The sequence below is a fragment of the Pinus tabuliformis genome, chromosome 4_2 (genome assembly GCF_031772625.1).
Source record: "Pinus tabuliformis cultivar Carrire ecotype Pingquan chromosome 4_2, CPIR1, whole genome shotgun sequence".
Lineage (NCBI taxonomy): Eukaryota > Viridiplantae > Streptophyta > Pinopsida > Pinales > Pinaceae > Pinus > Pinus tabuliformis.
In genome coordinates this window covers 502,846,046-502,918,134 of record NC_142304.1, presented here as the reverse complement: position 1 = coordinate 502,918,134, position 72,089 = coordinate 502,846,046, and the positions used below count along the sequence as shown (strand labels likewise).

General features: G+C 36.6%; 1 protein-coding gene and 2 pseudogenes across 1 annotated transcript; all 3 read right to left on the bottom strand.

Annotated features, from left to right (window-relative positions):
• Positions 1–38,808: 38,808 nt before the first annotated feature.
• Positions 38,809–39,645, bottom strand: LOC149170194 (protein SENSITIVITY TO RED LIGHT REDUCED 1-like). Its single transcript, XM_089425469.1, has one exon. The coding sequence runs from the start codon at positions 39,643–39,645 to the stop codon at positions 38,809–38,811; it is 837 nt and encodes a 278-aa protein (XP_089281595.1).
• A 5,883-nt stretch (positions 39,646–45,528) lies between these two features.
• Positions 45,529–47,044, bottom strand: LOC149170193 (amino acid transporter AVT6A-like; annotated as a pseudogene).
• Positions 47,045–48,633: 1,589 nt separating this feature from the next.
• On the bottom strand, positions 48,634–52,024 carry LOC149170192 (amino acid transporter AVT6A-like; annotated as a pseudogene).
• Positions 52,025–72,089: the final 20,065 nt, after the last annotated feature.

The window sequence follows — 72,089 nt, the reverse complement described above, 5'->3', positions numbered from 1 at the left end:
GGTTTGGTGAGAATATCAGCAACTTGTTCCTTAGAAGGAACATACTCCAACTTGACCTTCTGTTCAAGCACTTGTTCCCAGAGAAAATGATACTTGATTGGTATGTGCTTGGTTTTTGAATGCATAACAGGACTCTTTGAGATGCTGATTGCACTTGTGTTATCACATAAGATGGGGATTGGTGGTGTACAAGTGATTTGAAAATACTGCAAAGTCTGCATCATCCAAAGGAGTTGGGTGCAACAAGATGCAGCAGCAACATATTCCGCTTCAGCTGTAGACAAGGCAATCGAACTCTGTTTCTTGCTGAACCAAGATACCAGTATGGAACCCATAAAGAACGCACCACCACTTGTGTTTTCCTGTCATCCACGCTTCCGGCCCAATCTGCATCTGTATAAGCATGAAGTGTAAGATCTGTATCTCTAGGATACCATAAGCCATAATTTTGAGTCCCTTGAAGATATTTGAAAATTCTCTTTACTACCTGAAGATGAGTCTCCTTCGGATTTGCCTGAAATCTTCCAACTATTCCAACTACATGCATGATGTCTGGGCGGGTACCTGTCAAATAAAGTAAACTTCCAATCATAGATCTGTAGGTTGGTTGATGTACTGCTGCAGATTCATCATTTGCACTGAGGCTACATCCTGTGACCATGGGTGTACATACTGGTTTTGCATCTTCCATACCATATTTCTTCAAAATCTGTTTGAGATACTTCGTTTGATATAAAAAGATTCCTCCTTCTTTTTGTTGGATTTGCAAACCAAGGAAATATGTCAGTTCTCCTAGCAAGGACATTTCAAATTCTTTCTGCATGACCAAGGCAAAGTTTTGACTCATAGCTTCTTCATTGCTCCCAAAAATAATGTCATCTACATACACAACAAGTATTAGCAATTTGTCATTTTCAACTTTTATATAAAGATTGCTATCTGCCGATCCTTTTGAAAAGCCTTGTTGATGAAGATATTTGTCCAAACGGTAGTACCAAGCCCTTGGAGCTTGTTTGAGACCATAGAGAGCCTTTTTCAATCTGCATACAAGATTTGGATCATTTCCAAGAATGAACCCATCTGGCTGTTCAATGTACACTTCTTCTTCCAAGTCTCCATTCAAAAAGGCTGATTTCACGTCCATTTGAAATACTTTGAAGTTTTGAAAACTTGAGAGAGCAAGGAACATTCGGATGGCCTCAAGTCTTGCAACAGGAGCAAAGGTTTCTTCAAAGTCTATTCCTTCTTGCTGCGCATACCCTTTACAAACAAGTCTGGCTTTGTTTCTAATTACTTCTCCATTTTCATTCAATTTGTTTTTGAAGACCCATTTTGTCCCGATAACATTCTTATCTTTTGGTCTAGGAACCAACTCCCAAGTGTTGTTCTTTTCGATCTGCTCAAGTTCTTCATCCATTGCTTTCACCCAACATTCATCTTTGCATGCCTCTTTCACATTTTGTGGTTCAGTAGAGGAGAGTAATGCCAAATAGCTTGAAGCTTCTGCAACTGTTCTTCTTGTTTGTACACCTGCTTCTTTCTGCCCCATAATCTGAGATTCTGGATGGTTCTTCTGAACATATCTGGATGGAGTCTTTTCTTCTATTCTTATTTGCTCCTCTGGTTCTTCTTGAGGTTCTTCTTGAGGTTCTTCTTCTTCATCATTCTGTCGTTGGGGGTAGCCTTCATCTTCTTCGATGTCTTCATGATGTACTTGCCTAGGAATGTATCCCTTCTCATCAACCACTACATCAATGCTATCAACAATTCTGCCAAGTCTTTTATTGTAGCATTTGTATGCTTTTCTATGTGGAGAGTAACCAAGAAGAATGCCTTCATCTGCTCTAGGTTCAAGTTTGCCAAGCTGCTCATCAGTATTCTTGATATAGCATTTGCTCCCAAAGATTTTGAAGTGCTTTACTGAAGGAGTCCTACCACTCCAGAGCTCATGAGGAGTTTGAGTGCTGTTCACCCGGACATTTGTTTTGTTGAGAATAACAACTGCAGCATGTGCAGCTTCACCCCAGAAAGTTGCGGGAGTTCCTGACTCATCAAGCATAGCACGAGCCATTTGTTGGACTGTTCTGTTCATTCTTTCCACAACTCCATTTTGCTGAGGAGTTCTTGCTGTAGAGAATTCTCTTCTTATCCCATGTTCTTCACAGAAATCGAAAAATTCATTTGAAGTAAATTCCCCACCTCTGTCGGATCTGAGGCACTTAATTTTGTGACCTGATTCATTTTCAACCAAGGCTTTGAAGGATTCATTTTCTTGCCTTTGATCACTGTTTTACCTGTATCAAGATCACGAACAAGACATCCATTTGATCTGAATATAACCTCGGTTCTTTGATCACACATCTGGCTGACACTTACAAGATTATGCTTCAATCCATCAACATACAAAACAATTCCAGCCTTGACCTTTTCTTTTAACTAAGCAATGTCTTTTCCTTTTATAGTTGCAGGAGTATCATTTCCAAAAGAGACTTTCTTTCCCTTTTCTAGAGTAGAATAAGACTCAAGTTCTTCTTTATCACCTGTCATATGCTTCGAACATCCACTGTCAATGTACCATAGATTTTCCTGTCCCTCTGCATAAAATGCTATCCCACATCTTTCTGTTTGAGGTTCCTTTATTCTCCATGTTTTGGTGCTTGAGGCTTGTTCCTTTTTCTGCTGAAACCTGCTCCTGCATTCAGAGTCTTCATGACCAAAGTTATTGCAAATAGAACATTCAACTTCATTTTCAAGAACCGAAAAGTTGTTATAGGTTCTTTTTGTAATCCCCGTCATACTTCTTTGTTTTTGAGCTTCCCTAGTCATGATCGTTTTATATGCAACACATTGAGCTTCTTTGTGACCAAAGTTATGGCAAGAAAAGCATTGTTCATTGAAGAAACTTCTGCGGTTATCGAATCTACCAGCCAATTGATTGTAATTTCTATTGTCATCTATTCTTGAACCAAATTGAGAAGATTTTACCTGTGGCTGGTTATAGCTTTTGTTCACCCTTAAGATGGATTGCCCCTGATAGTTTCTGTTTGTAATTCGTCCCTGCTTTACCTGATGATCTTCATTGTACTTTTGCTCACTTCTTCTTGCTGCATCAAGATAACTTTTTGAGGTGTATGCTTGAGAAGTTTCTCCATTATAGCCCAGACCTGTCTTGTTTAGTGGAGACCGCTACACATTGATAATCTCATCCAAAGTTTCAGATCCTTTGACAAACTTGAGATTAATAGCTTTTTTTTTCTCAATCTCTTTTCTAAGACCAACAATTTCACCTTCTAATTTTTCAAGATGTTTTTCCTTTTCATTAATTTGAAATTGTAGAGTATCAATGATCATGTTCTTTTCTTCTATACATCTCTTGAGTCTAGTAATTTCATCATAAAGGTTATCCACATCTATAACATCCATATAATCATCATCTTCAAATGCCATTAACAACTTATATTCATTACCTTGTTCATCTTCATCACTGTTTGATAGACCATCACTATCTTCATGAGTGTAGTAGCTTTTCTTATTTGCATTCTGTTTCTTGTTCCATCTAGCAGGTTCCTTTCCTTTATCCTTATAAGGACATTTTGCAGCATAATGACCTACTCTTCCACAAGCAAAGCATTTAAAAGGTAACTTAGCTCTGAACCTTCCAGAACCCCTTTGAAGATTTCTGACAAAATTTGATTCTTCCTCCTCTTCTTCTGGGACGTGGCTCGCTTCATAATAATCTCCTTTGCCTGATGCCTTGAAAGCAGCTTCTCTTCTGTCTGATGGACCTCCCTTTCTCATTTCATAAGCAGTTAGAATTCCATGTAGCTGAGACATAGTAAGAATTCGTAGATTTTCCTTTTCTTCTATTGCAGATACTTTAGATTCAAACTTGGGGGACAATGATCTTAGAACTTTTTCAACCACAATAGCCTCTTTTATTTCTTCACCCAAATTTTTCATACAGTTAACAACCTCATCTACCCGAAGAAAATAGTTAGCCACACTTTCATCATTATACATTTTGAGAGTCTCATACTGAATTCTGAGAGTTTGAAGTTTAGCACGCTTTACCTGTTCATCTCCTTCATAGCTCGTGACAATTTTGTCCCATATCTCTTTTGCGGATTTATAGTGCATTACCTTCATGAACTCTGATTGAGATATACATCCTAATAGAGTACTGACTGCTTTCGCATTTGTTTCATACTTCTTTTTCTCGGCTGCATCTGTAGGAGTAGCTGAAGGAAAAGCGTAGCCTGTCTCTACGATGTCCCAAACTTCTGTACCAAGAGATTGAAGACAGGCAGTAACTCTTACCTTCCAATAATTGAAGTTTGTCCCATCAAAAACCGGTGGCCTAATTGATGCTTCTCTCTCGTAGTTGCTCATGATGAACGATCTACCTTCAAGCGATCAAGCTTCTCTGAAGGACCTGCTCTGATACCAATTGTTGGAAATAATACTGAGAGGGGGGGATGAATAAGTATTATCTAATTCTTTTAATAAATCTTCTTTATTTGTTCTTTGAATTGTTTTTGCATGTCAGTACCATAAAATAATGAGCATGAACAAAAGAAAACAGATAGTCACACCAAAGAACACAAGATGTAAGGTGGAAACCCAATGTGGGTGAAAACCACTTGCTGCAATATGTCTCTATCTTCTTTCAAATTAGAAACTCCTTTTACAATGGTTTTGTACCGGTGCAGTCCTTTACCAGTACGCAGGCTGCAACCTGCAGAGAGCTACAACTCTCTCTCTCGTTTTCCAGTCTCTCCTGGAAGGGAGCTACAACCCCCTACTTCTTTTCTTACAAGGACCACTTTTCATAAATTTTCAAACTGGATCCATAAGCATCAAATAATCATCAAGTATAAGAGAATCACCCAGTCAACTGTAGTAACCAGATCAACAATAATAGGACCAAACCCAGAACACAACAATGATAAACAAAGATTTTAAGAGAAGTAAGCACCCTGCTCAACTGCTCGCCTGCTTACGTAAGCACCCTGCTCAACTGCTGGCCTGCTTACAGTACTCACCCTGCTCAACTGCTTGCCTGCTTACAGTACGCACCCTGCTCAACTGCTAGCCTGCTTATGTATGCACCCTGCTCAACTACTAGCCTGCGTACCTCGCTCTGAGTCCATTGAACTGCCTGCGGACCTCCGCACCTGCAACCCTTCTGTGCCTGCGTACCGGCGCACCTGCAACCCTTTTGTGCCTGCGTACCGGCGCACCTGAAACCCTTCTGTGCCTGCGTACCGGCGCACCTGAAACGCTTCGTTCCTGCGTATGTACGCACTTTTCTCTCACTGTACCTGCGTACCTTTGGGCATAGATGATTTCAAGACTTCAGAAATAACCCAGACAGTCAGATCTACAGATCTGAACATGCGCCGAAGAGATCTCGGTCCATCAGTAGATTCGCCTTCTTTAGATCTAGACCAGATCTAGCCCTCATAAGATATTCAACCAAAAACATGCTCAAGCCAAATGATCTCCTTTGCTTTATATAGGAAATCTCTTCCTTAAAACATGGATCAATACCACGAGCCGACACCATAATAACACAATACCGTCGGCTAAATACCATGAGTAAAACATAAGAAAACCCCACATGTGAATTTCTTTGCCTTGAAATGTGTGCATTGGGGGTACGCACCTCCTGAACGGGATAACTGCGGGTATGTACGCACTTTATGTAACACTGACCTGCGTGTACGCACCTTATGCAAGGTGTACCTGCGTACCCCTTATTTTCTTCAATATTTGATAGCTGATCATCAATCTCTGTTGCTGACTTGAAGTACTGTGATCTATCACCTGAATGGGTTGCCATCAAGGACAACACTTTAGCCATAATGCCAACACAAGGTTTGATGAATTCAATTTTCAAACCATTCCTTAGAAAATTTGTGTTAGTATTTTTTGATGATATACTAATCTACAGCAAGTCTTGGAAGGATCATGTTGAACATGTTGACAGGGTGTTACAACTATTGGAGGAGAAACAATTATATGCAAAAAGATCCAAATGTTTCTTTGGAGTCCAGGAGGTGGAATATTTGGGTCATATTGTATCTCATGAAGGAGTTAAGGTAGACCCTAGCAAAATTAAAGCCATTAAGGAATGGAAAATCCCCACATCCATAAAGCATCTGCGAGGATTTCTTGGGTTGATAGGGTATTATTGCAAGTTTGTTAAGAATTATGGGAGAATAGCAGCACCTCTAACAACATTATTGAAGAAAGATTCATTTTCATGGACTTCGGAAGCAACAAAGGCCTTTGAACATCTTAAAGAGGCAATGTGCCAAGCACCGGTCTTAGCTACGCCGGACTTCACAAAAACCTTTATTGTGGAATGTGATGCTTCAAGAAATGGAATTGGTGCTGTTCTAATGCAAGATGAAAGACCCATTGCTTTTGAAAGTCGTCCAATCAAGGGAAAGTTTTTAAGCAAAGCTATTTATGAGAAGGAAATGTTGGCAATACTCCATGCACTTAAGAAATGGTGACCCTACCTAATGGGAAGACACTTCTGTTGGAAATAATACTGAGAGGGGGGGTGAATCAGTATTATCAGAACTATAAAACTTTTTCAATGCTCAGAAACATATACGCTACTTCAGTTAAGTGAACCCGCGTGTACACGCTACTGTGTCTAAAGAAACTTGCGTATATCCAGAAATCTTATGATTCAGTTAGCTTAGTCTTCAGTAAATACATCAGATCATTATTAAGCATATTAACAGTAACCAGGTGCAGAATAACAGAACAGAACATCACACAAGAGCCACACACATGAACACAAAGATATAAGGTGGAAACCCAATGTGGGTGAAAACCACCTGCTGCAAGTCATCTCAATCTTCTTCTTAATAAGAAAATCCTTTTACAATGTTTGTACTGGTGCAGTCTTATACCAGTATGGGAGCTACAACCCCCTTTGCTCTTGTACTAGCCGATCCATTTACTAGTACGCAGGCTGCTACCTGCTACAATGCTCCAAAGATCTCCTTTAGCTTTTGTACTAGCTTAGATACTAGTACGTAGGTGCTTGCCTACAATCTTCTCTCCTCCAGGTACCACGTTTCATCAATTTTCAGACTGGATACACTGAAGCACAACACATAATCTGTAAGGCCACTTTTCATCCAATTTTCATACTGGACCCATAACTATCATTGAAGCTCAAAACAATCATCAAACTCTGAATCACTGAAACCCTGTTAACAACAGTCACCAGAACACAGAGTAGACACAGAACTCTGTAATAACCATCAGATCCATCTGCAACTTCAAATATCAAGCTTTACAATGTATACACTACTTCGATGAATCAAACCCGCGTGTATACGCGCTTTCGCCAAAGACAACCCGCGTACAGATCTAAAAATAATTTCTCATAACTTGCAGTTGTACCAGACATCAGTCATACTCATAACACTTATAGAACAATACATGCGTCAGTATGTAGATCTAGAATAAGCATCATAAAGATAGTTCATTTCAAACCATTTGACCCCGATCTCTCCTTAGATCTAGTTCTCCATCAACCGGTGAGATCTCTCCTTAGCTCAGATCAAGCAATGCATCATCAACCCATAACCCTGCATACTGGATCTAATGCTTCATCAGATATTCAAGACATTTCAGATACACTTGCCTAATGATTTCCTTCTCCTTATATAGCCTTAGGCCTTGTTCAATACCAAGGGCCAAAACCATAGAGATCCAATACCATCAACTTCAAAACTAGGGATCAACACGTCCGTCGAGACACCAAGGTCCAAAACCATAGGCACAACTTCCAAGGAATAATCGCCGTGGACCAAAGATAAGATTTCCACATACACGCGCTTTTGCTGAAGCCAACCTGCGTGTACAAGCTACTTGGTATATAGCGAACCTGCGTATACGCGACTTGGTATATAGTGAACATGCTTGTATACGCGACTTGGTATATAGTGAACCAGTGTGTATATATTTTTCTTCATACTTGTAGACTGATCATCAATTCCTTGCTGCTATCCTTCTGCACTATGATTTGTCATCAGTGTGATTTGCCATCAAGGACAACACTTGTCTCATAATGCCAACAATCTCCCCCTTTGGACTTGATGGCAAAGCTAACTTGTCACACTTAGAACTATCATCTGATTCCTTTGAGCTGTCCTCCATCAGTCACATCTGACATCTCTTCTGAAGATTCATCCAGTTATACATAAGTGAGATATTCTTCTATGAGAGGGTTGCCATCAAGTACAACACATGCATCATAATGCCAACAATCTCCCCCTTTGGACTTGATGGCAACAACACCAAATCACTCTCCCCCTTTGACATCAAGGGCAAAGGGTGGACCAAGATATTCTCTTCCTTTGCTGAATCATTCCACTGTCCATACTCCCCCTGAGTACCTGCTGAAATCTCTGAATAATCTCCCCCTTTGTATATGCCAAGGTGTACCAATCTGTCCATGCTCCCTCTGAGTACATGCTGAATCTCTGTACCGCTGAAGTGTGTTGTTCATGCTCTTCCTGACTGTAGGCAAGATCTGCAAAAGATGTTCTTCAAGAAGAACATGACTCTATACATCATAAAAGACCTTCCTATCATCAAAGACTCATACATACATCCATCTCTCAACTAAGTGAGGATATACAAAAATTGACTCATCCACCCAACCAAGTGGGGATACATCAAAAGTTTACATATGACAACCAATCATATTGCATCAATCATCCCAGGCATAGTGGGGAAACCAAAATAGGCCGTTACATGACCTTGACACCATGAAAGAGATACCATAAAAGAGATATATGACATAGAGACGAAATATCTAAAGTAAGACTTATGAATGTCACCAATAGCATCTGATAATCACCATTCAGATCAGCAACCAAGAGATCCTTCTGTTCTCCTTTCGCCTTTGTTCCACCTGAATCAACAACAAATGTGAACTAGAACCAAAGGCTTTAAGATAATGCCAACAATGCATCATTGGAAGATTATCTGCTCCCCCTGAACCTGTGCCAGATGATCTCTGTCAGACCCATATCAGACTTTCTGCAACCAACATCTGTCCCTGCTGATTTCCTTCAAAATTCCATATACGCGTCTGTATCCACATAAACAGGCGTATATACGCGGATAGGCCTTATGAAACTCGCGTACAACCATTTTCACATCAACAACCTGTAAATGTCCTGCAGCAAGGTATGTCTGAACATAGATGTCAACTTCTCCTTTTAAACATCATCATGAAATCATTCACATTCCATGTGAAACTACCATAGCCATTACATCAACGTCAAGATCTTCATGATCCAAGTATCATTACTTGGGAACATCTGCATCAATCAACATATGTAAGTATCAACCTATCATCATATGAACTCATCACCATGTCTCCAACAAAGCAACTTGAGTAGTCATCCATGTATCAGCACTATGTATCTTGAGCTCAAGCTCATTTGACAAAACTTCTTGATATCATCAACAACAACAATCCTTATCCACAAGAGTGCTTGCATCATAACTGTATGATCTTTATGCATATGACAACAGTAGTATATAAGTGACTCATCATCAAATGAGGAAGATGTGTATTCAAGCTTTGTACTTCTCCTTGTCCTTATGAAGATCACCATGTAAGCACCATATATGCATCATCAAAGAATCAACCATAAATCTGATCTGAACATCTTCTATGTAACTTCAAGAATCATATGAGAGTTTATCATAGACAACTCACAACCACATCATAGCAAGATATATCATTTAACCATATAAGAATCATCACCAAGGATTATTAACCATAATGCCAACAATGAATTACTAAAGGCATATGCTCCCCCTCAACCAGTGCCATCTGTTAGATCTGATCATGCATATATCAGCAATAAGCATCAAAACATCATCATCCTCAAGTTAGGATCAAAAACACTTCTAGACATCATACAAGTAACAAAACATTTCCACACATCCTCAGCAGACTGTGACCAATAGAGCAAATAATAGACTGAATCATATCAGATCCTTTTTCTGATCCTGTCCCCACTGCTTTTCCTCAGACTACATATACGCGACTTTGCAGTGTCTAACTCGCATATATACGCGACTTCCCTTTAAGGAACTTGCGTATGAGATTCAGGACACTGAAGGTTTACACTTTCAGCTCCCCCTGAGTCTGATATGTCTGTGCTGTGCTGTGTCTCAGTACATTGTGCTGACTGTACTTCCTTCTTCCTCCATATCTTCAAGTGTGATGTGGTTTTCTCCTTTTGGTGTGATGTCCATCCTTTGTTCCTGCATTCCTTTGCTATATGTCCAAGCTTGTTACATGCATAACATCTAACATGTTTCATGTTCCTCCTGTAGCAATCAGCAGCTTTGTGACCAAACATATTGCAAGAGAAACAATATCCATTAAAGTACCTTGAATGTGATGATCTTTTAACATGATGGTCTTGAACCCTTCTTCTTCTACATCTAGCTGCAACATGTCCAAGATTATGACATACATAACATTCAACATTATTCATAGGAGGAGTAAAAGATTTTCTTTGAGGAGTCTTTTTCCTTGAATGTTGATGGGGTTGACCTTTCATCTCCTTGTTGATCATTTTAGATTTCTCTTTAGAGTTCCTTGCCTCACCTTGTGAACTAGATTCACCTTCAACAGATTCATGAAAACCAAGTCCAGTCTTGATAGCAGGAGACCTTTGACTACTAAGAATATCATCCAAGACTTTAGAACTATCTTGAAATCGTAAAAGCTTATCCTTTTCTTCTATTTTACCTTTCAAGATATTTACCTCAACTTGAAGTTGTTCCTCCTTTTCTAGACATTGCTTCTTCATGTCTTCTCCATATTTCCTTCCTTCTTCCAACTGATGCCTTAGTTTGAGAATCTCCTTTTCTTGTTCTTCATTCAGATCCTGCTGCATTTGACGAACTCGGAAGGCACATTCTAGTTGAGATTTTAAGCTGGTGACTTCGTTTTCTTGTTTTGCAATAGCTTGGAGTAGATCTGTATTCTGCTTCTTTGATTCTTCAAGATCTCCTTTTAGTGAGAGGATTGTAGCTTCAAGATTTTCATAGTAGCTAGATCTATCTTTGAGTTTCTTGATGGTTGTGTTCTTGTCATTGACTTCATTTCTTAGAGATGTTGCTTCAACCTGCAACTTTTGATATTTCTCCTTGAATAACTCTCGTTGAGTCTTAGCAGTTCTATCCTTTATGTTCAGAATATCTTCTTGAGTTCTAATTTTGCTTCTTAGTCTTCTAAATTCTGCTTCTATCTCATTTCTTTCTTGTTCACCCATAAGAGCAAGTTCAGTAGTTTCACTATCACTTCCGTCTCTTTCACAAGGAAATATAGCTGGAACATCAGAGGATAACACATTCATACCTGATAATGATTCTGAATCTGAAGAGCTTCTTATACCTAATCCCCAATCGACTCTCCCACTGTCATAGATCTTCTGAGATGTCTTCTTCTTCTTATGAGCTTTCTTCTTAAGCTTCTTACCCATTGTTCCACGGATCTCCTTCAAGCGATCAAGCTTCTATCAAAGGACCTGCTCTGATACCAATTGTTGGAAATAATACTGAGAGGGGGGGTGAATCAGTATTATCAGAACTATAAAACATTTTCAATGCTCAGAAACATATACGCTACTTCAGTTAAGTGAACCCGCATGTACACGCTACTGTGTCTAAAGAAACTTGCGTATATCCAGAAATCTTATGATTCAGTTAGCTTAGTCTTTAGTAAATACATCAGATCATTATTAAGCATATTAACAGTAACCAGGTGCAGAATAACAGAACAGAACATCACACAAGAGCCACACACATGAACACAAAGATATAAGGTGGAAACCCAATGTGGGTGAAAACCACCTGCTGCAAGTCATCTCAATATTCTTCTTAATAAGAAAATCCTTTTACAATGTTTGTACTGGTGCAGTCTTATACCAGTACGGGAGCTACAACCCCCTTTGCTCTTGTACTAGCCGATCCATTTACTAGTACGCAGGCTGCTACCTGCTACAATGCTCCAAAGATCTCCTTTAGCTTTTGTACTAGCTTAGATACTAGTACGTAGGTGCTTGCCTACAATCTTCTCTCCTCCAGGTACCACGTTTCATCAATTTTCAGACTGGATACACTAAAGCACAACACATAATCTGTAAGGCCACTTTTCATCCAATTTTCATACTGGACCCATAACTATCATTGAAGCTCAAAACAATCATCAAACTCTGAATCACTGAAACCCTGTTAACAACAGTCACCAGAACACAGAGCAGACACAGAACTCTGTAATAACCATCAGATCCATCTGCAACTTCAAATATCAAGCTTTACAATGTATACGCTACTTCGATGAATCAAACCCGCGTGTATACGCGCTTTTGCCAAAGACAACCCGCGTACAGATCTAAAAATAATTTCTCATAACTTGCAGCTGTACCAGACATCAGTCATACTCATAACACTTATAGAACAATACATGCGTCAGTATGTAGATCTAGAATAAGCATCATAAAGATAGTTCATTTCAAACCATTTGACCCCGATCTCTCCTTAGATCTAGTTCTCCATCAACCAGTGAGATCTCTCCTTAGCTCAGATCAAGCAATGCATCATCAACCCATAACCCTGCATACTGGATCTAATGCTTCATCAGATATTCAAGACATTTCAGATACACTTGCCTAATGATTTCCTTCTCCTTATATAGCCTTAGGCCTTGTTCAATACCAAGGGCCAAAACCATAGAGATCCAATACCATCAACTTCAAAACTAGGGATCAGCACGTCCGTCGAGACACCAAGGTCCAAAACCATAGGCACAACTTCCAAGGAATAACCGCCGTGGACCAAAGATAAGATTTCCACATACACGCGCTTTTGCTGAAGCCAACCTGCGTGTACAAGCTACTTGGTATATAGCGAACCTGCGTATACGCGACTTGGTATATAGTGAACCTGCTTGTATACGCGACTTGGTATATAGTGAACCAGCGTGTATATATTTTTCTTCATACTTGTAGACTGATCATCAATTCCTTGCTGCTATCCTTCTGCACTATGATTTGTCATCAGTGTGATTTGCCATCAAGAACAACACTTGTCTCATAATGCCAACAACTTCAAGGTAAAAACGGATCATGATAGCCTTAAATACTTTTTAGAACAAAGATTATCCTCTGAAGAGCAACAAAAGTGGGTCACAAAGATGTTGGGTTATGACTTTGAAATCATCTACAAAAAAGGGAAGCAAAATGTGGTGGCAGATGCACTCTCAAGAAAGGATGAGGATGTGGAAGCATTGTTGTGTGCCATTTCTATTATCCAACCAGATTGGATAAACGAAGCAAGGGAGGAATGGAAGAACGACGAAGAAGTGTGGGCACTTATTCAAAAGCTACAACAAGATTCCAGTACTTCTGATACATTTAGCTGTCAAAATGATTCGTTATGGTACAAAGATCGCTTATACCTCTGTAAGAATTCCCAGCTAAAACAAAAGATTCTTATGGAATTGCACACTCCTCCCTTAGGAGGGCACTCAGGATTTTTAAAAACTTACCACAGGGTTAAGAAGGAATTTTTTTGGGATGGCCTTAAATCAGATATTCAAAAGTTTGTGGCGGAATGTTTGGTTTGCCAGCAAAATAAAGTTGAAACAATTAAGACACCAGGTCTATTACAACCTTTATCCATTCCAAGCCAACGTTGGGAGGAGGTTTCAATGGATTTTATCACAAGTTTACCCAAGTCTGAGGGAAAGAGTGTCATCATGGTGGTAGTTGACAGACTTACCAAGTATGCACACTTTTGTGCATTATCACATCCATTTAAAGCCAGTATAGTTTCTACTGCATTTATGGAAACAGTTCAAAAGCTACATGGAAACCCAAAGATTATTGTAAGTGACAGAGATCCCATTTTCACTGGAAATTTTTGGACAGAATTATTTTCTTGTCTTGGTACTCAGTTAGCTCATAGCTCATCTTATCATCCCCAATTTGATGGGCAAACTGAGATAGTAAACAAATGTTTGGAAGGATATCTTCGTTGCTTTGTATCTGATAAACAGACACAATGGGTCAAATGGTTGCCTATGGCTGAATGGTGGTATAACACTTCCTTCCATACAGCAACAAAAATGACCCCATTTATGGCACTTTATGGGTATCAACCACCATCCATCACATCATATTTAAGAGAAAATTCTAAGGTTCAGGCAGTGGAACATCACATCGAACATCAACAACAAGTCCTCCAACTCTTAAAGGATAACCTCGTGTTGGCACAAAATAGAATGAAACAACAGGCAGATCAACATCGCAGTGAAATAAGTTTTGATGTAGGTGATTGGGTATTCCTATGGCTACAACCATATAAGCAAATGTCCCTAAAGCAAGCTAAGAAGGATAATAAATTATCACCAAAGTATTATGGTCCGTACAAGGTGTTGGAAAAGATTGGTACTATGGCATACAAATTGGAGCTTCCTGCAGCTTCTCGATTGCACCCAGTTTTCCATGTTTCATGTTTAAATAAGGTTATAGGTGACAAGCTCCCAATTCAAACAATATTGCCAGAACTTGACGAGGAAGGAAAAATTATATTGGAACCGGAAGCAATCACAGAAACAAGAACTCGACAGCTACGAAATCGATCAATTTCAGAGTATCTTATCAAGTGGAAGAACTTATCCGCTGAAGATTCCACATGGGAGGATGAGAATTTTATGCAGAAGTATCCAGAACTGATCAAGCGTTGAGGACAACACTTTTTTGAAGGAGAGGGGCATGTTGGGTCCCTATAATACTAGTGATTACCCCATTACTATTGTAGTTATACCCCCTATTTATATTGTTGTGCCCCTATTACCCGCATATTGTTATTGCTGTGCCCCATAGAATCCCTCTATTGTTATTTTTGTGGCTTTATATTATTATTGTTAGGTCGGCTGGATTATATTGTGACTCCTTAGACTCCTATATATAGAAAGGAGGTTTTGTCATTTGTATCATCCAAGAATTGTTCATTTATGTAATGTAAAGGAGGTTGCCCCATCGAAGAGGCTGAATTCTAAGTCGTGGATCTCTCTTTTCTATCTTTTTGTGAGCTGGTTTCATAACAGGAGGAGCCGATACCCATCGCTGACATACTGATCCATAGGATCACGCGGTTGCCTTACACAGGTAAAAATCCGGCCATGATATTTTGCGGAAAAGTTGGTGAGCAGTCCCTCACAAAGGCCATGAAAGAAAATTTTAAGTTGTTAAAGAAGTTGCGTGGATATGCCATATCTAGCAACTGTGACCCTGTTGTAAAGGTGGATGCACCAATTTTAGTAGGGAAGGTGATGAGGAAGTGTCGTGTAGATGAGGTACCAACCCTTGTCGTTGCGCTAGCATCCTAGTGCGTTGAAGGAGTCTAGTTCAACTGGTCAGACTATCTTCACGGAGAGTTCCTAGCAAACTCCTGCGAAGCATGGGAGCTCAGCATGATGTTCTACTACGCGTGGCTCTTACTGTCGATTGTGTTGGTAGCATGGAAGCTACTAGAGGATAGAAAATTCTCTTCAATCACGCCAGACCTACCAGAAACAACGAAGTACTCTTTGTTATGAGCGACCAAGGATACACAATGAATCAGGGACAACAAGATCTTCTGGATATTGATGGAGATGAACATCTACATGGCCATCAATTGCAAACTGGGGTTGTCACCTACGGTGTTTGTCAACCTACAAGGCTATGTAGAGTTCAAAGCAGATTTTCACCATGTGGCCATCAGGGCATGGAAGGACCCTGCACAAAAGTGGTATGACTTGCCATACCTGGAAATGGATGATTCCATTGATGCAATACTTGATCGACGACCAACAGAGTGGTGCACCACAATAGACTTGGCAATGGGAGGGAGCGAGTCTGCCATGCATAGAAAGAAGGAGGAGACCAAACTAAAGATTATGAAGCTGGCAGAAAAGAGAAAGAAGGAGGCCACTAACAAGGCCCAGGTGGAGTGCGATGCCGCTCAGCAGATAGAGAAGCAAATGGGTGGAACAGAGCAAGGCTATGACAAAGGCGCGAGGTCACCTTCACCCGAGATAGAAGAGGAGATGGATGAGCAGACAAAATAGCATGGCGTGGACCCACAAGTGACATCCACCCACATCAAGTGTCCAAGGGAGTAGGAGAAACGAGGGTCTAGGAAGAAATCAAAAGCTACTAAGACATCGCTGGACCCAATCACGCTAACAAAGGGTGATTTGCGCGACATCAGTGACATGATGCGGGATGTCACTGTGAAGGCCCTAAAACAATTTGAGCAGCATCAACAACTAGTATTGGGGGTTATCCAGACACGTCTATAGGAGCTACAGACCCATGTGACATAGGCTGGCACGGTGTCTACCAACCTTGCTATTGGTACTTCAAAAGCTGCCGAGATGCTGTGTGCGACGACCTCCAGCATGATAGTGCTCCCTGATGGAGCACTGACCACAGGGAATGAAGCTGAAAGGTCCACTGTCAGCGCCCTCAAGGGAGAAGGGCTGAATATGGAAGTGCTCCCTAGTGAAGTGCTCCACCTCTTGTAGGATGGAGTGATTACAGAGTTGAGGGCTCGCAAGCACCGTGCCCTCTAGGTGATTAGTGAACAACAGATTAACAATGAGGAGATGGAACTATAGAGAGACTCTTCCATCACCGCTATGACTGAGGCAACCGACCAGAACAAGAGTATAATGCAGGCCGTCAAGGAGGCATGCCAAATGGTCCCAGAATTGGCCATTCCTGAGGAAGAAATAGTCGAGGTTCACGTGCGCAAGCTGGCCACAGGGGTGCCCGATGCTTGTACAGAAATGGTGAGGGTTCAGTTGGAGTTGAACCTATAGATCATAGAGTTACAGTTGAAGGCCTAGGCTTCAACTCTTCCAGAAGTAAAGGAGAAGCGAGTGACTGCAGTCACTGAAGCTGTTAAGACAAATACATGGAAAACACAAAGTGTAAATGATAAACATGAGTGTGTCTCTATTATTGACAATGATATACATTTATAATACATTCACATGACATTTTGTTTTGTATTCCAAGGTATCTTGGACTTCCTTAGACTATTCAGCTTCCACACCAACCCTTAGACGATTATGTGTCCAGCATTCCCCCCCTTAATCCGAAGGGTTATATATGTGTCCAAGAAGAGAGTCATAATACAAAATGTGCAAAAATGCATGGCCGCACTAGGCTGAATGTGCTCTCTAAAATGTTGGTATAAGGGAGGTGGTTTAAGGATGACCACCAACACTGGAACGCTTAGTGCAGTTCCCAGAACTCTTCCATATTTGGCATGATGCTCAGGTCTTCTACTAGAGGAAGTGCTCCTGATGTTTTGAAGAGGGAAAAATTCAACCAATAAAGGGAGGTCTCACCCCACATAAAAGGGAGAACCTCAACCTGAAAAGGGAGGTCTTAACCTGTGATGGTTTAAGGATGACCAACAACTCTGGAATGCTTAATGCAATTCTCGGAACTCTTCCAAAACTGGCAAGAAGCTGAAGTCTTTTGCTAGAGAAGGTGTCCCTAATTCTTTGAAGAGGTGTCACCAACTGAAGGCATGCTCAGGGGAATCTTTGTCTCTGGCTACAACTCTGAATCTGGTATGGTAGGTTGTGGCTCAGGCTTGCTTGATGTGGCTTTAAATATTGTTGATGACCATTACTTTCCCCCCTGCCAGATACAAGGTGAGAAGACGAAGTGATCTCAACTGTAAGATTTTTCAATATTCGAGAACAAATCCTGTTGTATGAGTGAAATATCATCTTGGTTGTTGAAGCCCATTTCCAAGAAGCGATCCATCCAAGATGAATCTTTGTTCTTGTAGGAGGTTTGTTTTTGAAGCATATTTTTGAAGAATGACTGGTTTTATGATAGTGATTACATGGATGAAGATAAAAATAGTGATATTTCATATCGCCAACTCGGTCACAGTGTTGGAATTTCACAAACTGTTGTTGTTGCTGTGGAAGAGGAGAAGAATCTCGAATATCTGAAGGAGAACTGTCATGAAGAAATCCATCACTGTGAAACTAAATGGGCTTTAAGTAAACTGGAATATGAAAGGAAACTTCCTTATCATATCCAAGACCTGTTTTGTGCTTGTTGTGGACAAGCTCTTCCCAAGTTCTGATGATGGGCTTGTGAAGTGCAAACTGAACTTCTGCCTTTGCATGTACCACTGCTGCTCCATTGGGTACTAAATCTGAATGAACTTCAACAAAATTGACATGCTTCTAATGGGTGGCTATCTCAATGTTCTGAACAAAAACAGGTTCAAAATGATGTCTATTTTGATTTAGCTCCTCTTGTTGGAATTGAGATTCCAACTACAAAAGTTCAATGTTTTCTTGTACATTTTTCAAACAGGTTTGAATGTCTGTGACAATGGTTTTTCAACCATAATTCTATTTTCCATAGTATAATGCATTAGAGTATTTAGTATTTCTAATACATCATCAATTCGATCCATTTCATAATAATGTAACTGCCAAAAAACTGATTAGCATACAACTTTGTCTTCAAAAAATTCTTCAACTAAAGATGTAAGCTCTCAATATACTTTCATATGACACATGGCCATAAAAAAAGGTGTGAATCCCACCTACCATATTACATACTACTTTCATGTCATACCATACATACCTATGGCATTTTCATCTCATATAACACACGATATTCACATTATATGCCATTTAAAAGGGCCAACATACTCATGGTTTATGATCTTCAAAACATATCACTTACATATGAACCTAATTATATGTATATGCCCCAAGGTTCCAATTTAATATGAAAAAATCTCCCAATATATATGAATCCACCATTATATATACCATATGACCCCTTTCTTTGTTTTTCTTTTTAAACAAGAGCTCAATCGAATTTCTCCCTACAAATTTCAACGCACCATTCAACGTAGGTCTAAACTGCTCAACAAAATTCCACAACTTTCACCATAGTCCACACATGGTAATTGAGGATTAAGATAAGAATTTATAATCATAGGTCTTTGCAAAAATCAACAAAGAGCATACCAAACAACACATGCATCAACACCCAATCACTAGCTCTATTCAACGTTGTGTATATAAGACAAGTCTTCAACGTTATGTATTCCTTGACCAGGGCATGTGCAGAGAGACAACACATAACTTAACACAGTGCATAGACTACCCAATTCAATCGTTCAACATAGAACATAGAATAACACAATTCAACCATTCAACGCAATGCATAGAATAACCCATTTCAACCATTCAATGCTCACCAATGAAGTTAATTGAAATGTGTAACTCTTTTCATTGTTCATTATATATAAGTGCTCCAACATTCAAAATATATAGAGTTTGGAAAGACATATATTTCATCGCAAATGAATGTAGAATGGCCCACAATTATGAATATAAATGCAAGGGGCGAGAGTTTCATAAAAACAACTCATGAGATTCTTGTTAAGTGAACTCGACAATTGATAGAAACATGCAACTAGCCGACAACTACTCTAACCTTTGCAGTTATTACAATAGTCAAAGCTCGAGTGCCATCCACAACTTTCATGTGGGTCCACCTCTTTCAAGACTTATTCTCCATGCTTGAATCTTGCATCCAGAGAAGAATGAACAACATAATTAGTTCTCCATGCCTAGATCCCAACAGCCACACATAACTGATCTTGAATTATTTTAGGAAATTCAGTCAGAATGAGCTCATTTAGGAGAGCGATGAATGAGCTTGAGCATAGACTTCCAATACCTTGGTTTCAAAAGCAGTAAGTACTTATGTTTAAATGCAGTAAACTATGCATTCAAAGATGTTTGAGGAGAGAAAATTTGAAAAAAGAAAGGAATAGTGGAGGATTAGTAGCTCATTTTGGAAAAGACAAAACCCTAACACAATTACAAGCATTTTACTATTGTCTAGGCATGCAAGTAGATGTAAGAGAATTTGTTGAAAGATGCAGGATATCTGAATATGAGAAAGGAATAAGTCAAAACACTGAATTATATCAGCCCATACTAATTCCAAAAAGACTATGGAACTGTATAAGCATTGATTTTGTTTTAGGGTTGCTTGAAATGCAAAGAGGATATGACTCAATTTTTGTTTTTGTTGAAATATTATCAAAGATGGCACACTTTATAGCCCACAAAAAGAAAACTGATGCAGTTAACAAGGAAAACTTGTTCTTCAAATAAATAGTTAGAATGCATGGATTATCTAGAAGTATTTATTTTAATAGAGAGACTAGGTTTGTCGGCCTTTTTTGGAGAAATCTATGTGAAAAGATAGGAACCAACCTGAGTTGTAGCTTAGCATACCATCACCAAACTGATGGTTAGATAGAGGTAGTAATTGGAAGCCTTGGAAGTTTGTTGAGGAGTTTGGTAAGTGAGCATCCCATGTAATGGGATCAAGTACTTTCTCAGGAAAAAATTGTATATAATGACTCACCTAACATAATAAAAAGATTAAGTCCATTTGAAATTGTATATGGAATGCATCCAAGAGGAATTTTTGATTTAAGGAGCCTCAAGAAATGATAATTTTGAAGTGTAGATGACGAAGAGTTTGCATTTAGTATGTAGGGAATACAAGATAGAGTTAAAAAATAGTTGCAGGAAAGCAATAACAAGTACAAAAAAAAGGTAGATTCCAAAAGAAGACAACTAGATTTTGAATTTGGGGATTTGTTTACGACACATATTTGGAAGGAAAGACCTCTAAAAGGGGAATACACAAGTTGGAACAAAAAAATATTAGACCATGCAAAATTTTGAGGAAATTTTCCTCAAATTCTTATGAAATAGTGTTGCCCAAAGGCTTTGAGATCTCTCCAATATTTAACTTTTCAGATCTATACCTTTAAGGAACCAATAAATAATTCTATAGATGCACCTATTAGCAATAAATTTCACTGAGAGAAGTAGCTACCTCCAACACCAACAAAGCATATTAAATCAATCATAGACAAAAGAATATATGAAAGGATCGGGAATAAAGATTATTTTCAATACCTTGTCAAATGGAAGAATCAAACAGTCAACGATGCAACTTGGATAATAGTGATACAAATTTAAAAGTATAGTACCATTATTGAAGAACTCCAAAAATAAATCATATGAATGTATATTTTTCTCCACAATAGTACCATTATAGAAAACCAACAAGGTTCTCAGAAGATTCATGGAAATAATTTCCCATCCTGGTTAGCAACTTGCACCTCCCCATAACATAAGATAATGCTCAATGCTCAAGGTGAACTCAAGATCATCAATACTAGTGTTGTTTTAAGGGGGCTTAACCTAGGTTCATAGTGTACTATGCACCAACAAAACCCTCAACCACTGGCCCTTTCAGGAACGACCTGTAAGTAGATCACAGTTTCGCCTGAAGCGGTTATGGGAGGTTTTAGAACCAGGTTTCTACAGCCAGAGGGATATGCACCCTAATGCGCCCATGTATTCAATTATGTATTATATCTATCTACAATTTAGCATACATGAATAACTTTGCATTGATGATTAACTTCATAGACTGGTAATGAAGACATAAACATAACAAAGAACAATATAACATGTATTCTATCACATAATCTAGTAAAAAGAATGAATGAAGATATATATAAAAACAGAAAATGAACACTGAAAGATACACAATACTTCACAAAACTTCTTCTTTATTATTAAGGATCTTAAATACACACACTTTTTTGACCTGCACACCCAGCTGCAGGTGGTATGTGCATTTAGCTGCAGACTCTTCATGGCCTCTATGTACTCAGCTACAAAGCCTTCCCCAAAACACAGACTCAAACAATATTATCAATTATGAATTCTATCTATGCTTAGTTAGTTTTATTTGAAAAAGTATTACATCTTCTTTATATAGGCTTCCTTGCTACAATACCATGGTCGACATACCATGGATCCAACAAAATAATGGACTAATACCTGAAACCCATTACAAAATAAGGGACTTTTGACACACCCCAAAGACCCTAAGCATTGCACGATGAATATAATTTCACCAGATCTATGTGCTCCACTCCTCAAAATGCAGTCTTTGACCAAAACTTGGACCAAGTTGGGCTACACCCAACAACTCACTAGAAGATGGAACCTCATAGATATGAAAGTAGAGGCAACCAATGACGCAAATATGAGAGGAAGAACTCAAACTTTAAAAAACCATTAAACTTTATTAAGCTAAATTCTCTCAAAATTTTCCTTTGCAAATGAATTACATTAGTATGATTTTGGAGGAGGAAAATTCTTGAATTCTGAAGAGAGAATTCCTTTCCTAGATATTTGGATAAAATTGAGAGAAATCATCTCAATTCTAGGAACTTATCTTAACTACTAGATTTTAATGAAATGTAGTAATTTCTAAAAATATTATATAATATAGCTACCATCATTTTTCTTTTTCAGATAAACACAATGATCAGAGTGACATCTAGTATAACCTTGTTCAGACGTAAACTTGTCAAATATTAGATACCACTGCCTTGGAGCCTGTTTTAAGCCATACAAGCTCTTCTTCAACCTGCACACTAGTTTCTCCTTCCATTTTACCTCATATCCATGTGGCTACTGCATATATATCTCTTGCTCCAAATCCCCATGGAGAAAGGTTGTCTTTACATCTAATTACTCAAGATGCAATTCTTTAGCTACTACTAGACTTAGAATAGTTCTGATTGAAGTCATTTTAACAATAGGAGAAAATATTTCATCAAAATCAATACTTTTATTTTGTGCAAACCCCTTCACCACAAGTCTAGCTTTGTACCTTTGTTTTCCTCCATATTCTTCCTTCAGCCTATAAACCCATTTATTCTGCAATGTAGTTTTACCTGCAGGCAACCTGACTAAGTCCCAAGTCTGGTTATGCATTACGGAGTCCATCTCTTCTTCCATGGCTAGCTCCCACTTCTTCCTGCTTTCAACTTGCATTACTTCTTCATAACATTTGGGTTCACCTGAATCAGTCAACAATAAATAATATAATGAAGGAGAGTATCGTTCAGGGGGTCTACTTATCCTGGTATATCTTCTAACACCACTTTCAAGTGTTTGGGGTGCCTGTTGCTGTTTTGGTGGTTGCTGTTGTTGTGATTGTTGATTATTATTATTTTCAGGCACCTTTACTTTTTCAGTGATCTCATCAAGGACTGTGTATTTCTTGTTTTCTTTTTCCTGTTTCTTTTCCCACAACTGATTCTTATACAAGACCTTTTCATTGAATATTACATGTCTGCTCGTAATGATTTTGTGATTTTCATAATCATATAAGCGATAACCAAAATCATTAACACCATATCCAGTAAAGGTACATTTCTTTGATTTTGCCTCAAGCTTTGTTCTATTTTCTTTATTAATATGGACAAAGGCCTCACAACCAAAAGGCTTTAAAAAAGAGTAGTTTACCTTTTTACCTGTCCATGCTTCCTTTGGAACACCACCATCCAAGGAACTTGAAGGCCCTTTGTTTATTAGATAAACAACAATATCTACAACATCTGCCCAAAATTGTAAAGGCAATCCTGCATGCAATCTCATGCACCTTGCATGCTCCATGATTGTTCTGTTCATCCTTTTTGACACACCATTTTCTTGTGGTGTTCTTGGAACTGTCTTCTCTCTGCAAATTCCATGCTCTGAACAGTACCTATCAAACTCGTTTCTGCAATATTCACCTCCATTGTCTGATCTAAGACACTTCAATTTCTTTCCAGTCTCAATCTCAACCAAAGATTTCCATTTCTTGAAAGCATCAAATACATCAGATTTACTCTTCATACAATAAATCCAAGTTTTTCTAGTTGCATCATCAATAAAAGTAACATAATAATGAGAGCCACTGAGAGATGATACCTGAGAAGGTCCCCATACATCTATATGCACAAGCCCTAACTTTTCGCTCTTATTTTCTTTTCCAACTCTGAGAAATCTGACTCTCTTCTGTTTTCCATAAATGAAATTCTCACAGAAGTCCAAATCAACATTCTTCAAACCCAGCAACAAATTCCTTGAGTGAAGGATCTTCATCCCCTTTTCGCTCATGTGTCCGAGCCTATGATGCCATAATGCTGCATCTGCTCCTTTGGAAGTTAAAGCACTGCATCTGCTCCTTTGGAAGTTAAATCATTAACATAGTTAGAAATACCATTGCATAAATACATTGTACCAACCTTTCCACCTTTTTCTATTACTAGGGCTCCTTTGGTGACCTTCCAAGCTTTATTTGTGAAAGTTGTCACACAACCTTCACCGCCTAATTACCCTGTTGAAATAAGATTTTTCTTCAGATCTGGAACATGCCTTACCTCCTTTAGTAGCCATTGGTTTCCATTCTACTGTTTTACAAGAACCTTACCCATTCCAACAATTTTACAGGGTTTATCGTCACCCAAATGGACTTGTCCAAAACCTCCTTGAACATAGTCATGAAAGTATTTCTTATCAGGAGTGGAATGGAATGAGGCCCCTGAATCTACCACCTAGGAATCAGTAATATTTTCGAAAGAAAGAATCAAAGCATCTTGTAACACCTCACCTATCACATTTTCTTCATGATTGTTTTCTTGCTGTTCATCTCCTTCTTTTCCCTTCCGAGATCTTCAGTCTTTCTTTAGGTGTCCTTTCTTTCCACATTTCTAGCACACTATCCCCGATCTAGACTTGGATCTGCCTTTCCTTGATTTACTGCGATATCCTGAGCTCTTTCCTCTTTCCATTTTTCTTCCCCTAGACTCTGCACTTAAAGCATTACCGGATGTCTCATAGGAGCTTTTCCGTCGCATTTCCTCACTAAGGATAGCACCGACAACATCATCAAACTTTAAAGTACTAGATCCAGAAATAGAGTTACTAATAGCCATTACTAAGCCATTCCAACTTTCTGGCAATGAGCACAAGAATAACAGAGCTCTAACTTCATAATCAAAGTTTACCCCTACAGAACTTAACTGACTTGTAACAATATTAAAATCATTTAAATGGTCTACAACAAATCCACCTTATGAAATCTTCATATTAAATAACCGTTTCATAAGAAATAACTTGTTTGAGGCCGAGGGTTTTTCATATAGTTTCGCCAACGCCTTAATCAAACCCTCTATCGTTGTTTCCTTCGAAATGTTTAAGGAGATCGACGCTACGAGGCACAACTGTACTGTTCCGAGTGCCTTTCTATCGAGAAGGTTCCATTCTTCATCTGTCATACCTGTCAGCATCTTTGTTTTTCCGCCCAATGGTAGGTACAGATCTTTCTGATACAGATAATCTTGTTGGAAATAATACTGGGGGGGTGAATCAGTATTATCTAATCAATTATTTTTCATTTCACAATCAGATTTGTATACAATACTTTAGTTATGGGAAACTGCATATATATGCTACTGTGTCTAAAGAAACCAGTGTATATCAGTAAACTTATGATTCATTAAATGTTGATCTTTAATCAGTGCATCAAAACTTCATTAACCATAAGAACAGTAAACATGTGCAGTAAAATAGAATAGAACATCACACACATGGACACAAGATATAAGGTGGAAACCCAATGTGGATGAAAACCACCTACTGCAGTTTGTCTCTATCTTCTTTTAATAAGAAACTTCTTTCTACAATATTTATGTACTGATGTAGTCTTATACAAGTATGTAGGCTTCTACTTGCAGAAGGCTACAACCTTCCCTCATTTTCCAGCTTCTCCTCGAAGGGAGCTACAACCCCCTTAGCTCTTGTACTAGTACATAGGTGCTGACCTACAGAAGGCTACAACCTTCTCTTTTCTTCTAGGGACCACGTTTCGTAAATTTTCAGAGCTACTTCAATATGTAGAACCTACGTGCATACGCTTCTATATTAAGGCCAACCAGTGTATATGGTGTTTTTACTTACTGAACCAACATGTATATGCGCCTCTATTGTGTCAAACCTACGTATAAATCTATAAAAGATAATTTACCCTTTTCACTTATTCAGGCATCAGTTATACCCAGATTATCAGATTTATATATCAAGTGATGCGCCAAATATAAAAGATCAAGGATACTACTATTCAAGCCTTAAGATCTTGACCCATCAATAGAACTTATCCTTCTTCTAGCGCTCAGGTTCTCCTTGGTTTAGATCCAAATATGCACCATAACCCAATTCTAGATAATGCTCTTCATAAGATATTCAATGCTTGAGTGAATGCCTCTTTCTAATGACCTCCTTCCCCCTTTATAGTCTTAGGCCTTACTCAATACCATGGTCCAAAACCATAGAGAATCAATACCATGTACCCAATACCTGGGTTTAACACTTCGGATGAGATACCATGGTTCAAAACCATAGATTCAAATACCAAGGACTAAATACCACGGACCGAAAAATAAGTTTTCCCACATGTATGTGCTTTTCCTTGCATGAAGGTGTGTGCATACGTATACACGCCTTTTAATCATCGAACCCGAGTGTATACGCAATTTGGTTAAGAGGAACTTGTGTATATCTCTTTTTCATTCATTCTGAGAGACTGAGCTGTGATCTGTCATCTGAGTGAGTTGCGATCAAGGACAACACCTGTGTCATAGCGCCAAACCTGTGTCATAATGCCAACAATCTCCCCCTTTGGACTTGATGGCAACCCCATGTAACTCAAAGTCATTCTCCCCCTTTGTCATCAAGTGCAAAGGGTTATGTTGCCCCTTAGTACATGCTGAAATCTCTGCTCTGCTGTGCTTTCCATGCTCCCCCTGACTGTAGGCAAGGTCTGCAAAAAGAAGTTCTACAAGAAGAAACATGACTTATACATCATAAATGACCTTCCTATCACCAAATACTCATACATACATCCATCTCCCAACCAAGTATATACCATTGACTCATCAACCAACCAAGTGGGGATCCACCAAAAGTTTACACTGATAAAACAAGACATTACATCATCCCACCATGGGGACCACATGCATACACATCATCCCAACAATAAAAAACCACATCAACTATCAATAATAACTCAAACAACATACATCATCATCATGACCACATGACCATCATGACCTTGATATTCAAGAAATACATGACATAGAGACTAAATATCTAAGAAAGGACTATGATAGTCATCAGCAACTAACATCAACAGTATCTGTCAATCATCATCAAGACCAGCAACCATGATCTCCCTCTGCACCTGTTCCACCTGAAACAAAATAGCTGTGAAAATGAACCATGATCTTTTAAGATAATGCCAACAATGCATTATTAGAAGTATATGCTCCCCCTGAACCTGTGCCAGATGGTCTCTGTCAGACCCATATCAGACTCTTTTCATCCTGAGTCTGGCCCCACTATTTGTCTTCAAACCAACATATACGCGATTGTATTCACAGAAATCAGCATATGTACGCGGATGCACTTCATCAAACTCGCATACAACCACTCTTCTATGAAACAGATAATTTCAACAGCAAGATGATGCATCAACTACTCCCAGCTTTTGTCTAAGGTATTCAAATGTCTCCCTAGGTAGCGGTTTGGTGAATATATCAGCAACATGTTCCTTTAAGGGAGCATACTCCAATTTGACCTTTTGTTCAAGCACTTGTTCCCAGAGAAAATGATATTTGATAGGTATGTGCTTGGTCTTCGAATGCATGGCTGGATTCTTTGAAACACTGATTGCACTCGTATTATCACAAAAAATGAATATAGGTGGAGTCCAAGTGATTTGAATGTCTTGCAATGTTTACATCATCCAAAGGAGTTGTGTGCAGCAAGATGCAACTGCCACATATTCTACTTCAACTATAGATAATGCAATTGAGCCTTGTTTCTTGTTGAACCAAGATACTAATCTAGAACCCATAAATAATGCACCACCACTAGTGCTTTTCCTATCATCCACGCTTCCTGCCCAATCTGCATCTGTATATGCATGAAGTGTGAGATTTGTATCTCTAGGATACCAAAAGCCATAGTTTTGTTCCTTGAAGATATTTGAAAATCCTCTTAACTGCGTTAAGATGTGCTTCATTTGGATTTTCCTAGAATCTTCCAACTATTCCCACTGCATGCATGATGTATGGTCGGGTACCTGTCAGATAGAGCAGACTACCAATCATGGATCTATAGGTGTGTTGATGTGCTGCTATTGATTCATCATTTGTGCTAAGTCTGCATCCTGTTACCATAGGGGTACATACTGGTTTCGAATCTTCCATGCCATATTTCTTCAACATCTGCTTCAGGTACTTGGTTTGTGATAGAAAGATACCGTCTTTGTTTTGTTGGACTTGTAAACCAAGAAAATATGTGAGCTCACCAAGTAAGGACATTTCAAATTCTTTCTGCATCACCAAAGCAAAGTTTTGACTCATGGTTTCTTCATTGCTACCAAATATGATATCATCAACATACACAACAAGTATTAGCAATTTATCATTTTCAATTTTTATATATAGATATCTATCTGTTGATCCTTTTGAAAATCCTTGTTGATGGAGGTATTTGTCCAAACAGAAATACCAAGCCCTTGGAGCCTGTTTAAGGCCATAGAGAGCCTTTTTGAGTTTGCATACAAGTTTTGGATCATTGCCAAGGATGAATCCATCTGGTTGCTCAATGTACACTTCTTCTTCTAAGTCTCCATTTAGAAAAGCAGATTTCAAATCCATTTGGTATACTTTGAACTTCTGAAAGCTAGAAAGAGCAAGGAACATTCTTATGGCATCAAGTCTAGCAATTGGTGCAAAAATTTCTTCAAAGTCTATGCCTTCTTATTGAGAATACCATTTACAAACAAGTCTGGCCTTGTTTCTAATAACACATCCATTTTCATTCAGCTTGTTTTTGAATATCCATTTTGTCCCTATGACATTCTTATCATTTGGTCTAGGAACCAACTCCCAAGTGTTATTCTTTCCAATCTGCTCAAGTTCTTCATTCATGGCCTTAACCCAACATTCATCTTTGCATGCTTCACTTACATTTCTTGGTTAAATGGAGGAGAGAAATGCTAGATAGCTTGAAGCTTTTGAAATAGTTCTTCTTGTTTGTACACCTGCCTCTTTCTGCCCCAAAATTTGAGTCTCTGGATGATTCTTCTGGATGTATCTCGATGGAGTCTTTTCTTATAACCTTATCTGTTCTCTTGGTGCCTCATAGGTTTCTTCTTCATCATTAGTCTGATTTGATGTTGAAGGATAGTCCTCATCATCTTCGAAATCTTCAAATTTTACCTGCCTTGGATTGTTTCCTGCTTCATCAACCACTACATCAATACTTTCAACAATTTTTCCAAGTATTTTATTGTAATAGTTATATCCTTTACTTCGAGAAGAGTAACCAAGGAGAATTCCTTCATCTGCTCTAGGTTCAAACTTGCCAAGGTTTTCATCAGTCATTTTGATGTAATATTTGATTCCAAAATTTTGAAGTATTTTACCGTAGGATTCTTACCATACCAAAGTTCATGAGGAGTTTGAGTGTTGTTTACTCGGACATTTGTTTTGTTGAGAATAGTAATGGCAGAAAATGCAGCTTCACCCCAGAAGGTTGCAGGAGTTCCAGACTCATCAAGCATAGCACGAGCCATTTGTTGAATCGTTCTGTTCATCCTTTCTACTACTCCATTTTGCTGAGGAGTCCTTGCAGTAGAGAATTCCCTTCTTATTCCACGTTCTTCACAAAAATCGAAAAATTCATCCGAGGTAAATTCCCCTCCTCGATCAGACCTGAGGCATTTGATTCTGCAATCTGATTTGTTTTCAACAAAGGCTTTGAATGCTTTGAACTTTTCAAAGGCTTTGTCTTTATGCTTCAGAAGTCCTATCCAACACATCCTGGAAAGGTCATCAATGAACAATATGAAGTATTCTTCTCCTCGAGGTGACTTTTTCCTTGATGGACCACATAAATCAGTATGGACAAGTTCAAGTGGCTTACTAGCTGATCCTTCCTTCTCAGGGAAATTAGTTCTAGTTTGCTTACCAAATTGACATGATTTGCATATTGTATTGTCTAGAATTCTGATGTCAGGGAGATCATGAACCGCCTGATATTTGCATGATTTCCTTATTTGAGAGAAGCTTAGATGACCCAATCTTCTGCGCCATAGCCACTGTTCATAATTCTTGCTTAGATAGCATTGTTTTTGTCCTCCCTTGAGTATGTGTAAATTATTTGGAGTTCTTATGCCTTTGATCACTGTTTCTCCTATATCAAGCTCACGAAAAATATATCCATTTGATCGAAATATTACCTCATTTCCTTGATCACACATTTGACTGACACTCAATAGATTATGTTTTAAGCCATCAACATACATAACATTTCTAGCTTTGACTTTTTCTTTCAAAATAACAGAACCTTTACCTTTTATGAGAGCAGGGGTGTCATTTCCAAATGAGACCTTCTTTTCCTTTTCTAAGGCACTATATGACTGAAATTTTCCTTTATCACCTGTCATATGCTTCAAGCATCCACTGTCAATGTACCACTGATTTTCTCGTCCTTCCGCATATAAGGCTATACCATATCTTTCTGGTTGCAGTTCTTTCTTTCTCCATGTTTTGGGACTCAATGAAGCTTGCTCCTTATGATTTGTTTGCCGAAACTTACTCCTGCATTCTAAATCTTCATGACTGAAGTTGTTACAAATAGAACATTCTATTTCATTTTCAAGAGGAAACAAGTTATTATAGGTCCTGTTCATGATCCCAGTCATACTCCTTTGCTTTTGTGCTTCTCTAGTCATGATGGTCTTGTAGGCAACACATTGAGCAACTTTGTGTCCAAAGTTATGACAAGAGAAACATTGGCAATTGAAGAAATTCCTGCGATTATCAAACCTAGTGACCAGATGATTATAGTTTACATTGACATCCATTATTGAGGCAAATTGAGAATGATTTACCTACGGTTGGTTATAGCTTATGTTCATCCTCGAAGTAGATTTCCCTCAATTTATCTAGTGATCTGCTTTATGCCTTTGTTGTCGATTTTCAACCTATTCACTTCTCCTTGCTGCATCAAGATAACTTTTGGAGGTGGATGGCTTCTGTACTTGAGATGCTTCTTCAGTATACCCAAGATCTGTAGAGGAGAACGTTGCACTTTGATATTCTCATCCAAAGTTTTAGATCCTTTAGCAAATCTAATATTAAGAGTTTTTGTTTTCTCAATATCTTTTCTAAGTGCCACAATTTCACATTATAACTTTTCATTGTGTTTTTCTCTTTCAACAAGTTGCAATGTCAGAGTATCTATGATCATAATCTTTTCTTCTAAACAGATTTTAAGTTTAGAAATTTCTTCATAGAGATCATCTTCATCTATAGCATCCAATAAATCATCATCTTCAAAAGCCATCAAAAGTATATAATCATTACATTGCTCATCTTCATCACTAATTGAAAATCCATCACTATCTTCATGAGTGTAATAGCTCTTCTTACTTACATTATGTTTTCTATTCCATCTAACTGGTTCCTTACCTTTGTCAAGATTATCTTTATGAGGAAACTTGTCTGCATAGTAACCGACTTTTCCACAAGCAAAGCATTTGAAAGGTAGCTTACCTCTGAATATTCCAATACCTTGTTGAAGGTTCTTGACAAAGTTTGATTCTTCCTCTCCTTCTGACATATGTCCTAACTCATTGTAATCTCCTTTTCCTGAAGCTTCAAATCTAGCTTCTCCCCTGTCTAATGGTCCCCCTTTTCTCATTTCAAAAGCAGTTAGGATTCCGTGCAGGTGTGACATGGTAATGCTCTGTAGATCCTACCTTTCTTCTATGGCAGAAACTTTTGATTCAAAATTAGAAGACAAAGATCTTAGCACCTTTTCAACCAAAGTAACTTCTTTTATTTCTTCACCCAATTTTTTCATACGATTAACAATATGATATATACGTAAGAAATAATTAGCCACACTTTCATCATTGTGCATTCTGAGATTTTCATATTGGACTTTGAGAGTTTGTAGTTTTGCACATTTTACCTGATCGTCTCCTTCATAGCTCAGAACAATCTTGTCCCATATTTCTTTTGCAGTTTTGAGCTGCATAACCTTGACACATTCTGATTGACATAAACTCCCTAATAGAGTATTGATAGCCTTTGCATTTGTTTCATACTGCTTCATACCAACCGTATCTATAGGAGTTGCTAATGGAAATGTGTATCTTGCTTCCACGATATCCAAAATTCTATACCAAGAGATTGAAGATAGGATGTGATTCTTACCTTCCAATAGACGAAGTTTCTCCCATTAAAGATTGGTGGCCTAATAGATGCCTCTTTTTTGTAGTTGCTCATGATGATAGATCTTCCTTCAAGCGATCAAGCTTCTTCTGAAGGACCTGCTCTGATACCAATTGTTGGAAATAATACTGAGATGGGGGGTGAATCAGTATTATTTAATCAATTATTTTTCATTTCACAATCAGATTTGTATAAGCTACTTCAATTATGGGAAACTGCATACATACGCTACTGTGTCTAAAGAATCAGCATATATCAGTAAACTTATGATTCATTAAGTGTTGATCTTTGATCAGTGCATCAAAACTTCATTAACCATAAGAACAGTAAACAGGTGCAGTAAAACATAACAGACCATCACACACATGGACACAAGATATAAGGTGGAAACCCAATGTTGGTGAAAACCACCTGCTGCAATTCGTCTCTATCTTCTTTTAATAAGAAACTTCTTTTTACAATATTTTTGTACTGGTGTAGTCTTATACCAGTACGCAGGCTTCTACCTACATAAGGCTACAACCTTCTCTCGTTTTCCAACTTCTCCTGGAAGGGAGCTACAACCCCCTTAGCTCTTGTACTAGCTGAAGTACTAGTACGTAGGTGCTGACCTATAGAAGGCTACAACCTTCTCTTTTCTTCCAGGACTACGTTTCATAAATTTTCAGAGTTACTTCAATATGTAGAACCTGCGTGCATACGCTTCTATATTAAGGCCAACCATCGTATACGCTATTTTGACTTACTAAATCAGTGTGTATACGTGCCTATACTGTGCCGAACCTACATACAGATCTATAAAAGATAATTTACCCTTTTCACTTATTCAGACATCAGTTATACCTAGATTATCAAATTTATAGATCAAGTTATGCGCCAAATATAACAGATGAAGGACTACTATTCAAGCCTTAAGATCTTGACCCATCAATAGAACTTATCCTTCTTCTAGCACTCAGGTTCTCCTTGGTTCAGATCTAGCTATGCACCATAACCCAATTCTAGATATTGCTCTTCATAAGATATTCAATGCTTGAGTGAATGACTTTGCCTAATGATCTCCTTCCCCTCTTATAGTCTTAGGCCTTACTCAGTACAATGGTCCAAAACCATAGAGAATCAATACCATGGACCCAATACCTGGGTTTAACACTTCGGATGAGATACCATGGTTCAAAACCATAGGTTCAAATGCCAAGGACTAAATACCATGGACTAAAAAATAAGTTTTCCCACATGTACGCGCTTTTGCTTGCATGAAAGTGCATGTATATGTATACGCGCCTTTTGATCATCGAACCCGCGTGTTTACGCGACTTGGTTAAGAGGAACCTGCGTATATCTCTTTTTCCTTCATTCTGAGAGCCTAAACTATGATCTGTCATCTGAGTGAGTTGCCATCAAGGACAACACCTGTGTCATAGCGCCAAACCTATGTCATAATGCCAACAAATCTTCCATCTGCATCTTCCACAGTAAGAAGTTTTGGCCGTTAAATTTCTCGACCCTAAACTTACCATCTTCCACCATTGCTCCCACTCGATCTTTCCTGTGAGTTTATTAGCCAAATAGAAATTCAGCTCTGATACCAGTTGTTAGAAAATTATATACGAAGCAATGAAACACATAAAATATTGCAGAATTATAAACACAGAAAACACATAAAACAAGAGAGACACAGATATACGTGGTTCGCCTAGTATAGGCTACGTCCACGGAGAAACAACCAGTCCTTTGTATTATATTATTGAGCAAACTAAAGAGATACAACCTATAGCAGATCCACTGTAACACCTTCTTCGCTCTCAATCTCCTCTCTCTTTCTCACTCAAGATACAGATCTACATAGATGTAATACAATTCCCTCTAATATAGTGAGGGATTTCCTTCTAGGGCAAAAAACCCTAAATTAAACATAACTTCTACCATCAAATCTCTGTCTAATCAATGACCTAGATTGACTAGAAATTACTATACTTTTACAAGGCATTTTTACATCTATAGCTTCGGGGCATTGCCCCCGAAACCTCCCGCCAGGGGATGGCTCCCCAAAGGTCATAACCGCCCCCCCAGACCCCCCCTGCAACGAATATTTTACGAGCAGCATTGCTGCCCCATTTCGAACTAGGGTCTAATGTGGTGATACCTTTGAATACATAAGATAATCAGGCTCCACACCCAACAATTTCATCTCATAGTGGGCCTTCAGTTTCCATCTCACTACAATCCAATGGACGAGTTTTTTTCTTTTGGATAAATTTTGATAGACTTATAGATCAACGCATGGTCTTACATCAACTAGATTTTTCCACTTAAGCTAGTTAGAGGGATGTGGATCTAAGGAATTTCGGTAGATTTCAGGATTCATGTGCTTGTACTCTTTTGATTAGGGATCATTTCCAATTCTTAGTAAGGGTTCTCTATTGGGTCTAGTTTTATGGCATCAGTTCTCTTGAATTTTCTTGGATCAGGGTCTATAGGAGAGGTCTAGATTGTAAACTGGTTGGAGGGGCCTGGGGCCTGGTCCCCTCCGCTAGGGGCTCTATTCTCTAAAAAGCACTTTTTAAGATGCCTTTGGGGAGAAATATGGCATATAAGGGATGATGGAATTAAGGTGAGAGGGACAACAACCATGAATAAGCATATTGGCTTCTAAGACAACAATCATTGCAGAGTAGATATTTTTTTATCATTTGATGTAAGAATATATATGGATTAGCTAGGGATTCCTATTGGTAATGACTAATTGAGTTTCATCAAGGTTTATTTTAATATTGTAATTAAGGAGAAACATAAATAATTGTATGTTGTAGCAATGATGAACAAGAAAGAGGATCAATTAATTATGGAAAATGATGTTGTGTTATTGAAATTTTCATATGTGTTCCTCTAAGAATTACTAGGAACACCACCAAGTAGTGGCTTGAAGTTCATTGGCTAGGAGGTATATTTGAAAAATGTTAAATGTTATAAATCAAAATAATATAAAATACTAGAATTAAAAATAACCCTTAAAAATATGCCTTTACATATTTTAAGATCAATTTAATAAAGAAAATTGATATAGAACATCTTAAGTTATTTTATTTTAATTAATAGATAATCAAGTTGAAGTAAAAAAGACTAGCCTAATTTCTAACATCTTTGTGACATTTTATTTAAAACGAAAGAAACCTTACTAAAATCTATAATCTAAAATCTATGCATCATAATAAATAAAAAGATTTATAATTTTTATAACATCTTTGTGACATTTTGTTTTAAAAACGAAAGAAACCTTACTAAACTCTATAATCTAAAATCTATGCATCATAATAAATAAAAAAAGATTTATAATTTTTATAGATATATAATATTTATTATGTGAATAATTTAAATTTAATAAGAATTCAAATTTAAAACAAATTAAAAAGCCGAACTATAATAACTAAGAACTAATAAAAAAAAATTAACACAAATAAAATATTATTTATTTATTTAAAATCTTAAGATTTATAATTTTTATAGATATATAATATTTATTATGTGAATAATTTAAATTTAATAAGAATTCAAATTTAAAACAAAATTAAAAAGCCGAACTATAATAACTAAGAACTAATAAAAAAAAATTAACACAAATAAAATATTATTTATTTATTTTAAAATCTTTTAGTTACTTATTTTAAAATCTTTTAGTTACTTTTTAAATAGAATGTTGAAATGAATGCATATCGCTTTAATATCATTGAATAGCCAACTAAAAATTAATGATAAGAAAACTCGTGAAAATGTGAGAATATTGAATTTTATTATATTATAAATTTATTTTTTATTAGAAAAATTGGTGAGAAAATATTCATTATGGTTAAGAACATTAAAGAATTATTCATAAATTAAGATAGATAATTTGAAATAATTTGATATAATTTATATATATATATATATATATATAATTAATAAAAATAAGTGTAAAATTATTATTATTTTAAATTAATTTTAATTTTGATTAATTTATTAATTATAATTCAAAATTACTTTATTAAAATAATAATAATAATAAAACTAAAAATAACATACTAAATAAAAACCGGCCTGGAGTATGCCGTAAAACTGCTTCTACTTGGCTAAGAGCTCGTCTTCCTCGGACGTAAGGAAACAGGTTAACGGCCCAAGACCCAGAGGCATCTGGCAGGAGTGATGAGCCTGCTCCCTTACGGACCACCAGCGGGTTATTTCAGGTGGCGTGGTTTTCCTATCTAACTGTGATGAGTCAAACCGACATTCGCGGATAGCAGCCAGAGATGGCTGTCCTCACTGTTGGTTTTGACACCTGAGTTGATAGGTTTTTCACCTTTGAGAAAAAGAAAAAAAAAACATACTAAATAAAATATAATTATTTAAACTTAAAAAACAATAGAGAGATTAAATAAAAAGCAACCCAAAAAATATATATTATAATTCACTAAAACTCGTTATTTCAATATTAATGATTGTATAAATTAATATGCATGGCCGTAAATTATGATAAATGTTGTCGCTGTCGCTGTTATGATGCTGCACAGGGTTTGAGATGGAAAATAAATTGAAGAGTACAAAATAAAAAGCACAGTGAAAAAGGCTACTCACCTGTCATTATGTAGAAACTCCAGATGACATATTTATTTTTGCATGTAGAATATAAACGATAAGCCCTATTTTAATTTGATCGAGGTGTTCTGGAATAAGCCATTTTTATTTTTGCGTGAAAGATAAATATGCATACAGGGTTTCGAGTATCAGAAATAGTGTTTCAAATTTCCTTGAATTGTAACATCACTATATATATAACTTTAAAGTCGTCTCCACATCCGTGTGGATTTTCTCCACCAACTTTAGGTTGTGTTATGAGAATAAAAGCTAAAAAGAACCACAAGAAAGGGCATCAGCTTTGTAAAATATTTTATAATAATAATAATAATATCTATTTTTAAGGTCACAGCCAAGCCAGACACCAAATTGGTGTATGAGACCGCCTTGTTTGTGGGACAAGGGACCCACCTCCGCGCAGCGATTTGACTGCTAAGTCTACGAAGGCATACATACTCTACCCCCCTCTGGGTTTGAACCTGTGACCTCTTAGGAGGAAACACATGCTCTTAACCATTAGGCACACTCAAGCTGTATACTGTTGTTATTGATATCATTGGCATTTCCAAGTAAATTTTTTGCAGAACGAAGATTGAAATAATAAACTATTTGGAAAAAACAAACCACATTAACTTAAAATAATTTATTAATATTTTTAAAAAGACAAATAACTTTATAATAATTTCGAAACGATAAAATTTTCTATAATGACAAATATATACAATTCTCATAACATAATATTTATTTTTGGATGTAGAATACTTGAATTATAAATATGCATAAAAGTATACAGGTTTTCAAGATATCAAAAAAACAGTGTTTCAAATTTCCTTGATCTGTAACATCACTATGTATACATATACAACTTTAAATTCGTCTCCACCTCCTTTTGGATTTTCTCTACCAACTTTATGTTATCTTATGAGAAAAATAAAATAAAAAAATTGGCAAGAAATAATTGCATTTTTTAATTTTGCTTTTATAAGAAAGATTGAAATATTTATTAAGAAGAGTTTTGGTGTAAATCACATGTAGAGAATATTTGTCGCTTTTCGAACCAACTAGTGTGGTTCATTGTCATGGGGATGAACTACACTGGTTGGTTCGAAACGCGTCGACAAAGGTTTTCTACATGTGATTTACGCCAAAACTCTTCTTAATAAATGTTATAGATCACAGAAGCCTCAATTCAAAGATACCAACTAGTGTGGTTCATTGTCTTGACGATGAAGCACACTAGTTGGTTTGAAATGCGTCGACAAAGGTTTTCTACATATGATTTACGCTGAAACTCTTCTTAATAAATGTTATAGATCACAGAAGCCTCAATTCAAAGATTGAAATAGTTAATTATTTAGAAAAAACAAACCACATTAACTTAAAATAATCTATTAATAATTTTTAAAAAACAAACTTTATTAATAATTTAAAAGATATAAATTTCTACATGACAAATATATGCAATTCTCATAACATATTGTCTAATCATAATTCTAAACCTACTGTCATATTTATCAAATCCCGCCATATTTATCATTTAATCTTATAGGAAAAATAATCATAATTCTAAACCTACTGTCATATTTATCAAATACCGCCCTATTTATCATTTAATCTTATATGAAAAATAATCATTTAAATTAACTATTATAAATTAGAAAGTTGAGAGCAATCAACAATTATAAAGAGAAAAACAGTTTAATGCTATTTTCTTTTAGAAAATTAAGTAATACAAAGCTAATATATTGGAAAGGGTTTGTTCACCCAAAGAATATAAGCCCAATATATGGGTTTAATATTTTTCACACAAGATGGATGGTAATTCATCCTGAAATGAATAACAACTTAAAATATGAAATGGTTAATATCAAAGAAATGCCAACTTAAACCATTAAATGCTGCCTTATATACTGGATCTGGATAAATAGAACGAGCAGGTCGTCTTTTCTGTAAAGTTGAGCCGTCCTCCACAATAGCTGTTTGGGGCAATGGTATTTCACGCACCAGATGACCAGCCTCTACAACAACCCTTATTTTCTTAGTTCCTTGGTAGACGACACCATCTTCCTTATACCACTTAAAACTGTTACCCAGTATAATAATCTTATTCAAATTGGCACGAGTCCAAGTCCAATTTGCCTCCATTACATTGTCATATAAATCGTATGGGCAGTGAGGCATGAAAAATAACGTTGGTCTCTCTACTGTGCGCCATCCATTTTCGTCAAAAGAGAGACAAGTACAGTCCAGAGAATTTATAGCCGCTCGCTCTGCTGCAGTGAACACTGGATCGAACACTACGATATCATGCACCCATTCAAATCTCTCTCGTAATAAAATGGCAAACGCTAACTGCATGTGTCTGCGCTCCATACTCTTACCCTCCCTAGCTTCAATGTTTCCAAGGCCATACAGAACCACTTGTAATTTACGTGGCCCTCTCCCTATTACCTTCTCTATTAGTACCACCATTTCTGGGTCCTGCATTTGTTTCACAAATTCTGCATAAAACAAAGATTTCTCCAACTTTTCTTGAGCCAACCGTAGTTCCCTGATTAATTCCTGGACTTTTTCATCAATTTCCTGAACTATGTCGTAAGTTTCAACCTCCATTAATTCTGGTTTGGGGTTCTGCTTGGCTTCTGAAATATTATCTAACGAATTACCGTACGAAGTATACATTATTGCCAATCCAAATTGCGCAACGACAGAATGGATAAACTGAAGAATTAAACAATAAAACATCACGAATTAAAAATACCTTTTAACTCGGAGGCAATCGTAGGAATATTACTCAGAGGCGACCGTCCTCCCAGTGGCAGTGTTTCTCCTCCAGTTGACGGGGATCCTCCTCCAGTTCTGGAATGCAGTAATAGTTTGTCATATGAACTTACTTTTAATTAAGAAAATTTGTACTTATGTTTAGTATATATATTGTTATCTTTTGTTATCTTTTGATTAGTTAACAGTTATCTTTTTAATAACTTATTTTATATAGTTAATAAATTGATATAAACTTTTTTAATCAATAATAATTCTTATAATTAACTTACGTTTTAACTTAAGTTTAGTAATTTAAGTTACGTATTAAATTGTTAGTTAACTTAGCTTTTAACTTATAACTTAGCATCTTTTTTAATCAATAATATATCTGATAGTTAATTTACGTTTTAACCTATTTTCAATAGTTTTAAGTTAAACAAATAAATGAATTTGACACCTATAGTTTATAAGTAAATTCGATATTTGTAATTTTTTTTTTTTCTTTTTAATATACCTATACCTACCTATATATATAATTGAAATATATTACTTAATATGAATATTTATATTTTTTTATTTAATTTTAAATAAAAAATTTATACCAAAGTATTTATAAAAAAATAGATTTTTTTTAATTTTTTATTAATTAATTTTTATCAATAATATAGATATAGAAATCTTTTATTTATAATTCGAAAAGTGAAAGTGAAATATTTCTACCACATCCTTTTCATAATAGAATGTAGCAAATGATTGCGACAAATGAAATTATTAATGTTTTATAATGTTTTTAATTTAAACTAACAAAATATGTATAATCATTTATTTATTTTTATTATAGGCCACATTTTTTTATTTAAAGGTTTTTTTTTAAGGGAGACTTGTCACTGTAAGGAGCACTAACGACCCCATCATATCCTTGTTTTAGGTTTCATTGTATTATTCTTTGTTTTTTTAGTTTTTTTTAATGAAAAGAAAAGAAAATATTCTCTTTACGTTTCTTTTTTGTGTGATTATTTTCTTGCATTCATCATTAGAAAAGGAAAGGGTACTATGATAAGTTCTTTTTTGAGGGAGGGGGAGTGGATTTTATATTAACAAGTAGTAAATCTTAGGTGCATTTATAATTCTAATGAAAAGACCACTCTAGGGTCATTTCATTATTGTTGTTGGTTTGCATACTAAGTAACTTGCTAGAAGTTGTATTTTTTTTTGGATAGGTTGTAAGTCTTACATCGTAAGGATGTTTCAAAATAAAAGAAATTACATTGAAGGTGTTTGAATTGAATAAAAAATTACATATTTGAAAGTTGTTCATGAATATAAACTATGATCATTGAACAATTCATATGTTACTATTTTCCCATTGTTCTTATAAGTTATTTCAACATAATCGTAATGCCACTTATTGCACATCTATCAACCCTTAAGTAATTAATAGCCTAAAATTAATGCTTAACTCAAAATCAATTAGAGTTGTGTTCTAGGAAAACAACATAGTCTTAATGGTAGGGTGTTGGAATAGGTTGGAGAGTAAATTCTCTAAGGTTATGAAATTGAAACTAGATTTTAATGAATATAGCAAACTCTAGTAGTAGCAAAGAGAACATTCTAGGAAAGAACCTCTTGCACAAGCATTAAGAATGTGGTTCCACTAGAATAAGTAGAGGTAATATCCCTTCTTTCACTCGTCATGACATGAATCAATTACTAAATGTATTAATACTTGTAAGGTGAAATGTCCTCTATAGGAAATCACTTCTCAAATTTTCAAGCTTAGTTTCCCTTCTGATATGTGTGATCTTGACTCATTCTATTTAGCTATTTTTAGATCCTTTGATGTAATAATACATCTGGATTAGCTATAAAGTCCTAGTGCTAATGAATAAGTGAGTGTCATTAAAATTTATTCTAATTTTGTAATTAAGGAGAAACACTAGAAAAGGTGCAAATTACATCTTTCCTCATGTCTGAGGTTGAGATATTCCTGCAACTAAAAAAATGTTTGTGGTTGAGATACACCCTCAACTAAAGGATTGCATGCCCAATATAGTTTGTCTATATTGAGACCGAGGCTGTTGTATTTATATTTGTAACTTTATTAGATTAAACTAGAGAGTGCTCACCAAATTTTGGTATGTAATAAGGGTTTTCTCTTCAACTTAACAAAAGATATATTTTTTTTTGGATAAGTTGTAAGTTATGCATTATAATCATCTTTAAAAATAAGATAAGTTGCAATCAGAGTACTTGCATTGAATCAAAAAATAAATTCATGAAAAGTTGTTCATGCATCTAAGGTAATCTCATTGAAAGATCCATACATTAATTGTTTTACAATACTCCTATATGTTTATTTCAATGGATTCATACCACTGCTTGTTGAATGTCCATTAGCCCTAATAACCTAAACTTAATACTTCACTTAAAATCAATTAGGCTTGTGTTTCTATCAAACCAACCTAGTGTAGGTTGTAGGGTCTTGGAAAAGTATGTTCTATTATTAAAACTCTTAGATATGTTATTAGAAGAATTATTAGGATTATTAATAGTTATACAAACAATAATAAGAAAGAAATATTTATTTCCTACAGTAGATGATAAATTTAGGTTGTGGTATCCTCAATTGACAATAAACTAGCATTTGCATCAGATGTTGCAAAGGAAATGCCGTAAGGCATAAATTGATGAAAGCAAATAGAGCAAAAAAATACATTGATAAAGAATAAAAATATATTGAACACTAAAATCGATGCCCCATTGCCCCATTAACTGGAACCACTTAGTAGACATTCCATATGTTTTCATTGACCTTGCAAGCCATTGTTGGCCATTTATGTCTCTTCTCATTTGGGCAAACTGGATTTTGTGCTCTTGTTTTCATTCAAGTAAATTAGATTTTTTTTGGGAATGTTCCGTACTGCCAAAATGTTCCAGTTGATATCCTAAACTGCATTATGATACTAGATTTTGTGTATGTGATAGAATTATGTCATTACAGGGTGCTGGGAAACCTTCATTTACGACTTTAGGAGGCAAAGAGAAATGTATTCTAGTCAAGTTGTTGGGATTTAGGCCTTCTTGTTCATGTTTTGAAGAATCCCATCCACAAACTGCTTCCTCTCTACGTAGAATTGTTTGGGTTGTATTGTGGTTCTATGGGATTGATGTCGACCTCGTAGGCAATGCCCATCCCTAGTGAGTATAGAGGTATTTTTGGGTGGCATGATTGGAGGAACAGTACTGAAGACTCTAATTCTTTTGTTTATCACGTATGGGACTAACTAGGACAGAGAGGTATTTACCTGTAATTCCAAATCTACTCTTTACTAGCATTCTTCCCGGGCTTCGTAATATAGTATATTGCTAGTTTTACAATTATATGCAATTTTCTGTGCTACCTCTTCTTTCTCACTTGTAACTTGAATGTTGGTAGACCTTGTACTCTGTTTCTCTGGGTTTGTATGTGTATGCTTGTTTTTGTGTGTGTGTACTCAATGGCTTGGAGTTTGACTAGTACTTATGCATGTCATGTAAGGTATGTATATGGCTTGGAGTTTCACTGGTATCTCTCTAAATCTTGTGAATAGTCATATGCTTGTTTGAATGATTAAGCCATGCATATCTACATATTAACCAATTCAGACTTTCAAACTTTAAAACTGTGGATGGCTAATAAGATCCAGTCTGATCACAATTCTTTGAATCTAATCACATTTCCCTACAGACAAGCCACCTCTTCAGTCTTAAATAAGTGTCGAACATATCTTCTTTAGACAAATCCGATGTTATGTTTCTTCCTATATTGCCTTACAGATCTTTTCTAGACAATCCAATGTCATGTTTCTTCATATTTATTACCACACTCAAGGAACCTCTATATATTTAAATAGATTCAGTGGGTAGTTATAAGTCAAGGAAAAGTGTGTTGAGCTCAGGATAAATAATATTCAAATTGCTCTATTTTCCTGAGTAAATTTGGGCTTAAATCTAGTTTGAATTATGACGGAAGTCAGAGTTCTGTTTATTGGAGGTGAACTTTGCCTGTGGAATTTATTTTTGGAGTTTTGGCTGATTATCTCTTTTCAAATAAACAATAAAAAAGAGTGGAACTTTTGACTCGTGGAAAAACAAAACTCACCAAAAATGAGGCGATATGAGTGTTGGATATCAAACATGGATCTCTATATAATTTCATTGCATCGACCTGGTTGTTAAGTTACCGATGATGTGATTTTGTACACGTTTATCATTTATTGGTAAATAATACATTTCTCCACCAACCTCTTTTTTGTTGTCAATGAAACCATAATGTTTCTTGGAGAAATAATCTTTGTTACTTACCTAAGATAAAAATATTTAAACCCATATTTGGCCACTGCAACAAAGTAAGTCATTTTCCCTTAATGTTATTGTATTCTCTAATTATCATTTGTTTTTGGTTTAATTTCTTTTCAGGTTGTTGCATTTGTCAACTAGGTTCGTTTGTTGAGAGGATTAGAAATACATCATTTTTTTATCAGAGTATTGATTTAGACTTGTTTCTTCATTAAATTTTATTTATTTCTAAGCTAATTGGATCACTCACTAGTTTTTTTTTAAATGAAGTTTAGATTTGCTTCCTTTGGAGTATACCTTCCCACCTAGATCTAGATTGGCACTCTCTCCTCAGTCTCCCTATTTCAATTTTGAATTGATTTGGAACCCTTGTTTCAATAAAAAGACTTCATCGGATCTAATCCATGGATCTTGGCATTCCCACTAAGATTTCACTGAATTTCTTTCAGGTCAGTTAGTTTTGTATTAGTTCTATTTCTTTTTACATTCATTTGTCTCTTACTTCACAACTTTTTAGCTTTGTTATTCTCTTCCATTACTAGCTTGCTTGAACCCAACATCCACTTTTCTCTACGATTTAGCCTATCACTGGCCACATTACACCTCTATCACTGCTCCTGCAGATCAAGATCTTATGCTGTTCATGGTATCTAAAAGTACAGGTCATGCAGGAAGTCGGATTGGGTAAGTAATGTTGATTCTTTTACAATTATATGCAATTTGTTGTGCTACCTCTTCTTTCTCACTTATAACTTGAATGTTGGCAGACCTGGTACTCTGTTTCTCTAGGTCTATATGTGTATACTTGTTTCTGTGTGCATGTGTGTACTCAATGGCTTGGAGTTTGACTGGTACTTATGCATGTCATGTGAGGTATGTATATTTCAAATGGGTATATCTGTCTGTTGAAGTAGAAACATCAATGAATGGTGGAATTGAGTTGATGTCTCTACTTTAAATGGTTGAAATGAAAATACTTGGCAAAATGGACTAATTACTCTTACTCTGGCCGTCTGTATCAATGCAGCTTTTGCAGGGCTAAAATGTGAAGGAAAGGAGGATGAAGATTGTGAGAAGTTATTGAAGAGCAATGGAATCATCACATGTAGTGGGATGCATTTTGGTGCACCTCAAACTTATGTGAGGTTGAGTATTATTGACAGAAACCAGACCTTCAATCTTCTGCTTGACAGATTCTCAACTATTCATGGATGATTAGTTGAATTGCTCAATCATTGATGCCAGATCAACTATATTCCTTTTCAATGTTTACAACTACAAATATAGTAGTATCTTTAACTAGAAGGCTAAGTGACCATGGCAAGATGATACAATGCTTTACAAAAGTTTATCCACTCTTCACAATTCTACAAGAAAATTCCTAAATCAGCGTTCTTTTCTCGGTTCTGTTCCAAATAATCTTTATATGTATGTGCACCACCTGCTCCTCATAAAAAATCATTCTCAAGATCGTGGAGGGCCTTCCTTCTTTTTGTTGAACAAAGAATTAATGTCACTCACTATAGCAATTGAACTTGAAACTACTGCAAGAAAAATCATGAACAATGCAATAAATATGTCCTTCTTGGTTGAGATTCCATGGGTGTCTCTGCAAGTAAAAAATAATTGAGGTTAGAAGTTACATACAAGCAAGGTGAAAGACGAAACCAGAAATGAAAAACAACTTTTTTTCTACCTGAGAGCAAAGGAAGCTAGGAAGATGAACCCAATACAAACTTTTGTTGTGGCCCCTGTGAATTGAAATGCATCCCAGATACTTGGTATGAATGATGCCCCAAGGAAAATGATTCCAATTAACCCAGCAGTGATCAAAATGAACCTCTTATTATCCAAAACAAGATGCTTTTTCGTTGGAAAGACAAGCCCATCAAGATTAAGTCTCAGGCAAAAAAATTGAGAGGAAAGACCAGCATCAGATGTACAACATAGGTCACACGAAAAATGTCATTCAGCACAACACTGTAGGGAACTCCCAAGTTGGTGTCAAAATTGGCGAGGACATCATCCATGGTCTGATCTCCAAATAGAAGAAAGCCAAAAAAGCTTGTACTTATGTATACAATTGAGCACAATGCCAATGATGTGTGAACAATGGGCTGCATTTCTGAAGGGTCCTCAAGTTCATTGTATATGGAATGAACTGCATGGCGCAAAGACATCACAATTCATTATAACATAATTTTAAATGCAAATTCAACTAATGAACTCTAAGATACTACACTGCAGGACCAGAGATGGAGGAAAATAATCCGTACCATTGTAATGATAGACGTAAGCAGTCACAATAACTAGTACCACAGTGAAAAGCTTCAAGAATGAAGTAAAATCCACAATATCTGGTAACAATCTTGGTGCTTTAACGGTGCCACTAAACAACTTTACGATTGCAATACCATCCGTAATCATAACAAATACAACAACAAGTGCAACTGATAATGCAGAAGTGAATTTCAAAGAATTTGCAAATTCATGGAAATGAACACATCAATATAGGCATCAAGATTTGAACATCACAACTCCTAAGGAATAACCCATGATCCACATCCTTGAATGTATATGCCATATGCCATTTCTAACAGGGAAACATGAAAAGTCAGACAAATCGTTAAGTAGATGCCATCAGTATGTGACATTCCCAAGATATGTTGAATCCCCTCGTATAATTACAACAGTTTCTAGAATTTTAAATCCCTGAAAAGGCCCAAATGAAATATGATATATCTGAAAATCAGTGCTAAAAAATGCTTATCAGGATGAGCAAAGCAAACTTACCCACTCTCTTGAATGACACCAACGGAGCTAAAATAAGGACTATGGTGAGAACTACGATTGGAACACGTCCATTCCACCAATGAAATCCAAACCATTCTTCAAGCATACCAGCATGATGCACGCCATTTGATGATGTTCCAGATAGCACATCACTTGCCCAAATCAAGAAAACACCTCCATCAGACATAGAGATTTCTAATTCAAAGCCATATATAAGATAGGAATCATGCCCAAAGTAATATAAAAGTGGCACCAGATAATTGACCATTCAAACAAAAATGAAAGGAATCTAAGAAAAAAGAGACACTAATAAAGCATGTCAAGTCATGTATGCTTCATAGAACACTTCAACTTTGTTAAAGAGAAACAAGTTGTTAGTGTTTCAGCTTGCTAAACTGCTCATAATGCAAAAATTGGGTTGAAGTTTCAATTCAAGTGGTACTTTTAAAATACTCTAGTTGTAACATACATGCTTAAATATTCCCACACGATATACTATTTATCCTTGGATATTACCCTCAAAACTGGGCTAATTCAGCCTGCGACCTAAAATGCATAACCTACAATGTTTAGATTGAATTACTTTTCAATTCATCTTATCTTGATTCCTTTCTAACAGAAGCCTGTAAAAAATATATCAGCGGGCTGCTTCTAAATCAGTGATTGAAAATAGTTAAACTCTTCACAAGGTATGAGGGTCTCCCTCGATCTCCAACATATTAAACACGATGCAATTATGATCTAAAGTCAGATGAACAAAAACACACTCAAGTTCAAACACCGGATTCAGTGATTAAAAGCAAGGGACTATCACATATTTACCAAGATTCAACTTGGGAAATATCACTGAATAAAGGAAGTGATAAACGTGTAATTCACCTTATGTTGCATCCCTTTCCATAATCTTCCAACAAATTGGTCTCCTCAAACAGAAAATACTGATTATGATCGATTGTTCTAACAACAAAGGGAGTGAGATTTTTTCAAAAGCCATCAGAAGCAGGAAACAAATAACAGAGGAGAAATAAATAATTGTTGTGCTACCTCTTCTTTCTCACTTGTAACTTGAATGTTGGCAGACCTTGTACTCTGTTTCTTTGGGTTTGTATGTGTATGCTTGTTTTTGTGTGCATGTGTGTACTCAATGGCTTGGAGTTTGACTGGTACTTATGCATGTCATGTAAGGTATGTATATTTCAAATGGGTCTATCTGTCTGTTGAAGTAGAGACATCAATGAATGGTGGAATTGAGTTGATGTCTCTACTTTAAATGGTTGAAATGAAAATACTTGGCAAAATGGACTAATTACTCTTACTCTGGCTGTCTTTATCAATGCATCTTTTGCAGGGCTAAAATGTGAAGCAAAGGAGGATGAAGATTGTGAGAAGTTATTGAAGAGCAATGGAATCATCACACGGAGTGGGATGCATTTTGGTGCACCTCAAACTTATGTGAGGTTGAGTATTATTGACAGAAACCAGACCTTCAATCTTCTGCTTGACAGGCTCTCAACTATTCATGCATGATTAGTTGAATCGCTCAATCATTTATTCGAGATAAACTATATTCCTTTTCAATGTTTAAAACTACAAATATAGTAATATCTTTAACTAGAAGGCCGAGCGACCATGGCAGGATGATATAAGGCTTTACAAAAGTTTATCCACTCTTCACAATTCTACAAGCAAATTCCCAAATCAGCGTTCTTTTCTCGGTTCTTTTCCAAATAATCTTTATATGTATGTGCACCACCTGCTCCTCATAAAAAAACATTCTCAAGATCGTGGAGGGCCTTCCTCCTTTTTGTTGAACAAATAATTAATGTAACTCACTATAGCAATTGAACTTGAAACTACTGCAAGAAAAATCATGAACAATGCAATAAATATGTCCTTCCTAGTTGAGATTCCATGGGTGTCTCTGCAATTAAAAAATAATTGAGGTTAGAAGTTACATACAAGCAAGGTGAAAGACGAAACTAGAAATGGAAAAACAACTTTTTTTCTACCTGAGAGCAATGGAAACTAGGAAGATGAACCCAATACAAACTGCTGCTGTGGCCCCTGTGAATTGAAATGCATCCTAGATACTTGGTATGAATGATGCCCCAAGGAAAACAATTCCAATTAACCCAGAAGTGATCAAAATGAACCTCTTATTATCCAAAACAAGATGCTTTTTCACTGGAAAGACAAGCCCATCAAGATTAAGTCTCAGGGAAAAAAAAATGAGAGGAAAGACCAGCATCAGATGTACAACGTAGGTCACATGAACAATGTCATTCAGCACAACACTGTAGGGAACTCCCAAGTTGTTGTCAAAATTGGCCAGGACATCATCCATGATCTGGTCTCCAAATAGAAGAAAGCTAAAAAAGCTTGTACTTATGTATACAATTGAGCAGAATGCCAATGATGTGCGAACAATGGGCTGCATTTCTGAAGGGCCCTCAAGTTCATTGTATATGGAATGAACTGCATGGCACAAAGACATCACAATTCATTATAACATAATTTTAAATGCAAATTCAACTAATGAACTCTAAGATACTACACTGTAGGACCAAAGATGGAGGAAAAGGATCCATACCATTGTAATGGAAAATGTAAGCAGTAACAATAACTGGTACCACAGTGAAAAGCTTCAAAAACAAAGTAAAATCCGCAATATCTGGTAATAATCTTGGTTCTTTGATGGTGCCACTGAACAACTTTACAATCGCAATACCAGTCGTAATCACAACAAATAAAACAACAAGTGCAACTGATAATGCAGAAGTGAATTTCAAAGAATCTGCAGATTCATGGAGATGAACACATCAATATAGGCATCAAGATTTGAACATCACAACTCCGAATGAATAACCCATGATCCACATCCTTGAATGTATATGCCATATGCCATTTCTAATAGGGCAACGTGAAAAGCCAGACAAATTGTTAACCATATGCCATCAGTATGTGACATTCCCAAGATATGTTGAATCCCCTCATATAATTACAACAGTTTCTAGACATTTAAATCCTTGAAAAGGCCCAAATGAAATACGATATATCTGAAATTTAGTGCTAAAAAATGCTTATCAGGATGAGCAAAGCAGACTTACCCACTCCGTTGAAAGACACCAATGGAGCTAAAATAAGGACTATGGTGAGAACTAGGATCGAAACACATCCATTCCACCAATGAAATCCAAACCATTCTTCAAGCATACCAGCATGATGCACGCCATTTGATGATGTTCTAGATAGCACATCGCCTGCCCAAATCAAGAAAACACCTCCATCAGACATAGAGATTTCTAATTCAAAGCCATATATAAGATAGGAATCATGCCCAAAGTAATATAAAAGTGGCACCAGATAATTGACCATTCAAACAAAAATGAAAGGAATCTAAGAAAAAAGAGACACTAATAAAGCATGCCAAGTCATGTATGCTTCATAGAACACCTCAACTTTGTTAAAGAGAAACAAGTTGTTAGTGTTTCAGCTTGCTAAACTGCTCACAATGCAAAAATTGGGTTGAAGTTTCAATTCAAGAAGTACTTTTAAAATACTCTAGTTGTAACATACATGCTTAAATATTTCCACACGATATACCATTTATCCTTGGATATTACCCTAAAAAATGGGCTAATTCAGCCTGCGACCTAAAATGCAAAACCTACAATGTTTAGATTGAATTACTTTTCAATTCATCTTATCTTGATTCCTTTCTAACAGAAGCCTGTAAAAAAAATATCAACGGACTGCTTCTAAATCAATGATTGCAAATAGTTAAACTCTTCACAAGGTACGAGAGTCTCCCTCGATCTCCAACATATTAAACACGATGCAATTATGATCTAAAGTCAGATGAACAGAAACACACTCAAGTTCAAACACTGGATTCGGTGATTAAAAGCAAGGGACTATCACATATTTACCAAGATTCAACTTGGGAAATATCACTGAATAAAGGCGGCGATAAACTGGTAATTCACCTTATGTTGCATCCCTTTCCATAATCTTCCAACAAATTGGTCTCCTCAAACAGAAAATACTGATTATGATCAGTTGTTCTAACAACAAAGGGAGTGAGATTTTTTCAAAAGCCATCAGAAGCAGGAAGCAAATAACAGAGGAGAAATAAATAATTTTTTCCGAGTACATGATTTTGTAATCAGATAAAAAGACTTTTCAACTCACAAGGACTGAAAGATGACTCAATTTCAGAACTTTATCCAGATCTTTAGCATTCAAAATGAAACTAAACAAAAATTACTTAGTTTTTGTACTTGATACCTTGAACATCACTAAAAAACTATCTCCTACTCTGCCAAGATTTTGCCGAGATTTAGCCTTTAGGCAGGTATCCAAATTCTGTGGTAAGACTTTTTCCTGGAAAGGAAGTTGATCATTTCTCATGTTAGTCAATCCTCGGAACCATTTTGTTGCTTTGCTTGTGCCAAAATAAACATTACAGTCTTCACATTTATCACAAAACTAACATAATCAATAACATGAACACATCTGAGATAAAAAGGGGTTATATACTCTAACATGCAGCAATGTCATTAAAACTGAAAAAATAAATAAACAAAAGCTGTCCAGAGATAGAGCAAGTTACCTGATGAGCCAGATTGATCTTCTGAATTGAACTCCACATCTATATCTTTTGAAAACATTCGGATGATACTGTAAACAGATCGAATCAATACAGGAGTACACTATGAATTTATCCAAAAATTTATTGTTGAATATGGATCATGATTTTTCCTAAAAATTACTATGAACATATACATAGCCAGAACAAAATATTTATTGGAAATTCTTAGAATCAGTGAGATTGTTGCTTTCAAGCATTCTAATTTTTAGGGACTTGCATGTCTACTTTCTATCTGTGAACTGTAGCAGGCTCTTTTGCTTTAAGATATGGAAACTTTATCACATTCCATAGGGTAATTCCATATACCTGTAAAGCAAGGCGACCAAAATCACTCTTGACATCTTTCTGAGTAGCCCCAAGGCTTAATCTCTGAGTCTCATACTCCTCTTTCATCCTAGGGAAAGCAACAGAGGCCATCACTATTACATTCCTCCTGCCTACCAAATTTTTCTTCTCTCCGTTTCTCAAGAACGAAGTCCCCTGAGCACCCATAAACCTTCCAACCGCGGCAACCATGATCTGTAACAAAAATAGGATGATCCACAAATCTAGCTTGAATCCCCAGTGCAAAAAAATCCTATCTAAATATATAGAATGGGTGTACCAAATTCCAGTGAAATACTCAAAGCAGAGATTATTGCAAATGTGGGAAAGGTAAGCAAAGCCAATATTTCAAGTTTACCATCATTCGCTAAAAGGAATTCCAAGTGTCTGCGCGTAGGGTTCATAGCATACATTACACTGGCAGCTTTGGTTGTCTTCTCGCTGGTGTTTGTCGCTGTGTTTCTCAAAAGAACAAAATACAGAGAAAAGATCGAAGAATGGGAGCAGGATTTTTTTGGCCCCATAGATTCATTTACAAAGAACTCCACATCACCACCAGCGGATTCAGGGATGAAAATGTTTTGGGCCAGGGGGATTTGGGAAGGTTTATATGGGGGTTCTCCCAGTAGTGTCCAAGAAATCACAGTGAAATGCATAACGAAAGAGTTCAGGGAGGGAATGAAGGGGTTTGTGGGACGCATGTAGCACTGGATCCTGGTTCAACTGTGGGGATGGAGCTATTCATTGCTTACGACCCAATGCTAAATGGCAGCCTCAATAAACTTGCAAACCGTTTGGGAACAAATTTGTAACCACTTTGAACCAACGGCTGAAACTTTTGCAATCGTCTAACATATAATCGTGTGGCTTATAAAGATGACAAGTGGGCAGAGAGGGGAGTTAATTTCAAAGGAAAACGCCTTACTGCGTAAATATCCTCTTAAAAATAGCTAAAATACAAAAATGAGGTTGCTTTCAAGTAAGAATGAAGTGTTAGTTGCTAAAAATCCAAATAGTTTAAAAGTATTAGAAACAAAAGGAACCTTTATAGAAATACATCTCTAATTTTTTCAATGTCAATTTAATAGTGAAAAGGGATATGGGACAACATTTTAACCTTCTTTTAATCAAATAAATAATAAATAATAATCAAATTCAAGTGAAAAAACTATCATAATGAACTTGCAATGTGAGAGTTCCATCTAGATACACATGATGAAAATTTTGAAATCATTATCTATTAAAAACCCTCACACCAAATGCTTGGGATAAATTTTTTAACATCCTTATAACATTTTATTTCAAAAATCAAATAAATTTTACTAAAATCTAAATATATACACCATAATAGAAAATTACATGTAAAAATCAAATTAGGTGAGGTGAGAGACATTAGGGTAGTTGTCACCCCCTTGCAACAAGCATGAGTGACATGCCTTTCACTTTTTTTTATTAATGCACAATATGGGACCGGTAAAGGTTTCATTAGCTCTTGGAGATGTTACAAGCCACAAGCCTAGGCTGTAAATGTGTTGTCTACTTTGCACAAAAGTAAATCTTGCAAGTGGTGGATTGGGCATGCTTCCATCATATTAGATATTGCTTTAAATTGGGGTATTCATTGTGCACAAATTGGTTTGGAACTCATAGGAATTAAGACATTTGGTAATGCATAATTTATCGTTATTTACTCTACTATTGATTGACTTCATTGGACTTTGTTCCTCTTACCATCCATGAATTCATAATGCTAATGCTTCCTTGTTCACTACATGTTTTTGTAGATCTTGGAAGCTCTGATATTCATCCTATTTATGGGATCTTACCACATTACTCATTCTAACCAAGTGATTTCCTTCATCAAGGTTGGGGATGATGGTTTGAAAACATGCACAAGTGTGAAAGGGTAATAGTAGTTTTGAATATATAAGTCATGCTCAAACTTGGGCTAGATCTAAAAAAATGAGAGGAAACACCATTTATAACAATAGAAAATGTTTTCCCGATCGGGATGCGGGTCGTCTGTCAGGCCAGCCTGGGCGCAACCATGTGTAGTACCCAGGCACTTATTACCGCCACCCCCCACATGCTCAAGGCAGGGGGTGTAGTGTCCTTTGGCATGAATTCCTGTTGGGGAAGTGGGTAAGGTGGTGGGATAGGAAATAAGGCAGGGTGGTGGAGTAGGCGAGGTCATTCGATGTGGAATGCAGGAGTGAAAGGTTGTGTAGAAGGGTGGTGATATAGAGCAGAGGAAGGTCAAAAGAACAGGAGGAATCCTGGTTGTGGATGGTCACCTGCAGAAACCTGGTATGTAATTCAGATTTGCCTCAACATTGAATCTATGGTCTAGTTGGGGTTATGCTAGGGGGAAAGGAGGGGAAAGAGTCCAAAAATGTGGGGAATTGAATGTTGTTGGTGGCAATGGGGGAGGAAATTGCTTACCATGGCCTAGTTCTATGTCTATACTTTCTTCCAAATGGGAAGAAACCAAGATTCCATGTTGGGGGGAGGGGGCTACGGGGCTGTGAGGTTATGTGCTTTGTAATTAAGGCCGGGGGGAAACTAGATAGGGGCAATACAATTCAAGAGGGGTTGGGGTTTGTAGAGAGTGGCAGGGGAAAGCTGATGGTAGGGAGCCGGGGTCGCAACCTTGACTATAGTCTACAAGGAAACTGTTGGGATAGCTGGAAACCATGTTTCTGGGAAAATTAGTGTCTTTTTGAATGACTAACCCTCTAGGTTTGGCAGCTACCCTAGAAACAACAGTTTAAAGCAATTCAATCGTCTCTGCTATGTGTAATAGATAAGAGAAAGATTGTAGAAACCAACCTCGAACTTTCACTTGATTCCTTGCCCAATATCCCTCTCCTTTGGCAAATCTCGTAACTCCTCCCCATACTTAACACGCTTGGAGAGTACCTGCACAAGTACAACAATAAAGAACTGTTAAAGCATCGTGATCTATTATAGCATAAACATTATAGAATTAGATATATAATGAACAAATGAAAGCATTCACAATTATACAATCAATTGGGAAAAACTTATAGAACTTTACTGATAATAAGGAGAATTACAACCTAGTTGTCTGATCCAGCGCCATCCTCCTAGCTTCAATCCTTCTTCACCTCATGAATTAGCAAGAACACACCAACAACAATACAATGCTCTCTCCTCAATGCTGAAACTAGCAACACTTCCTTACAATTCACAACAATGCAGCCTTCTGATCTCTTAGATGGGAGAACCTTTTATAGATGATTGCAAGAATATGAGTCATTAGTGGGGATGATGAATGTCATTCCATTTGTTGAAAGTAGTTCCACAGGAGAGGGAAATTGGAGATGGTTTCCTAGTTCCCTTATTCATCCTTGGGCGAATTTGGAGAGGCAAGTGGCATAGGAGAAGTTTCTAGAAGATTCCATGAGCAATCAACTAACAAATTGTCCCAGAAATTTGTCCATCCTCATCCATCGCACCTTATAGAAGGCCTAAACAGTATCCATCACACTTTGACAGTGTAGCAGTCAGTATGCATCTCACTTTGAGAGTGTAGCAGTCAGTATGGTTCAGTTTAGGCACTTTCTGGATGATTTCTGAGATAGAACTTTTGGGGAATGATGTATTCTAATGACTTAGTTCCTTTAGGGTATGAAACAACTCTTTTAGGGGTTGATGAGCCCTAATACATCGACATATGAGTTTGGGGTTGATGTGCCCAAATATCTCTATAACAGTTTCCCCCTAAAGCATGAGGTCGTAAATGTTCATGTTGGGTGAAATGCTTTATCATGAGGATCCGAAGTTTCGAACTGGAAGGTGACCTACATCAATGATAATATATGATTTTTCATGAACTACCTGAGGGAGGAATTCCCATGCTCAACTTTATAAATGTCATTTCATGTACATAGATCAGATAGTCGTCTGCAGATAAAGACTCGTGATTCTACAGATATAGAGTCGCAATCCATGATTAGGATGACCATCAATGTAGAGCCTTTGTACATTTGATGTTTTCGTATCCCTGAATATATCATAGCCCAGATGGATGAAACTAGATCCGGGGTCTTCAAACTCATTCAATCTTCGCTCGATGTACAAGTCAAACCATGTGAAGAGATATTTTGAGGTCGAACATGGAAAGACATTGCCTGATTACCAGCCAATGATGTGAGCTATTAACAGATGCGAGAGGGATCACCGATAATGAAAATGATCCTCAAGGTAATACAGTACATTTCATGTGGTGTGAATACATGATACGATGTCGAACAACACGTAAAATCTTTTGGTTGAAGGCCATTGATGTCAACCTGTCGCTGGAAGAGAGAAACTTGCCATTGATGTATGCAAGCTTTAAAGCACTGAAAGGGTTGTTTCTACGTTAACTTCTTGGATAATGAGCTGATTTCGACAAGAAGTGACTCGTCATAGTAGGGCCTTGATGTATCCCACATCTATGACACGAAATGAAGCAAATGATTTCTGGAGGTAGAAATGAATTGATACACAAGAGTCAGGAATGGCGGTCATGAAAAATGAAGGTTGGAGGTATTGCAGTGTATGAGACATTAACTGGATGACTTCTCAACTGAATGACTTCTCTTGAACATGTCGGCAACACTGAGATGAATTGGTAGCGTTAACCCCAAAAGATGGATGGTATGAAAGACCAATGGTATGATGACCGGTGAACAGAATAACCCAACCCAACTCAATCATCTGGTTTCCCCAGTGGAGTCGCCAATTTGTTTATGGGAGAATTAGTGTCTTGTTGAATGACTAACCCTCTAGGTTTGGCAGCTACCCTAGAAACAACAGTTTAAAGTAATTCAATGATCTTTCCTATGTGTAGTAGATAAGACAAAGATTGTAGAAACCAACCTCAAACTTTCGCTTGATCCCTTGCCTGAACTCCCTCTCCTTTGCCAGATCCCGTAACTCATCCCCATACTTAACATGCTTGGAGAGTACCTGCACAAGTACAACAACAAAGAACTGTCAAAGCATCATGATCTATTACAGCATAAACATTATAGAATCAGATATATAATGAACAAATGAAAGCATTCACAATTACACAATGAATTGGGAAAAATTCGGAAGAAATTTATTAATAATAAGAAGAATTACAACCCAGTTTTCTGATCCAGCGCCACCCTCCCAGCATCAATCCTTCTTCACCTCATGAATTAGCAAGAACACACCAAAAAGAATATAATGCTCTCCCCTCAATACTAAAACTAGCAGCACTTACTTGCAATTCACAAATAATTCAACCTTCTGATCTCTTGGATGGGAGATCCTTTTATAGATGATTGCAAGAAGATGAGTAGTCAGTAGGGATGATGAATGTCATTCCATTTGTTGAAATTAGTTCCACAAGAGAGGGGAATTGGAGATGGTTTCCTAGTTCCCTTATTCATCCTTGGGCGAATTTGGAGAGGCAGGTGGCACAAGAGAAGTTTCTTGAAGATTCCATGAGAAACCAACTAACAAACTGTCTCAGAAAGTTTTCCATCCTCATCCATTGCACCCTATAGAAGGCCTAAACAGTATGCGTCACACTTTGACAGTGTAGCAGTCAGTATGGTTCAGTTTAGGCACTTTCTGGATGATTTCTTAGATGGAACTTTTGGGGAATGAAGTATTGGGATGACTTAGTTCCTTTAGGGTATGAAACAACTCTTTTAGGGGTTGATGAGCCCTAATACATCGACATATGAGTTTGGGGTTGATGTTACCAAATATGTCTATAACATTTTCCCCCTAAAGCATGAGGTCGTAAATGTTCATGTCAGGTGAAATGCTTTATCATGCGGATAAAAAGTTTCGAGTTGGAAGGTGACCTGCATAAATTACAATACAATACATCATGATAATATGATTTTTCATGAACTAGCTGAGGGAGGCATTCCCATTCTTAGCTTTATAAATTTTCATTTCATGTACATAGATCAAATAGTCATATGCAGATACAGACTTGTGATTCTACATATATAGAGTCGTAATCCATGATTAGGATGACCATCTATGTAGAGCCTTTGTACATTTGATGTTTTTGTATCCCTGAATATATCGCAACCCGGATGGATGAAACTAGATCTAGGGTCTTCAAACTCGTTCAATCTTTGCTCGATGTACAAGTCAAAACATGTGAAGAGATGTTCTGAGGTTGAACATGGAAAGACATTGCCTGATTACTAGCCAATGATGTGAGCTGTTCACAGACGCGAGAGGGATCACCGATAATGAAGATGACCCTCAAGGTACTACACTCATTTCACATGGTGTGAATACATGATCCGATGTCGAACACCACACAAAATCTTTTGGTTGAAGGCCACTGATGTCAACCTGTTGCGAGAAGAGAGAAACTTGCCAATGATGTATGCAAGCTTCAAAGCACTGAAAGGGTTGTTTCTAGGTCAACTTCTTGGATAATGATTTGATGTCAACAAGAAGTGACTCGTCATAGGAAGGCCTTAGTGTATCCCACATCTACGACACGAAACAAAGCAAATGATTTCTAGAGGTAAAAATGAACTGACGACACAAGGTTCAGGAATGGTGGTCATGAAAAAAGGGTAAAACAACCAAGAGAAAGTGTATGATCAGCCAAAGGGATGGTGGCGATGGAATGAAAAGAACCAAGGCTCATCTAACACAAAAGGCTGATAGAATGGCAATCATGACAGTTAAAAATGGAAATGGGTTCATTTTTAGACAAGTTTGAAACGAAAAATTATGCTTGAGATTCAGTTTCATGTTTACACAAGCTCGAAGCGAAAAATTATGCTTGAGAGTCAGTTTCATTTTTACACAAGCTTGAAATGATAAATTATGCTTGAAAATGGTTTGCATGCCCCCAACATGATAAAAGGTAGAGTCTCCTGTAACCAGATGGAAGTCACTGCAATGAAGCAGGACGGTTGGCTTCATCCAGATAGACAAAGGTGAATGGGGTGATTCCATTCACATAACCTATAGGGAAACTTATCTTTACCACTAGGTGCATGCCCCCCAAGCTTCATTACACTAACTTAAGTAGACTACTCATGGCTATCAAGTGGATGGAATGAAGGTTCTTTTACGAGATCAAGTGAAAGACTCGACTGGAATTTTACGAGATCTAAACATAGACTCGACTATGCTCATACCCTTTTGTTTCATTTTTTAACGAGGTTGACACAAGATAAGGAACTATCCCCGTATCCTTAGTTTCACTTTCTTAACGAGGTTGACACAAGACCAGGAACCATCCTCATATTCCTTGTTTCATTTTTTAACGAGCTTGACACGAGACAAGGAACTATGCTCATGGACCTGTTTCATTTTTTAACAATGTTGATACAGTAAAAGAACTATCCTCAAACTCCTTATCACAACTCATAAGAGGTCATGAAGGAGAAATCAAGTTCTAATGCCCCAATACATGATATACAACATCACTAAATTGATCGTCAGTCGATGTAGGTATGGAACAGGTTGCCACATAATTAACCCATGGCAAGGATGATACCATTGGTATAAATGGACCATTTAGGGACGATGGTTGACTAGGAGCTATATTTGGATCGGGAAATGAAAATTGGTCAACGGTGACAATTTTGCCTTCATGCGGGAAACAAATCACTTGAAAGAGTGTTGAAACAATAGCTCCCATGTCATAAACATAGTCGCGCCCATGAAGTAAATTGTAATATAGAGGGCCTGGGACTATCATCACGTTCAGATAAATGGTTTCCCCTCCCAAAGTAATAGGTAACTGAGGAAGGATCCCTAATGGTTAATTGGTTTCTCTGTTAAAACCCAACAGATTCTGTGTAATAGGCACAAGCGGTGGCGAACCAAGTTCTTGCCAAGTAGTTGAGGAAAGGATACTCACTGATGCACCTTCATCTATAATAGTGCCAGATACAATCATATTAAAAACATGTACTATGATCTGGAAAGGCACATAAGAAGGAAAGTGGAATCCTGCAAGTCAATTCCAATCAAAGGAAGTGACTAGACTACTTGGAGGGGGTACCATAGACACGGGAGAATTAACCCCTTGAGTTATGAGAACTGGAGGATTTTCCTCCTGTCTTTATCGAAAAGATGGACTGCCCCCAAGCTCATTTGAATCTAAGGTAACAAAAAGAACTTGAGTGGTATGATTTTCACTCTCTTCGGGAAAGGTACAATTAGCTGAAGGTGAAATCGGGTCAACCGTTACCTTGACCTGTTGATTTGGATCAGGTATAGACTTATAGGATTCACTTTCAGAGAGAGTGGTTTCGACCGATGGTTGATTTTGGTCAGTTGGTTCATCAACTAGTGAAGGATTTAGTTTCATGTTGAATGACTAACCCTCTAGGTTTGGAAGCTACCCTAGAAACAATAGTTTAAATAAATTCAACGATCTTTCCTGTGTGCAACAGATAAGAGAAAGATAGTAGAAAACTAACTTGGAACTTTTGCTGGATCCCTTGCCTGATCTATCTCTCCTTTGGCAGATCCAGTAACTCCTCCCCGTACTTAACACACTTGGAGAGTACCTGCACAAGTACAGCAACGAAGAATTGTCAAAGCATCGTGATCTATTACAACATAAACATTATAGAATCAAATACATAATGAACAAATGAAAGCATTCACAATTACACAATCAATTGGGAAAAATCCTGAAGAAATTTATTAATAATAAGGGGAATCACAACCCAGTTTTCTGATCCAGCTCCATCATCCCAGCATCAATCCTTCTTCACCTCATGAATTAGAAAGAACACACCAACAAGAATACAATGCTCTCTCCTAAATACTAAAACTAGCAGCACTTACTTGCAATTCACAACAATTTAGCCTTCTGATCTCTTGGATTGGAGATAATTTTATAGATGTTTGCAAGGGTGTGAGTCATCCATGGGGTTTGATGAGTGTCATTCCATGTGTAGAAATTAGTTCCACAAGAGAGGGGAATTAGAGATGGTTTCCTAGTTCCCTTGTTCATCCTTGGGCAAATTTAGAGAGGCAAGTGTCACAGGAGAAGTTTCTAAAAGCTTCCATGAGCAACAAACTAACATACTATCCCAGAAATTTGTCCAACCTCACCCATTGCACCCTATAGAAGGCCTAAACAGTATGCATCACACTTTGATAGTGTAGCAGTCAGTATGGTTCAGTTTAGGAACTTTCTGGATGATTTCTGAGATAGAACTTTTGGGGAATGATGTATTCAGATGACTAAGTTTCTTTAGGGTATGAAACAACTCTCTTAGGGGTTGATGAGCCCTAATACATCAACATATAAGTTTGGGGTTGATGTGCCCAAATATGTCTATAACAGTTTCCCCCTAAAGCATGAGGTCGTAAATATTCATGTCGGGTGAAATGCTTTATCATGAGGATCGGAAGTTTTGAACTGGAAGGTGACCTGCATAAATTACAATAAAATACATCATGATAATATGATTTTTCATGAACTAGCTGAGGGAGGCATTCCCATGCTCAACTTTATAAATATTCATTTCATGTATATAGAGAGATAGTCGTCTGGAGATACAGACTAGTGATTCTTCAGATATAGAGTCATAATCCATGATTAGGATGACTATCTGTGTAGAGCCTGTGTACATTTGATGTTTTTGTATCCCTGAATATATCACAACCCGGATGGTTGAAACTAGATCCGGGTTCTTCAAACTCGTTCAATCTTTGCTCGATGTACAAGTCAAACCATGTGAAGAGATGTTCTGAGGTCGAACATGGAAAGACATCGCCTGATTACTAGCCAATTATGTGAGTTGTTAATGGACACGAGAGGTATCACTGATAATGATAATGATCCTCAAGGTACTACAATACATTTCATGTGGTCTGAATATATGATTCGATGTTGAACACCACGCAAAATCTTTCGGTCGAAGGCCATTGATGTCAACCTGTTGCTGGAGGAGAGAAACTTTCCATTGATGTAAACAAGCTTCAAAGCACTGGAAAGGTGTTTCTAAGTCAACTTCTTGGATAATGAGCTGATGTCGACAAGAAGCGACTCGTTGTAGGAGGGCCCTGTTGTATCCCACATCTACGACGCGAAACGAAGCAAATGATTTCTGGACGTGAAAATGCACTGACGCCACAAGGTTCAGGAATGGTGGTCATGAAAAAATGACAATTGGAGGTATTGCAGTGTATAAGACATTAACTGGATGAATTCTCAACTGGATCACTTCTCTTGAACATGTCGGTGACACTGAGATGAATTGGTAGTGTTAACCCCAAAAAGATGGATGGTATGAAAGACCAATGGTATGATGACCAGTGAATGGAATAACCCAACCCAACTCAATCATGGAGATGAAGTGAAAGTGTCATGTTCAAGAGCGACTTTCTACCATAAATTTTTCAAGAATTTTCCCCTTTTTCCCTAATCATCGCTGATCAATACCTCTTTATTTTTGTCAATCTTGAGGAGGATAACATATGCTAGTTCTATAATTCACCCTTCAGGAAAACCTGTCGCTATTTGATGTTTTAATAAGTCTAGCGACAGTGAAACTCGGTCTTGTCTAGATGGACAAGCTTGTCATTATTATTTTAACGAGTTTAACGACAAAGATAACTTGGTCCTTTTCATGTTTAGAGAGTTTGGAAAAGGTACGAAAAGAAAACTCCATAAGTTATTTTTTGTAAAATAATCCCTCAGGTCTGAAAAAGGATAAAATAATATAGGAGGGATGATGTTTCCAATACTTTAACAAGCCGGAAAAGACAAGCGCTCGACAATATTTTCATGTTTAATGAGTCTGAAAATGGTTTAAAGAGGACTCTATTTACAAGTGTCTCTGAGCTCAACAAAGGTTAATCAAGGACCCGATTAGTGGTCTCAACATTTAAATGGGGTGACATTTTCATGTTACATCCTTCAAGTGGTAGGTGGCAAATGATATAGTAATAGAATGGAGTGGGGATCAGGGGAATAATCCTGATCACATGTCATGGTACAAGGGTAGCTATAATAAGGGAAGCCCACACTTGGGTATATGAGCGTAGGAGGGAGAAAATGATGGTATATGAGTTTCCTTTACCTTTATTTCCACGCTTCTTCATATGTGTTTTTTCCTTTGATTGGTTTTTCTTCATAACTGCTCAAGGCTCGAGGGGATGAGAGCATAATGTATAGTATATAGCAGTGGATGCCCCCTTAAGGTGGGGCATTTCATCACCCACTAGGGGTTGGGATAATCATGGGTTTGTTAATGATGGGGGGGTCTCATCTAGGTCCCATTGGAACTAGGGTGATGACCATGGATAAGGGGTAGAGCTCATGTTTGACTTTTCCCCACATGTTAAATTTGTATGTCCCAACTATCTTTTGAATTTTTTGATATATTTCCTCTTGAGAGTGGCTAAATTATGTTTTTTATTTTCTCTTTAGGTGCATCAACCTCTAAGCCATCCTTCCATGACCAACCCAAGGTGTGGATAGGGGGGAGGGGAGGCTAACCCTATGTGGATCCTGTGGACCTGGATGGGAAAAATGATCAATGGGGCTAGAATGAGTGGAAGGGAGTGATGTATATGGTGTTGGAAAGTGGGACCATGTACCAAAATCAATATTTCCCATGTAGTTCCAATCCTAAATCTAATGGCCAGTAAAGGTGATCCCGCAGGACTAGGATATAAGGCTAACCACCAAATCGAGTAGAGGAGACAAGAGTGCATACCTAGCCCACTCTTTCCACCAAATTTTCCCACCAATCCATGATCAAAAGTGTCCATGGTAAGTAAACAAAATTACTCAACTAAAAAAAAGTCATACCTTTGGGGTAGGGATGCCCACCTTCAAACATACATTAATGACAAATGTTCGAGTGACTTCATGGTTGGCTCATGTGTCAAAGACAATGGTACATCGAGCTATATGGTGGTTGCACGAGGCTATTAGCTCCAAGTTGAGGACCATCTAGGAGAAAACATTTCTCCTTTATACAATACCCATAGGTGGTGGGTAACAACCCCCATATCAATCAACCCATTGTCTATGGTTTTAGATATGGAATTTTTGGCATGTTCAATATATTGATGGAATTAGCTAAGATTAGGTTCTTCTACTACCTCGATCAATAATGAAATGTAATTGGGTCCCCTTCACCCATATCTACAAACATAAGAGATGATTTCCTCCTCAAATTTCTTTGACTATTTTGGTTGGATCTCCCTAACCCTAGGCCCATGTGAGGAGTTATACCGAAAAGTATGGAGTATTTAACTTCCACTTGTGTCAATAGGTTTTATCATATTTAATCATTTATAATTACTGGTGATTATTAGGCAAAGTTATCTATGAGTAAGAGTTTGTTCCTAGATTTTAGGAGGTTTTTGACATTTAGTAGCTTTGAAATATTCTCTCCAACTATATAGCTTCTCGTATTGGTAATTGGTTTAGATATTCTATTAACTAAAGGATTGTGTGTCTTAGAGAGTTTTCTTATCTTGATACCAAGCTTATTGTATGCATATTTCTAACTTTATTTTATTAAAGTAGAGAGTTCTCACCACATTTTGGTGTGTAATAAGGATCTACTCTTCAACTTAATAAAAGTTGTATTTTATTTTGGATAAATTTTAAATTATGCATTATAATCCATTTTACAAAGAAAATAAATTGCATTAAATTAAAATTTTACTATTTGTAAAATTGTTCATGAATCTAAAGTAAGATCATTGAAAAATTCATACTTTAATATTTTTCCAATAATGATATAATTTTATTTCCATAGTTATAACATTACTTGTTGCATGTCCATTGAGTAATTAATAGGCTGAAATTCATATTTATCTTAAAATCAATTAGACTTGTATTCCTAACAAACCAACCTACTCTAGGTTGTATGGTCATGGAAAAGCATGTTATGTTACTGAAATTCTTAGATATGTTCCTCGAAGAATTACTAGGATTATCAATAATTAATTAAATAATTAAGAATGATGGTTTGACAACCTGCACAAGTGCATATAGATAGTAGTATTTATGGGGAGACAATTTATGCTTGGACTTGGACTTGGGATATAACCAAAAATCGAGGGGAACACCATTTATAACCATGATCCAATTGACCATAGCCATGTAAATAGTCATGATCCAATTGACCCATTTTTAGCAGGACCAAATGCATGAACATCAAGCTCACCAGGTCAATGCATGAACTTTTTTTAATTTAAAGTTTTTTATAAGGGAGAGTTGTCAACTGCAAGAAGCACGAAAGTAATTACACATCACCAACATACTGGGATGTAGAATGAGTCTCTAAGCTCAAAGAAAAGTGACTCCTTATTTTAGATTTCATTATATTATTCTTTGTTTTTTTTACAAAAATAAAAGTAAAGAAAAGATTCTTCTTTAAGTTTGTTTCTTGTGTGATTATTTTCTTGCATTCATCATTAGAAAAGGAAATGGTACTATGATAAGTTTTTTTTTTTTTTTTTGGTCGGGGTGGGGTTGGGGGCTGGGGAGGTTTATATTAAGAAGTAGTACATTTTAGGTGCATTTATCATTCTAATGAAATACCATTCTTGGGTCATCTCATTATTGTTGTTGGTTTGCATACTAAGTAACTTGCTAGAAGTTGCATTTTGTTTTGGATAGGTTGTAAGGTTTACATCATAAAAATCTTTCAAAATAAAAGAAATTACATTGAAGGTGTTTGCATTAAATCATAAATTACATCTTTGAAAAGTTGTTCATGCATCTAAACTATGATCATTGAAAAATTCATATGTTACTAGTTTAATAGTGTTCTTATAATTTTATTTCAACATAATCATAACGCCACTTGGTGCACATGTATCAACTCTTGAGTAATTAATAGCCTAAAATTAATGCTTAACTTAAAATAAATTAGCGTTGTGTTTCTAGGAAAACAAATAGTTTTAATTGTAGGATGTTGGAATAGGTTGGAGACAGGGAAAATTTTAAGAACCCCCCCCCAAATTTATATGTATAATAAATGGGCGAATCTCCATGGTATATAGGAAAAATGGAAGGCGATTTTATCAATAATATAATCTGTACATATAATTTTTTGGCGAATCTCTCACTAGGCATGGTGAATATTTTACTCAATTGCAAATCTTGTGTTTATTGAATACACAAATGAAATCATTGCATTTCTTTAAAATATATTTTGAAATAAAAATTACCGAAATTACATATCGATAACCTAGTGGGTGTAGGATAAAATTTACCCCTGTCATTCACAAAAAGAATGAGAAAAAACCTAATACTATATATAAAACGAAGAAAAATTCAAATTCATCACTTTAGGGACCTCGTAACCACCCTGCCAATACACAATTATGTTCCTGTTTGTAGTTAGAAAAATTACCCAAATTACAATCTATTTACTCCAGCATATGTTGGAAAGTTATAGAAGGATGACTAGTGCAATCAATCCATTCCTTTTAGCCCTGGATTTGTTTTAGTTTAAAACAAAAGTATACAAATATACTTGTCCAATGTCTATGCTTTAACCATTCACCTTAAGATGTTTTTACAATATAATTTCCTAAGTCTATTTAATATCTTCATTATCATAAAAACCAACGTATATCCATCTTCACTCCACATCTACTACTCTTACGGGGATGAAATCTATTTATCCCTCTGAGCACTTGGTAGACCCAGAATTAAGATGGATCTAAGATGATAGAATTTCCCCTTTAGATATTCTATGCTCACATGAATACAATGGTATTACCATGGGTCAATACCATGGGTTATCATAAACCTGGAGCTTAAAAGTTACTATTAGTAATTTATAAAAATTAATAAAATTAATAGTTGATTTTTATTTTAACCAAGATAAAATGTTTAACATACATTAAATTAAAACATCCATTTTTACTCTTTGCATATCACGATATTTGATACCTCTCGGGGGTTAGTAGATCCAGAGTAAAGATGGGTCTATGCTGGTTTAATTCCCCCATTTAAATAGGCTACATTCCACGTGAATACCATGGGTCAATACCATGTGCCATTTTTGTTTTTATTAATACTAATATTAGGGTTAATAATGTTCTTTTGCATGGTATTTAACAATCTAGTCCATGGTATTTGTCCCATAGTATTTTGCCCATAGGTTTCACCTAAATCTAACACATTTTTTTTACTGTTCGTAAATGTAAAGTGACTTATGGAGTAAATATAAAAAAATGTTTTATTTGTTTACCATACCTCTCGTTTATTTATATTTTTATTAATTTACCATACCTCTATTACAAATATGGTATTTGGCCCATAGGATTCACTTAAATAAAACCTCTTTCTTGAGCCTTCATAAATAGAACGAGGGTTATGGACTAAATATAAAAAGAGGTTTTAATTATTTACCATACGTCTAGTTTATTTATATTTTTATTTATTTACCATACCTCCACTTTACTTATATTTTTATTTGTTTACACCCTTGCATGTATATAAGGTGACTTATGGAGTAAATATAAACAATGTTTTATTTATTTACCATACCTCTCATTTATTTATATTTTTATTAATTTGCCATACCTCTTTTATAAATATGGTATTTGGGCTTTTGGCCCATATGATTCACTTAAATAAAACCTATTCTTGAAAATGGGCGAATGGAAGGTTGTAACTCCTAATTTCAAGGGCTAAATTTACCTTTTTTACCCTCTCCCTCAAAATAAGGTGGGCTATTTGAGGTGATTTGTAAAAATGTACTATGATACAAAATATTCTCCCACTAAAAATTTAAAACCCCTTAATTCCGCCAAAGGGCGAACATTCACCCCTAAAATTTTCTATGGTTGGAGAGTAAATTCTCTAAGGTTATGAAATTGAAACTAGAAAGGAAAACCCCTCTTGCACAATTGTTAAGAATGAGGTTCTGCTAGAATAAGCAGAGGTAACATCCCTTCTTTCACTGGTCATGGCATGAAAGAATTAATAGATGTATTAATACTTTAAAGGTGTAATGCCCCTATAGGAAATCAATTCTCAAAAGTTTCAAGATTAGTTTCCCTTCACATATATGTGATCTTGATTCATTCTATTTAACTATTTTTAGATATGTTGATGTAATAATACATATGGATTAGCTAGAAAGTCCTAGTGCTAATGAATAAGGGAGTGTCATTAAGATTTATTATAATGAATTAATTAAGGAGAAACGCAAGGAAAAGTGCAAATTACATCTTTTCTCATGTGTGAGGTTGAGATATTACCTCAACTAAAAAAATGTGTGTGGTTGAGATATATCCTCAACTAAAGGATTGTGTGCCTAATATAGTTTTCCTATATTGAGACCAGGACTATTGTATTTATATTTGTAACTTTATTAGATTAAAGTAGAGAGTGCTCACCAAATTTTGGTGTGTAATAAGGATTTTCTCTTCAACTTCACAAAGATAAGTTTTTTTGGATAAGTTGTAAGTTATGCATTATAATCATCTTTAAAAAGAAAATAAATTGCATTGAGAGTACTTGCATTGAATCCAAAATTGAATCCTTAAAAAAATTGTTCATGCATATAAGGTAAGATGATTGAAATATTCATACATTAATTTTTTTCGAATATTCCTATATGTTTATTTCAATGAATTCATACCACTACTTGTTGCATGTCCATCAACCCAACTAGCCTAAAATTAATACTTGACTTAAAATCATTTAGACTTGTGTTTCTATCAAACTAACCTAATATAGGTTGTAGGGTCTTGAAAAATTATGTTGTATTATTGAACCTCTTAGATACGTTATTGGAAGGATTACTAGGATTATTAATAGTTATACAAACAATAAGAAAAAAACAATATTTCTTTCCTAGATTAGATGATAAATTTAGGTTGTGTTATCCTCAACTGACAATAAAATATCCTCTTGTAAAAATACAAAAATGAGGGTGCTTTCAAGTAAGAATGAAGTGTTAGTCTCTAAAAATCGAAATAGTATAAAAGTATTAGAAACAAAAGGAAATTTTATAGAAATACATCTCTAATTTTTTTCGATGTCAATTTAATACTAAAAAGGGATATGGGACAACATTTTAACCTTATTTTAATCAAATAAATAATAAATAATAATCAAATTGAAGTGAAAAGAACTATCATAAATATGAGAGTTCCATCTAGATACACATGATGAAAATTTTGAAATCATTCTCTATTACAAACCCTCAAACCAAATACTAGGGATAAAATTTCTAACATCCTTATAACATTTTATTTCAAGAATCAAATAAGTTTTACTAAAATATCAAATATATACAACATTATAGAAAATTACATGTAAAAACTAGATTAGGTGAGGTGACAGACATTAGGGTAGTTGTCACCCCTTGCAACAGGTGTGGGTGACTGATCCGAATTGGATACATAAAGAACTGTCAAAGGAACCATGACTGTATCAGGTTGGGACAAACATCAAAAAATTCCAAAACAACAATCAAAAACATCTTGAACCAGTGGAAATGGCAGCCAACGTGGAACGACGAGGACCTCGGTCAAACCGTGCTGACCGAGGCCGATGGAGACTTCGCTGGAGGCCAAATTAGCCCCTGGGAGGCCCAAATCGGGAAATGGAGGTGGATTTTGATGCGCGATTAATGCTTCATGCTAATCGTGCATCGCTGGGGGAAAAGGCTCGAAATGGGGAAGCCCCAAGCACTCGGTCACATTGGGAGCTGGAGAACCGTCGGGAAAAAGGCAGAAGGGCTAAAAGCTAAAGGCGGGACCCGCTCTGAAACCAGCGATATTGATCGAGGTCTCCTTGAACGGTAAGCGGTTTGGATGGAAGCGAAGTGATCCCACTCAACGATCGATGTGTGGCGAATGGAGGAGAGAGAAAACCTCCGCTCATCACGTGCTAATGGTCGAGTAAGTCAACCGCGCGAAATGAGTGGATAGCGTTGGATCTAAGGGACCCAGATTGGATAGTTGACATCACGCCCTATGGAGAAGTGGAATCAATGAGGGATTAAGCCACATTTTAGAAGGATTGAGGTTAGTTTTGACCGCCACAGTGGAGAAAGACTCATTCCATGACGTAATTGAATAATTGAACCAACAAAGTAGGCTGGTGCATTATAGGAGGACATGTGGCCACTCCCTGTGAGCCTGATGATGACACTGAATAGGGAACTCCAAGCGCAACTGCAGAAGGCGATTCGATGGAGGAACTGAACAAACATGGGAACGAATGGCCTTAAAGCCATGAATAGAGACAGAAGAAATGGAGATAGAGAGGGACAAAGAGACCAGAATTCCGAGAGGAGGACGGAACACAGAGAAGAAGATAGTGAAGCAAAAGCAGAAGAAGATAGAGGGTCGAGCTGACTAAAGGCAGCATCGAGCACCAGAGAGCTTGAGAGATTCAAGCCATTCCCGAGAGGATCTGTCAGACTAGAGAGGTCAAAGAGATGGTAGGCAATAGAGTCTATGCACTCCAATGGCTTGGGGAATCCAAGAACCACCCTACCAAGCAAAAACTGTTTCAGGTGACTCATATTGAGCTCCTGCATTGTAATTCTCTGCTTAAGACACAATAAAATAAGGCCACCACAGAAGAGCTGGACTGGAGATGTAGCTTTTGAGGATAGGGTGAACTCCTTATTAATTTCTTGTGTTCTCGTATTTTCTTACTGTATTTCTCTGCTATCTTTCCATTTCAAGTGTCTGTGTATTTGCAATCTAATCGATCCGTTGCCTAAATAACACAGACACACACCATCACATGAGTCTGTAATACCTTTAATCATTAAATCTTTAATTGATGTCACTCATAGGGTGATTATCAGATCAGTGACATGCCTCCTACTTTTTTTTTATCAATGCAAAATATGGGATTGGTCAAGGTTTTATTATCTCTTGGAGATAGTACAAGCCAAAAGATTGGGTTGTAAATGTGTCATGTACTTTGCACAAAGGAAAGTCCTGCAAGTGGTGGATTTTTGGCATGCTTCCATCGTATCAGCTACTGGTTCAGATGGGGGCATTCATTGTGCACAAATTGGTTTGGAACTCATAGGAATTAAGAAATTTGGTAATGCATAATTTATTATTATTTCATCTAATATTTTTTTACTTCAGTGCACTTTGTTTATCTTACTACCCGTGAATGAATAATTTCAATCCTTCCTTCTTCACTACATGCTTTTTTAGGTCTCGCGAGCTCTAATATTCATCCTATTCAGGGGCCCTTACCACATCGCTCAGTGTAACCAAGTGATTTCTTTCATCAAGGTTAGGGATGATGGTTTGAAAACATGCACAAGTGTTCAAGGGTAATAGTAATTTTTGATAGATAAGTCATGCTCGAACTTGTGCTAGATCTAAAAAGGTGAGAGGAAAAACCATTTATAACAATAGAAAAGGAGACATATTATAAGAAACCTATGATCCAATTGAGCACCTGTCTAGAAAAAACCATTTTTAGTAAGATCAAATACATGAGCATCCAACTCACCCTATCATAGGCTTTAGAGAGATACATTTTCACCATCACCATTGGTCTTTTGTATGTCTTAACAGAGTGGATGGTCTCCTACTATATGGTCATGAAATAATTGATTTTATACACCATAGAAAACCAAATTATTTGTTTGAGATAACATTTCTCAAAATAGGTTTATAATGGGCATCAATAACTTTCTTTGTTTTCTTACATTGTATAGCTGAAAGACAAATTTCATACTTATGCTTCTTTATTTTATTGATTGCTTCTTCCCTCCATAATTGAAAAAAAAATGTTTCTTTTCCAGATTCATTTCTCTTCCTATCTACCCTCTTGCTTTGTAATAAAAAAGAAAAACATCTCCTTGTTTTAAGTTTCATTGTATTCTTGGTTGTTTTATTGCTCTTATAACAAAAAGGAAAGAAAAGTTTCTTCTTTAGTTCTCTTTCTTGAGTGATTATCATATTTCATTGATATTTAAAAAATAAAAAGGTACTTTTATTTTATTTTAACTTTATTTTAAAAAATACTACTACATCATAGATGCATTCATCATTATAATAAAAAGAGCATTCTAGGGTTTTCTGATTTTTCGTATTGGTTTGCTTAGTAAGTAGCTTGTTATAAGTAGAATGTTGTTTTGGTTAGGATGTAAGGCTTACATTATAAGAATATTTTAAGAGAAAATAAATTATATTGAAGGTCTCTACATTCAATAAAAAATTACATATTTGAAAAGTTGTCCATGCATCTCAACTAAGATTATTGAATAATTCCTACATTGCTAGTTTACCA

What these genes read in the sequence shown, in the direction of transcription:
- LOC149170194 (XM_089425469.1), bottom strand. Translation starts at nt 39,645, where the DNA reads ATGTATACTTCGTACGGTAATTCGTTAGATAATATTTCAGAAGCCAAG.